This window comes from Acinonyx jubatus, unplaced genomic scaffold, assembly GCF_027475565.1.
Source record: "Acinonyx jubatus isolate Ajub_Pintada_27869175 unplaced genomic scaffold, VMU_Ajub_asm_v1.0 scaffold_21, whole genome shotgun sequence".
NCBI lineage: Eukaryota > Metazoa > Chordata > Mammalia > Carnivora > Felidae > Acinonyx > Acinonyx jubatus.
The window spans coordinates 300,763-372,851 of NW_026463940.1; the positions used below are offsets into that span (position 1 = coordinate 300,763).

General features: G+C 40.8%; 3 gene segments (V, D, J or C); all 3 read right to left on the bottom strand.

The window, feature by feature from the left end:
* Positions 1 to 24,114: 24,114 nt before the first annotated feature.
* On the bottom strand, positions 24,115 to 24,847 carry LOC106978278 (immunoglobulin heavy variable 3-74-like). The segment is given in 2 exon segments: positions 24,115 to 24,659; positions 24,761 to 24,847. Coding segments are annotated over 2 exon segments (591 nt in total).
* A 21,891-nt stretch (positions 24,848 to 46,738) lies between these two features.
* Positions 46,739 to 47,485, bottom strand: LOC106978286 (immunoglobulin heavy variable 3-23-like). The segment is given in 2 exon segments: positions 46,739 to 47,268; positions 47,370 to 47,485. Coding segments are annotated over 2 exon segments (576 nt in total).
* Positions 47,486 to 61,462: 13,977 nt separating this feature from the next.
* On the bottom strand, positions 61,463 to 61,984 carry LOC128310948 (immunoglobulin heavy variable 1-69-2-like). The segment is given in 2 exon segments: positions 61,463 to 61,818; positions 61,904 to 61,984. Coding segments are annotated over 2 exon segments (360 nt in total).
* Between the last annotated feature and the right edge of the window lie 10,105 nt (positions 61,985 to 72,089).

The window sequence follows — 72,089 nt, forward strand, 5'->3', positions numbered from 1 at the left end:
CTCCTTCCCTTTCTATTTCTTGGAATAGCTTGAGAAGGATAGGTATTATCTCTGCTGTAAACGTCTGGTAGAACTCCCCTGGGAAGCCATCTGGTCCTGGACTCTTATTGTTGGGAGATTTTTGATAACCGATTCAATTTCTTCGCTGGTTATGGGTCTGTTCAATCTTTCTATTTCCTCCTGATTGAGTTATGGAAGAGTGTGGGTGTGTAGGAATTTGTCCATTTCTTCCAGGTTGTCCAATTTGTTGGCATACAATTTTTCATAGTATTCCCTGATAATTGTTTGTATCTCTGAGGGATTGGTTGTCATAATTCCATTTTCATTCATGATTTTATCTACTTGGGTCATCTCCCTTTTCTTTTTGAGAAGCCTGGCTAGAGGTTTGTCAATTTTGTTTATTTTTTTCCAAAAAAAAAAAAAAAACAACTCTTCATTTCGTTGATCTGCTCTATAGTGTTTTTAGATTCTATATTGTTTATTTCTGCTCTGATCTTTATTATTTCTCTTCTTCTGCTGGGTTTATTCTGCCTTTGCTGTTCTGCTTCTATTTCCTTTAGGTGTGCTGTTAGATTTTGTATTTGGGATTTTTCTTGTTTCTTGAGATAGGCCTGGATTGCAATGTATTTTCCTCTCAGAACTGCCTTCGCTGCATCTCAAAGCGTTTGGATTGTTGTATTTTCATTTTCGTTTGTTTCCATATATTTTTTAATTTCTTCTCTAATTGCCTGGTTGATCCACTCATTCTTTAGTAGGGTGTTCTTTAACCTCCAAGCTTTTGGAGGCTTTCCAGACTTTTTCCTGTGGTTGATTTCAAGCTTCATAGCATTGTGGTCTGAAAGTATGCATGGTATTATTTCAATTCTTGTATACTTATGAAGAGCTGTTTTGTGACCCAGTATATGATCTATCTTGGAGAATGTTCCATGTGCAGTCGAGAAGAAAGTATGTTCTGTTGCTTTGGGATGCAGAGTTCTAAATCTATCTGTCAAGTCCATCTGATCCAATGTATCATTCAGGGCCCTTGTTTCTTTATTGACTGTGTGTCTAGATGATCTATCCATTCTGTAAGTGGAGTGTTAAAGTCCCCTGCAATTACCACATTCTTATCAACAAGGTTGCTTATGTTTGTGAGTAATTGTTTTATATATTTGAGGGCTCTGGTATTCGGTGCATAGACATTTATATTGTTAGCTCTTCCTGATGGATAGACCCTGTAATTATTATATAATGCCCTTCTTCCTCTCTTGTTACAGCCTTTAATTTAAAGTCTAGTTTGTCTGATATAAGTATGGCTACTCCAGCTTTCTTTTGGCTTCCAGTAGCATGATAAAGAGTTCTCCATCCCCTCACTCTCAATCTGAAGGTGTCCTCAGGTCTAAAATGAGTCTCTTGTAGACAGCAAATAGATGGGTCTTGTTTATCTATCCATTCTGATACCCTATGTCTTTTGGTTGGAGCATTGAATCCATTTACATTCAGTGTTATTATAGAAAGATACGGGTTTAGAGTCATTGTGATGTCTGTATGTTTTATGCTTGTAGCGATGTCTCTGGTACTTTGTCTCACAGGATCCCCGTTAAGATCTCTTGTAGGGCTTGTTTAGTGGTGACAAATTCCTTCAGTTTTTGTTTGTTTGGGAAGACCTTTATCTCTCCTTCTATTCTAAATGACAGGCTTGCTGGATAAAGGATTCCTGGCTGCATATTTTTTCCTGTTCAACACATTGAAGATCTCGTGCCAATTCTTTCTGGCCTGCCAAGTTTCAAAAGAGAGATCAGTCACGAGTCTTATAGGTCTCCCTTTATATGTGAGGGCACGTTTATCCCTTGCTGCTTTCAGAATTTTCTCTTTATCATTGTATTGTGCCAGTTTCACTATGATATGTCGTGCAGAGGATCAATTCAAGTTACATCTGAAGGGAGTTTTCTGTGCCTCTTGGATTTCAATGCCTTTTTCCTTCCCCAGTTCAGGGACGTTCTCAGCTATTATTTCTTCAAGTACCCCTTCAGCACCTTTCCCTCTCTCTTCTTCCTCTGGGATACCAATTATGCATATATTATTTCTTTTTAGTGTATCACTTAGTTCTCTAATTTTCCCCTCATACTCCTGGATTTTTTTATCTCTCTTTTTCTCAGCTTCCTCTTTTTCCATAACTTTATCTTCTAGTTCACCTATTCTCTCCTCTGCCTCTTCAATCTGAGCCGTCGTCATTTCCATTTTGTTTTGCATTTCGTTTAACGCGTTTTTCAGCTCCTTCTGACTGTTCTTTAGTCCCTTGATCTCTGTAGCAATAGATTCTCTGCTCTCCTCTATACTGTTTTCAAGCCCAGCGATTAATTTATGACTATTATTCTAAATTCAGTTTCTGTTATATTATTTAAATACTTTTTGATCAGTTCATTAGCTGTTGTTATTTCCTGGATATTCTTTTGAGGGGAATTCTTCCGTTTGGTCATTTTGGATAGTCCCTGGAGTGGTGCGGACCTGCAGGGCACTTCCCCTATGCTGTGGTGTATAACTGGAGTTGGTGGGCGGAGCCACAGTCAGACCTGATGTCTGCCCCCAGCCCACTGCTGGGGCCACAGTCAGACTGGTGTGTGTCTTCTCTTCCCCTCTCTTAGGGGCGGGATTCACTGTGGGGTGGCGTGGCCCGTTTGGGCTATTTGCACACTGACAGGCTTGCGGTGCTGGGGATCTGGCGTATTAGCTGGGGTGGGTAGGCAAGGTGCAAAGGGGCAGGAGGGGCAGGCTTAGCTCCCTTCTTCTTAGGTGATCCACTTAAGGAGGGGCCCTGTGGCAGCGGGAGGGAGTCAGACCCGCTGCCGGAGGTTTGGCTCCGCAGAAGCACAGCGTTGGGTGTTTGAGCGAAGCAAGCAATCTCCCTGGCAGGAACTGGTTCCCTTTGGGATTTTGGCTGGGTGATGGGCGAGGGAGATGGCGCTGGCTAGCGCCTTTGTTCCCCACCAATCTGAGCTCTGTCATCTGGGGCTCAGCAACTCTCCCTCCCTTTGTCCTCCAGCCTTTCCGCTTTCTGAGCAGAGCTGTTAACTTATGACCTCCCAGACGCTAAGTCGCGCTTGCTGTGGGAACACAGTCCCTCCGGCCCCTCTGCTTTTCCCAGACAGACTCAGGGGCTCTGCTTGGCCCACCGGCTGCCCCTCCACCCTGGCTCCCTCCCACCAGTTCGTGGAGTGCGCACAACCTCTCCGCCCTTCCTACCCTCTTCCGTGGGACTCTCGTCTGCGCTTGGCTCCAGAGACTCCATTCTGCTAGCCTTCTGGTGGTTTTCTGGGTTATTTAGGCAGGTGTAGGTTGAATCTAAGTGATCAGCAGGACGCGCGGTGAGCCCAGTGTCCTCCTACGCCGCCATCTCACTTCTCCGAGGAGGAGGCTTTAGTGCCTGTCAAGTGGGCAGACTGAAAGGAGAAATGGTGTGTTTAATGTCCCCCCTCCTTCAGTAAATCTTGAATTATGGGGTGCAATTACTCAGTCCTCTATGGCACACAATATTGATGTATATATACTGTCCTACAGACTCCTGATATTTAGCTCCCCCCAGGAAAGCCAGGCCCATTGGCCTTGATGGCATGTGAGGGCATCCACACCATTAACAAGACAATGCAGGGTCAAAGGGGCCATTGTTGCTAAAAGAGATTCAGTAAAGATTCTTCCAATAGTGACATCAAATGGATGTTGAGACTCTTCTACTATCTCTCCCTTTACACCTCGTAAGCTAAAGGGCACCACACTTATATTTGGAGGGGTTCCTGGGAAGCACTGTACCTTGGCTTCAGGGTCAATGAGAGAAATAAAGTGTTGTCTATGTCTATGTCCTACAGGGTAATTACAGAAGTATACAGACAGTTGTCACAGGAGGAAGGACATACTCCACAAACCTCCTGGTCCCTAGGCAGGGCCTTGGCATCTCTCCACCCACTGGGATCCCAGCTCCCCACTACCAGGGCTGTTATGACCAGAGAAGTGATGGCACCCACCCAAAGGGTAGGATCAGCATTCTCTCAAAGATTCCAAAGATTCTGATCAGTTTCTGACTTGTGTTCAGGCTGTCCTGAGATTAAGTGACTAGGGATCCCTCTTCTCAGAGCTGTGCATAAAGAGAAGTGTGGGCATCATCTCTAGAGCAAGAGAGCTGAGTTGAAGTGCCACCCCTTGAATGGGGCAGATAAGAGGCCCCCAAGCTCCATATGCTGCTGGACCCTCCTGTGGGCTCCTATATGGAGGTGGTGATTCCATCAACCTTTGCAGCAAAGAAGTCTTGGGCTTCTTGAAAATTCTCCTTTTCACATCTGACCATGGCATGCATGCTAATTCCTGCTACACTAAAGCTGGTATTTCCATGAATTGTATTGGCATAAGGCTTAAAATCAGAGTGGTCCTTCATGATTCTATTGTCCTTAGACTATGTTGTCAAGTGCCTCTCCTCCAGGTTGGAAATGGACAAGGGCTCATGGGCACATGACATAAGGCAAACAAAACAGCAACAACAACAAAACCCACAGGAAACAAAACCCACACCCATTGGATTGAATTGTCCCCATTGTATCTTAGAGTTGTATTGTGTCACCTGGGCTTGACCTCTCCCAGTGGGCCTGTGCTATCATGCCATAAAACTCCAAGTCCGGAGAATAAGAGTTTCTTTCTTTCACTTCTGTGGGCTCTTGGGCCCTGGAGAGCCTCTTCATCAAAGCCTTCCCTTTTTATTTGGTCTGTGTCTCCTGATCAGTGCCTTGGTGTGATTGTGATAGCCTTTTGATACAGTGAAAAGACTGGAAGCTCCGTAGGTTGTCTCTAAGTAAACAGGCCATTGATACCTTGAGCTTTTCAGTGATTTATGAATCTGGGGCACTTGGACCAATCCAGACAGCTGTAGTATGTCAAGCGCTTAAAGCAACAGCTTGGAGCCAATTGTGAAGACCCACTAGAGCCAATCAATGTCCTTGTCTCCCTCCCTTTGGATAAAGTATTCCAGGAAACCTTGCATTTTCATGATGGTGTAGTGCCTGTCACCATTTCTCTCTTTCACACTGGTCCGTGGATATGTTGGTGTAGTGGTCTTGACAGGGAGGACCTGGGATAGAAGTTAGCTCTTCCCAGACACGTGTGCTGAGGCCTCCCACACTGAGGTGTCCCCCACAACACCTGTCAAATAGGGAGCCATTGTCAGCAGCAGTGAGGAATACAGCCAGTAGGGGGAGGTTGCCTTGATCGTGTCCTCCGCCCAGGGAGACATGATGCTCCTGGTCGAGTTGCCTCTGTCACTAGGTAGGCATGGCTAAGCAAACACAGCACCAGGGTACTGGTTGCAACACAGTGGACCCAGCAGCTGGCGTCTTCTTCGACACTAATCTAGGGATATGGTCTTCGGTGTCCAGCAATATCTCACTTGGAGATGAGTAGGAAATACACACCTCTGGAACCCCAGGATGGTGCCTGATTGTTGGTCTCTGCAGGGAGTCTGACCTTTTATGGCACTGATAACTTAGGGTGGGGGTTTCTGGCAACACCTGGCATCAGCCCAAAGCAAAGCTACAGACGACCAGCAAGCTCCAGCTCCTTCCCAGAGCAGCTGAGATGTGGGGTGAGGAACGAGTGAGCCATTCTCAGTGCTAACACATTGTTGGAGGGCACCACCTAGGCCCCCAATCCCATCCTTGGGGACAAATGTGTTGGGGACCCCAGCTGTTGTACAGAATTAAGAACATGTAGACTGTATCCTGCTGAAGGAATAGGCAAGAGCCATTGTTCAGGGGGTGGACAGGCAGCTCCCTAGGCATCTGAGCTCTGGCTTTGGATACATGAGATGCATGGGGCCCTCCTGACTCAAGGTGGTGTTTCAGTGCACCCCCAACAAAGGAAATGGAGGCACAGGATTTATGACTCACAGGGCCCAGAATCAAGGGTACACAAGGACCTTGGGAATGGCAGGCCTCCTTCCCACATTCCCTGTGATCAGGACATAGAAAACAGGGTAGCAAGCACCCAATTACATAGGAGTGGATGGAGTTGAAGTCCCTAGCTTTTCACAGGCTCACCTCTGTGTGGTTATTCTAGAGGGCGCTCAGAAAACCAAAGGGGGAATCCTAGGCAGATCCTTATCTAAGGTTAAACTCACTGAAAAGTAGGCAAGAGAAAGAGAGCAGGGATTCACATTCATCGGGCTCCAACTGGATGCCAGAGTCATCCACAGGCACTTGTGCCTACCTTTCTGATTCATTTCATTGGGTGCTCCTTTCAGCCTCATGGTCTCAGTCTCCCACATTTGGAAATTTTGTCTCCAGGGAGGCACAGCTTGTGCTAGGTGGAACCTAATGCCAGTCCCCTTCCCTCACAGCCCACAGACACCCCAGTGTGGAACAGGCAGTGTGGGTGGGTGGTAGCCCTCCATTATCCTGAACCCACATTGGGACTGGGGGAAGACAGATTACCTGGAGAATGAGAAAATGTTCAGTTTCCAACGCACAGTTTTGGAGACAACTCATGAATTTGTCCCTGAAAGAGCTTGTGTGAACGTCTCTTAATTCTGGAAGCATATACCTCAGTTCAAGACCCAGATGCTGACTCAGGTCCTCTGCACATAATCTCGCACTAAGTTTGGGCTCTTGGAAGCTTAGATATATACGTAGAGGCCACAAGCATGCAGTTTTTAAGTTTTATTTCAGCGTTCTGGTCAGTGAGCCATGAGAGATGTGTGTCAGAGCCTGATGTGCCTGTGGACCCCTGTGTCTCCTGCAGACCCCCGAAACGTGGATGTCAGCTCTGCAGCCTCATTACTGTATTTTCACACATGTGCCAGTTGGATTGTCTATAGTTGTTCAGCAGTTAGGAGGCTAATTATGGATTGTCGTCAGCAACAATCAGTCCCTTAACTTTCTCGGGGTTGATAATTTGACATTTGTGGCGACACCACAAGGAATGCAGCTATTATGGCTTAAATGGGACCAAAAACCGCTCTGAGATATAACAGGGATTCATGAGTTTGCCTGACTGGCCGCATTCTTCTTGGAGGGGTCCACTGTCTGTGCTCCCACCAGTGCCTCGTCCAGTGCACCATGGAGGATCCCAGCTTATGTGGCAATGGCAGTTCCTGTTATTGTCGCACGACCCTCTGTGACTGCATTTCTCCGGGATACAGTCATAGTTCAGCTGAGCCACACTGCGACTGCAGTAGGTATCCTGACAGATGTTTCCAGGAGCACAGGACATACCAGTTTTCACATGACCAATATCGGTTGTGCTATGACATGAATCCAGCCACAAACACCAGAACCTTGAGATCTCAGATGGATGGAATCCAACATGCTCTTGCAGCTGAGGGAGATGTGTGACATTCCTACACTGCAGCCTTCCACACGGCACGTCTGTATGGGAACAGGTTCAGCGTTGAATTCCCGGGGTCTTCTGCAGTGTCCATGTCGGCTGCTTTTTTGATTTATGGTCTAGCAGACATCTTCACCTTTCCAGAATTTTTGCAAAGATTTCTTGGCAGTGCATAGTGCGGTCAGTGCAGTTCCCATGATAGCAGCAGCCCTCTTCAGTGCACGGGGTTCCAGCTTGCATATGGAAGTCATCAGGGCCCGACAAGGACACCCCACGGCAGGACTCTGGAAGATCACATATATTTTGGATTGGCCTGCCAAGTGTCCCAGCATCGAAATAGGTGCAGTTTGTATAGCATCTGCCTGTATTACATTTGTCCCCAGGGGTTAAAATACAATCACTCATACAGCATAGATTGCTATAGCACTGCTCTAAGGAGCTGCAGTCACAATGCTTGCCTGGGTCAGCTAAGTAGTTTCCGAAATGATTGTGGGTCAGGCTTTTATTTCAATGCACCATTTAGATGTTGAAGAGGCACTTGCCTAATCTGCCACTGATTATGTAGTGCGTATGAATGAAGGAACACTTACTGAAAGCTTCAGGTATACAAGGGAATTGGGTCCTAATGCAGTTGGACCTTTTCTGGCAAGCATATTCATCAGTGTCAACCCACAAACCAATATGTTTTGCAATATGATGTGTTGCTATGACAGACATGAGTAAATAATGTCTGCCTAAATAACCCATCATGATGGGGCTTTGCGGATGGCATATACTGAATACAACTGGATTGAAATTAACTTCATGGGATGCATTTCGAATCGCAACTAAGGATGAATGTGGTTTAAGAATTCGAAAACCCTTGGACTCATAGTATCGAAAAAAAAAGGACTCTGATGCAACACATATTTGCCCATGTTAGCTGGATCTCTCTCATTATAAATTATCATGAAACCAATAATAGTAACTTACATGAATCCCATGAAACAATGAGTCAATTAAGCTAACTAGCCTTATTAGGAATTGGGCACATTTTGACACGTGGTTGAACACACTGTATATTGTTTAGGGTCTGAGAGCAAAATTCTGTGATGGGATGACTGCAACTTACTAGAGATCCTGAGCACTGCACTGGTATTTGCTTGAGGAACAGGGGATTCCCTATCCTCCTTATATCCCAGGTTATAAGTAGGTCCCATTGCATTGGTGTCTGCCACTATCTGAGAAACAATGTGTTCAAATGTTGGGAATCGCTGATGTGTCTGATTTCATAGGCAAGGTCATCCAACTTCATGATACCTTCAAGGCCCTGATAGCACATGTCCATGGTGACCATGGAAAGAGGAATCTCCTCCAGGTAGCCGAGGTAGTAACAGTCTGGAGGCATGGAGGGGTAGTCCATCTGCAAGGCTCCCTGATCATCCTGAGTCATCATCAGCAGATGTCTGGACCTAAAGGGTTTCTTTGGCCACATGTGGATAACGTGTCTCTTGTCCCCAAAACACAGGCTACAGGACAGCCAGCCAGGCATCTGAATGCCCTTGCTGTTGTGCAGCTCCTTCTTTGTAATTACCACCTCAAGGAGATATAGCGCCATGAGGGACGACCTTGAGAACCCTGGACAGGAGCCAGCACTGCCCAGAGTGCAAACTGCAAGAGGGACACCCTCAAGGTGACCTGGCCTCTGCCACCCTCATGCCCCTGCTCCGGGACATCTGCCAGTGAGAGTGGATAAATGGAGGATCCTCAGCAAAATGAGGTGTAGGCCATCTGACAGAACAGAGGGCTGTACCGGGTGGCCAGCACCCTGCACCTGGGATCCACTGGTTAGGTAACAGTCCCAGGGAGTGGCATTGTGTGACCCTGCACAACAGTTCAGCTGGGGTGGATGTGGGAGAAGCAGGTGAGCCAGTTCAAGCGTGCTCACATGGACATAGTAAGGACTTGGACCCAGAGACATGGCTCTATTCAACACATTCCATCTTTCCTCCAGCTAGTGAATATGGGATATGAAATTTTAACACCCTGAACTTCTCTACCAATTCCATGTCCTGTGGTACTGCTGGGTCACTTTCTATGGATGACTACTTTTCCTCATTATGGAGACCAATGCTTCCTACTTCCTTGGGATGTGGAGGTGGACATTGCCAATTTTACCTTTATAGGTGATGAAAAAAATAGCTTTGTCATTTTTCATGTCTCATTCTGGTTAGATATTAGTTTTCAAGCCATTTGTTTATTTTGGTTTTTGCTTTGAAGCTTCCTCTGAGTTTACTGAGGAGAACATTTGCCAGTATTCCGTGTGATGCTTGGTGAACTACAAGGTTGTATTTTAGTATTTTTTATGCCATCTGGTGAGAACAGAAAGTACTGCTGACCATGTGTGAGCCCCAGGGGTTTTCCGCTCTAATCCCTTTTTGGGGTTCTTTCCTGGCCTCTGGCAGTCTCCTCCCATGCATGTGTGGTTCCCTCCTCAGCTGGAGATGCCAGGGAGTTGAGGTAACTTTGGCAGCTTGCACCATGGAGTCTGCACATGATCAAAAGATGTTATCAACCATGGAACTCCCTTGTTTGATTAAATATGCTCTACTCCTTAAAACACCCTGCGTCAGGGAGAAACCTCAGAGTTGGCTTTTGGACAGGAGTCTGCATTCTCACCAGTGGCTGGCCTTGTGCATAAAGCTCAAATTCGTTTCCTACCAAAACTAAAACTTAGAACGGTGACCCTTCCAGCAACAGGCAGCTGAATTTGGGTTTTGATAACAATAAAACAGAGAGTGGAGTGGCAGTTGCCAGGGGCTGGCAGCGAGGCGCAATGAGGGTTAGATATCAAGGGGTGTGATTTTCTGTTATGCAAGACGACTAATTTCTAGAGGTCTTCTCCACAACATTACACGTGTAGTTAACAATACTGTACTGTACGGTTAAATTTTAGATCCACGAGGGTGGATCTCAGTTTCAGTGAGATCTTACCACAATAAACGAATTTTGCTTCTCACACAAAATATGCATGGGCAGACACTCTGTACTGATATGTCAAAATAATTTTAAAGATTTGCATACTTTGGATCCTAACCATGGGGATCTGCCATATACAAATATCTTTTTCCATTCTGTAGGTTGCCTTTTAGTTTTGTTTATTGTTTCCTTCACTGTGCAGAAGCTTGCTATTTTGAGGTACTCCCAAGAGTTCACATATGTATGTATTTAATTTTCTTGTAATATTTTTAATTTAAATTCAAGTGTGTTAACCTACAGTGTAGTATTGATTTCAGGTGTAGAATTTAGTGATTCATCACGTACATATAACACCCAGTTCTCATCTCAACAAGTGCCCTCCTTAATGCCTATCTCCCTTTTAGCCCACCTTCCCCACTTCCCCTCGTTTGTTCTCTGTATTTAAGAGTCTCTTCCAGTTTCCTCTCTCTCCGTTTTTCTTTTATTTTATGTTTCCTTCCCCTATGTTGTGTTTCTTATATTCCACATATGAGTGAAATCATAGGATATTTGTCTTTTTATTGGTGACTTATTTCACGTAGGTTAGTATGTTGTTGTTCCACCCACATTGTTGTACATGGCAAGATTTCATTCTTTTTGATGGCTAATATTCCATTGTATATATTTACCACATCTTCTATATGCGTTCATCTCTTGATCGATATTTGGGCTCTTCCACAATTTCCTTATTGTTGATAGGGCTGCTATAAACATTGGGGTCCATGTGCCCCTTCGAATCAGCATTTTGGTATCCTTTGGATAAATTCCTAGTAAAGCAATTGCTCAATCACAGGATAGTTCTATTTTTAATTTTTTCGAGGAATGTCCACACTATTTTCCAGAATGGCTGCACAAGTTTGCATTCCTACCATGTTAATTTTAGCCATCATGACAGGCTTAGGGTGTTATCTCATTGTGGTTTTGATTTATGTTCCCTGACGAGTGAGTGACAATGAGCCTCATTACACGTGTCTTTTCGCCATCTGGAAGTCTTCTTTGAAAAATGTCTATTCATGTCTTCTGACCATTTCTTCACCAGATTTTTTGTTTTTTTGAGTGTCTAGTTTGATAAGTTCTTTATACATTTTGGATACTGAGCCTTTATCTTATATGCCATTTGCAAATATCTTCTCCTATTTTGTCAGTTGCCTTTTAGTTTTGTTGATTGTTTCCTTGCTGTGCATAAGCTTTTTATCTTGAGGTCCCAATAGTTCATTTTTGCTTTTGTTTCCCTTGCATCTGGGACATGTCCAGTAAGAAGTTGTTCTGACCGTGGTCAAAGAGTTTGGTGCCTGTGTTTTCCTCTAGGATTTTGATGGTTTCCTGTCTCACATTTAGGTCTTTCATCCATTTTGAATTTGTTTTTGTGTATATTGTAAGAAAGTGGTCCGGTTCCATTAGAGTTTCCTGTTGCTGTCCAGTTTTCCCAACACCATTTGTTGAAGGGACTGTCATTTTTCCATTTGATACTGTTTCCTGTTTGGTCGAAGATTAGTTGACCATTTATGGGTTTTCTACTCTGTTCCATTAATCTATGTGTCTCTTTTTGTGCCAGGAGCATACTGTCTTGATGACTACAGCATTGTAATATAGCTTGAAATCCAGAATTGTGATGCCTCCATTTCTTTTCTCTTCTAGGATCGCTTTGGGTGTTCAAGGTCTTTTGTGGTTCCATGATAATTTTAGAATTATTTGTTTTAGCTCTGTGAGGAATGCTTGTATTATTTGACAGGGATATTTGCATTGAATTATTTGCATTGAATGTCTAGATTGCTTTGGGTAGTATCAACATTTTAACAATGTTTTTTTGTTTTAATCCATGTGCATGGAATATTTTTCCATTTCTTTGTGTCTTCTTCAATTTCTTCCATAAATGTCCCAGGTTTTTCAGAGTAAAGCTCTTGTAACTCTTTAGTGAGGGTTGTTTCTAGGTATCTTATGGTTTCTGGTGTAATTGTAAATGGGATCGTTCATTGATGTCTCTTTCTCCTGCTTCATTACTGATGTATCAAAATGCACAAATTTCTGTATGTTGATTTTGTATGCTGCAGCTTTACTGGTTTATTGTATCAGTTCTAGTGGGGTTTTTTTTTGGTGGAGTTTTTCAGGTTTTCTGTATATAGTATAAAATTCAACTCCAAAACTGAATAATCCTATTAAAAAATGAGCAGAAGGCATGAATAGACTTTCCAAAATGCAACATACAGATGGTCAATAAACACATGAAAAGATGCTCAACATCAATTATAATCAGGGAAATATAAATCAAAACTACAAGGAAGTATCAACTAACTCCTGTCAGAATGGCTAAACTCAACTACACAAGAAACAACAGGTGTTGGTGAGGATACAGACAAAGGGGAACTCTTTTGCACTGCTCATGGAAATGGAAATTGGTGCAGCTTGTCTGAAAAACAGTATGGGTGTTCCTCAAAATGGTAAGAATATAACTACCTTATGATTGATCAATTGAACTACTAGGTATTTACCCAAAGGATACAAAAATACTAATTTAAAGGGAATTGCAACGCTATGTTTATAGCAGCCCTATCAAAAACAGCCCAGCTATGGAAACAGTCCAAGTAAGCATTGACTCATAAATGGATAAAGTATATGTGGCATATCTACACACACACACACACACACACACACACACACACACACTCATACTCGTACACTGGAATGTTTCTCATCCCTGAAAGGAATGACATTTGCTATTTGTAATGATATGGATGGAGCTAGAGAGTATTATGCTAACTGAAACAAGTGAGCGAAAGACAAATATATGATTTCATTCATATGTAGAATTTAAGAAACTTCAAATGGGAAATGGGACAAAGAAGAGAGAAGAGCTACACCAAGAAATAAACTTTTTTCAATGTTTTAAAATTTATGTTGAGATAGAATGGGGAGAGGAGCAGAGGAAGCGGGAAAGAGAATCTCAAGCAGTCTCTTTGCTGTCAGTGCAGAAACCAAAGTGGGGCTTGATCTCAGGAACCATGAAATCAAGACATGAATCCAAATCAAGAGTCTTAGGCTTAACCCATGGAACATATAAACCCAACAAAACAGATTCTTACCTATACAAAACAAACTTATGGTTACCAGAGGGAAGGTGGGAGGAGGTTTGGGGAAGTAGGTGATGGGGTTGCAGGGCCGCACTCATAATGAGCACTGGGTGTTGTATGGAAATGTTGAATCACTATATTTTACACCTGAAAGTAATACTACATTGAATGTTTACTATGTGGAATATGAATAAAATCTCAAATGATGTATTTACAGTGTCTGCAAATGGCCTTGTTGGCATACAGCCCATGAAGAAACATTTATTCCAGAAAATATACTGACAGAAGGAACAGCTAGACTTTTGAGCTAAGGTATGTGCCTTTCCTTCCCCACCCCAGCTCAACAAATGGAAATTTCAGTGCAAGGAGCTGGGACTATAGGCATGTGCCACTGAGCCTTGCTGCAATCTCCCCTCCAGACTGTTGTAGCCAATACACAGGGTTCCTGGTGACCAGCTCCTGTTAAGAAGACTCTTTCCCAGAGGGACAGAATGTCAGTGACACCAAGCTGTTTGCTGTTGACGCCAAGCCCCAGTAGGGGCCACTGAGATGTGGGACTCACTCATTGTATGCAGCCCCCTCCCAGGATGGAAGTTTGCCCTGGGCACAGTCCACTAGGGATGCTGGGAGCCTGGTCTCCCCAGACCTGACTTATATGGCAGGACTCTCATGCCACCAGGACAAGCAAGCCTAAAAGAAATGCAGCTTCCACTCACCCCTAAACTGAGCCCTTATTTTGTCCCCACCTGCAGCTGCAGAGTTTTGCCCAGGGCAGGGGGGAGCTGGAGCAATCCACTAAACCAAGGTGCAGATCTGTTCCGGTACAACTGACTTCATTTACAGATGAGGGTGAGGAAGGTCTGGGCCTCATGTTGTGGGAGAGTCAGGTGCAGGAGACAGATGGTTTCAGTGGAGGATTCCTAACCTACTCATCCTCACCTGCAGGAGAGAGCCAGAGCCAGGGACAGTGGAGGGAACAGCTGCTGTCAGAACACATATCATATTTTGGTCTTAGCAACTCTCCATTCAGAGGATCCCAAGGTGGTGGGGTTCAGTCTGTGGAGACTCCATACATCAGAGCATTGTTGAATGTAGGACAGCATTCAACATGCAGCAGAGGAACTTATCATGTGGGGGTGAGGCAGAAAGTGTTAAAGTCCAACCAAACACTGTCACCTCGGCTGTCACACCTAGGCTGGCTGTGTGAATGTCTCAGGCCACACAACCTCTGTAGTCTTTGAGACTACTTCCCTTCCCTCACATCATGTCTTTGAGGTTCTCCTAGTTTCAGTTCTGCATCAATAGTGTCACATTTCTGTGGAAAAGCATCCCATTGATGGATGTTTTGTACTTGGTTTATTCCTTTATATTTAGAAAGACTTTTGACTTATTCTTAGCTTCTAACACTAAGAAAGATGCTATAAATATTTACACACCATTTATTTTGTGAGCATGGGATTTCACTCTGGAGCAAATACTCTGGAGTGGTATTTCCAGGTTACATGTTAAGTCATCCATGTATAATGTCATAAGCAACAGCCAATGGATTTCTAGTGCTGGTGTTCGTTTTTCATTCCTACCTGCAGTGTTTGAGGCCCCACGTGTGCTGGATGCTCACCTGGATGGTGTTGCCAGTGTTCCCTTCATACCTGAGCCCTCAGGATGAGTGCATAGGGCATCTATTGCATTCTTGATTTGAATTTCCTTGACAGTCGATGGTGTGAAGAGTCTTCTCCAGTCCTTACCTAATGTGTCTACAACCTCTAGGATGGGATGTTTTACTACGCAAGGCTGTGCTTGTTTTATAGAGGTTTGTTTCCTTTCTTCCTATTGACTGTTGAGGGTTCTTAGCATATTCAGGATGCAAGTCCCTTGGTGGTTATGCAATTTGTGAATATTGTCTCTTCCTCTGTAACTTGTCTTACTGCTATTGATTGTCACGTGTGCAGAAAAAAATTATTTGATTTTCACAAAGCCCATTTATACTATTTCTTTTTATGGGCCTTTGGTTCTTAAGTATAATTTTGGTTTTCATAATGATTGAATGCTTGACTGATAACTTTTTTTAAAAATTTTTATTCTTGAGAGAGAGAGAGAGGGAGAGAGCGAGAGCAAGTGGGTGAGAGGCAGAGAGAGGGAGACACAATCTGAAGCAGGCTCTAGGCTCCAAGCTGTAAGCATAGAAACTGACACGGGGCTCAAACGCATGAACCGTGAGATCGTGAACTGAGCTGAAGTCAGATGCTTAACTGACTGAGCCACGAGGCACCCCACTAATTTCTTGATTTACAATGTATCCAAAATCTTTTTTTTTCTGGTTTCTCTCAATGCTGACTTGCTCCCTAATTGGTCTCTGGTGACTGTTGTTTGTTTTTAAGTTTATAGTGTGTAGTAACTCATTTTCATGGCATGGTTTTTTCATAATATATGGAAATTCTGTTCTCATGCTGAAATTGAACTCAAGTTTCACAAGAGATGCTGTGTGTGTCTTTTTGGCCAGATTGTTCATTAGATTTGATATATGTGCTCCGGGGTCAAAAAACACATTAACCTTTCCAGGTTTGGGGGTTTCTATATGTGTCAGGAGCCATTGAGCTCTGTGCACACAAGCAAGTTCGTGACACAATATTTTTCCTTCACAATTCTATGCGAAACGCTGACAATTCATTCTGTGCATTGTCATTGTGAGACACTTCATGAATAGAATACACTGAAACTGTTTCATCATTTCCTGAAATTATTTTTTGTTTTGCATGTTTGGGAGTATAAGATTTCTTCTTCCTTCCAAGGGGAGATCATATCTGCATTTGTGGAATTATTCCAGGCTTCTCATCTCCTAATGCTTTTGCAACGTGCTGTACAGTGTTTCACTAAGTGCATATTTAGGTTTATTTGTACTCTGCCACTTTGGGTGATAGGAGCCCATGAGGCAGGCTGCACAATATGGGTTTTTATTTGTCCCCATGTAAGTGATCTGTCATATGAACATTTATAGAACACATAGCCCCTCACTTTCATGCACCAGAAACAGGGGACATGCTTCTTTTCAAAGAGAAGGGAAAGGAATATAAGGGAGCGGAGCCAGCAAGGTTGCGGGAGGAAACCCGGAGCCTGGCAGGAATGGTCATCTCTCCACACTTTCCAGTTCTGCAGATGAGGGTCCCTGCTGTGGCCCAACCTGGGTTCTTGTGCAGGTGTCTGGACAAGCTGCCCATGGGGTGTCGGAACAGTGGAGTTGGGAAGGGCAGCTGTGGTTTGAATTCCAGCCCACCTGGAACCACTGTAAAAGTCATGAGTATGTTAATTAATGTCCACTAGCAGTTAGGGATAAAATGAGTAAATGCAAGAAGTTAGACTCACTACCTTAGATTCCGTGTTCACGACAATTTGTGACAATGTTTCTCCCTTCCTTTTTTTCCACTTTTCTAACTTTTTAAGTTTGTGTTTAAATTTTTATTAGATTACATACTGTGTGATATTAATTTCAGTAGTAGAATTTACTGATTCATCACCTACATTCACATCCAGTACGCATCAGAACACGTGGCCTACTTAATCCCCATCATCCATTAACGCATCCCCTACACCCCTGTCCTCCAGCAACCCCAAGTTTGTTCTCTAACCTTAGAGTCTTTTATATTTTTTCTTGCTCTTTTTTCCCTTTCCCCTATGTTCATCTGCTGTGTTTCTTAAATTCCCCATATAAGGAAATAATATCATGCTTGTCTTTCTTTGACTGCCTTATGTCACTTAGCATGATATCCTCTAACTGCATCAACATCTTTGCAAATGGCAAGATTTCATTCTTTTTTATGACTGAATAATATTCTAATCTATACATATAGCACATTCATCACTCGGTGGACTTTTGGTCTCTCTCCTCACTTTGGCTCTCATTGTTAATGCTGCTATAAACATTGGGGTGCATGTGCCTCCTCAAGTCAGAATTTTTGTATCCTTTGGGTGAATACCTAGTAGAACAATTGCTGGAGTGCAAGGTAGTTTCAGTTTTAAGTATTTAAACTGTTTTCTGGAATGACCACACACCTTTGCATTCCCACCAAGAGTATAAAAGAGTCCCCTTTTCTCCTCATCCTCATCAATATCTGTTGTTTCCTGAGTTGTTAATTTTAGCCATTCTGAGAGTTGTGAGGTCCTATCTCATTATAGTTTTGATTTGTATGTCCCTGATGTTGAGTGATGATGAGTATTTTTCATTAGCCATCTGGATGCTTTCTTTGGAAAAGTGTCTAGTCACGTCTTCTGCCCATCTTCACTGGGTTATTTGTATTTTGGGTGCTGAGTTTGATATGTTCTCTATAGATTTTGGATAGAAAGGCTTTATGAGATATGTCATTTGCAAATACCTTTTTCAATTCTGTAGGTTGCCTTTTAGTGTAGTTGATTGTTTCTTTAGTTGTGCATAAGCTTTTTATTTTGATGAGGCCCCAGTTGTTAACGTTTGCTCTTGTTTCCTTTGCCTTCTGAGACACGTCTAGTAAGAAGTTGCAATATCTGATATTAAAGAAGTTGCTGCCTGAGTTCTCCTCTAGGATTTTGATGGTCTCCTGTCTCACATTTATGTCTTTCACCCATTTTGAATTTATTTTTGTGTATCGTGTAAGAAAGTGGCTCGGTTTCATTCTTCTGCATGTTCTGGTCCAGTTTTCCCAACACCCTTCGTTGAGAAGACTGTCTTTTTTTTCCATTACATAGTCTTTCCTACTTCATCCAAGATGAGGTGACCGTACACGTGTGAGTGCATATCTGGGCTTACTATTCTGTTCTATTGATCTGTGTGTCGCTATTGTGCTTGTAGCATACTGTCTTGATCACTACTGCTTTGTAATATAGCATGAAGTCTGCAATCATAAAGTCTCCTGTTTCTTTGTGTAGCATAGCCATGTCAACAATACTTGCTTCTTCGATCCTTAACATTGACTGTGTTTCCATTTCTTTGTGTCATCCTCAGCTTCTTTCATCATGTTTGTATTTTTCAGAGTACAGATCTTTTAACCCTTTAGTTATCCTATTTTTTTGGTGCAATTTTAAAGGGAATGGATTTTTTGGATTTGTCTTTCTGTTTCTTCATTATTGCTATTTACAAATGCAATAGACTTTTGCATGTTGATTTTGTATCTTGTTACTTTGCTGAATTTGTGTATCAGTGCTTGCAATATTTTGGTGGCTTCTTGGGTTTTCTATATAGAGTGTCATGTCATTGTGAAGAGTGAACGTTTGACTTCTTTCTTGCCAATTTGAATGCCTTTATTTCTTTTTGTTGTCTGTGAGGATAAGACTTCCAGTGATATGTTAAGTAGAATGATGGGAGTGGGCATCCCTCTTGATTTCCTGACAGTAGAGGAAAAGGTTTTTTTTTCCCACTGGGGATATTAGCTGTGGGGTTTTCATATATGGTCTTTATGATGTTGAGGTATGTTTCCTCTATGCCTTGTTGAGGGTTTTTATTACAAAGTTTTCTGTACTTTGTCAAATGATTTTTTTTAATTTTTTTAATGTTTATTTATTTTTGAGACAGGGAGAGACAGCATGAATGGGGGAGGGTCAGAGAGAGAGGGAGACACAGAATCCGAAACAGGCTCCAGGCTCTGAGCTGTCAGCAAAGAGCCCGATGCGGGGCTCGAACTCATGGACCGCGAGATCATGACCTGAGCCTAAGTCGGACACTTAACCGACTGAGCCACCCAGGCCCCCCTCAAATGCTCTTTTTTTTACATATAATGGGAGGATCATATAGTTTTTATTCTTTATCTTATTGATGTGTTGTATGACACTGAGTCATTTGTGAATATTGAACCACCCTTACAGCCAAGGAATGAATCCCACCTGATCGTGGTAAATGATAATTTTAACATATTTTTTGATTCAATTGCAATTATTTTCTTGATAATTGTTGCATCTATGCTTATTGGGGCTTTTGGCTTTTAAGTCTCCTTTTTAGTGGGGTTTAATTTGATTTGGAACTATGGTCATACTGTTCTTATAGAATGAGTTTGTAAGTTTTCTTTCCATTTCTATTATTTGGAACAGTTTGAGAAGTCTAGAATCTTCTATGCTACTTAGATAGATTATGTACACTCTTCTTTAAATATCAGGTAGAATTCACCTGTGAAGCCATCAGGCCCTGGTCTTTTGTGTTTCAGTAGAGTTTTGATTACGGATCAATTGCTTTGTTCATTATCAGTCAGTTCAGGTTTTCTGTTTCTTCCTATTTCAGGTACTGTAGTTTACATTACTGTAGGAATTTATCCAGTTCTTCCAGATTGACCAGTTTGTTAACATATAAATTTCCAAAATATTCTCTTCTAATTGCATTTCTGTTCTATTAGTTGTGATCTCCCCTCTTTTTTTTTTTAAATTTTTTTTGAACGTTTATTTATTTTTGGGACAGAGAGAGACAGAGCATGAACGGGGGAGGGGCAGAGAGAGAGGGAGACACAGAATCGGAAACAGGCTCCAGGCTCCGAGCCATCAGCCCAGAGCCTGACGCAGGGCTGGAACTCACGGACCGCGAGATCGTGACCTGGCTGAAGTCGGACGCTTAACCAACTGCGCCACCCAGGCGCCCCATAATCTCCCCTCTTAAATGTGTGGTTATATTGACTTAGTCCTTTCTCTTTTGTTTTTGGTAAATCTGGCCTTGGGATTATCATTTTTATTTATGATTCCAAAAACCAACTTATATTTTCATTGATCTGTCTAATGTTTTGTTTCTTTCTTTATCATTTGTGTGCTTTACTGTTTTTTATTTACCTTCTCCTGCTGGCTTTAGGGCTTACTTGCTGCTCATTTTCTAGCTTCTTTAGTTGTGAAGTGGTTGTGTGTTTGGGATTTTTCTTCTTTCTTGAGTTTGGCCTGCATTGCTGTATATTTCCCTCTTCCAACCACTTTTGCTGCATCCAGATGGGGCACTGACATGTTTTCATTTTAAGTTGCATGTATGTATTTTTTATTGCTTCTTTAATTTCCTGAAAATCTCATTCATTTTTTACCATAATGTTCTTTAACCTTATGTATTAGTGGCGTTGCCAAAGTTTTTCTTGTGGTTGACTTCACGTTTCTTAGTGTTTGGTATGAAAATATGTATGTATGATCTCAGTCTTTTTGAACTTGTAGTGAGCTGACTTATGACATAGTATGTGATCTGTTGTGAAGAATGTTGCATGTGCAGCCAAAAAGAATGAGTATTCTGTTTCTTTAGGATGGAATGTTCTGAATATATCTGTTAAGTCCATTTGGTCCAGTGTGCCTTTTTGAGCCATTGTTTCCTTATTAATTTTGGCTTAGGTGATGTGTCCATTTCGGTCAGTGGTGTGTTAAAGTTCTTTATTATTATTCTTGTATTATTATCAACAAGTTTTTTATGTTTCTTATTTATTTATGTATATCAGTGCTTACACTTTTGATGTAGAAATATTTAAAGCTTTATATACTTTCGCTGTATAGACACCTTCATGATGATGTACTGAGTTCCTCATCTCTTGTAACAGACTTTGGTTTAAAATCTAGTTAGTGTGATATGAGTATGATACTACAACTTTCTTTTCACGTCCATTAGCCTGATAAATTGTTCTCCCTCCCCTCACTTTCCATCTACATTGCTTTGGGTTGAAAATGAGTCTATTGTATGTAGTTTATAGAAGGTCTTGCATTTTTTAAATCCATTCTGATATCCTATGTCTTTTGATTGGACCATTTTTTCCCTTTTACATTCACAGTGATTATTGAAAGATACAAACTTAGTGCCATTGTGTTACCTCTGAAGTCACTGTTTCTGGAGATTTTCTCTGCTTATTTCTAGTCTTTGTTTCTTTTAGTTTTCCTTTCCCACTCAAAGAATCCCCTTTAATATTTCTTGCAGGGCTGGTTTAGAGGCCATGAACTCCTTTGGTTTTTGCTTTTCTGGGAAATTCTATCTCTTCTCGTATCTGAATGACAGCCTTTCTGGAGAAAGTATTCTTGGCTGCATAATTTTCAACTGAGCATGTTGTGGACATCATGTCACTCCCTTCTTGCCTGAAGGTTTCTGTGGATACATCTGCCATAATCTTTCTCTTATCTTCCTTGTTTAGTTAATGACCTCTTTTGTCTTGGTGCTTATAGGGTTTTCCTTTTTCTGTGTATTTTGCCAATTTTACTATGATATGTCTCAGTGTTGGCCTGATTTTTTTTTAATTAATGGCGTTCTACGTGCCTCCTAGATGTGTATGTCTGTTTCCTTTCCCAGTTTTGGGAATTTCCCATGATAATTCACTCAGATAACTCTTCTTCCCTTGTTTTATCCCTCTCTTTCTTCTGAGACTCCTTTGAAAAGCATTTTATTAAACATTATGGAGTTGCTGAGATCCCTAAGTATATGTTTGTGATGCAATATTTCAATTTTCCTCTTCCTTTCTGCTTCATTTCCCCGATAATTTTATCTTCTGTGTCACTTACTCATTCATCTGCTTCTTTCCGCCTTGAGGTCATCATAAACAATCAGTTTCACATCTAGGTTACAACATTTAAAATTTCAGCATGACTAGGTTTTAGGTCTTTTCTATCTGCAGTAAGGGTTTCCTTCATGTCTCCTATGCTTTTCTCAAGCACAGCTAGTATCCTTATGATAGTTTTCAAAAATTCTATTTCCTTGTGAGAGTTTTTAGAAGTTCTGTTTGAGGCATATTAGTTATATGTGTTTTAATAATATCCCTGGCAATGACCTTTTATCATTTTTTTGAGGGGGGGGATGAATTCCTCGATCATGGTGTATGTCTATGTCTCCACTTTCTTATGTCTTTTAGAAAATCCTGTTATGTTTTCTCTTCTAGAGTAGTGTCTTTATTGAGAGGTGTACAATTACTGTTGAGGGCTTGACACTTTAGGAAGCATTTGTTGTACGTTCTGTGTGCACTGTGCTGTCTTATATTGGCTGTTCTGTCCCTCAGCTAAGTCCTCTGCAGAGTTTCTCCTTGTCTCCAGTGATGAGTGTTTAGACCTTGTCTACAATGTTGTGAATTTTAACTAGGTGAGTTTTTTTCAGCCTGTGAAGAGATGCTAATTCTTATTTCCCCTAAAAGTGAAGCTATGCCTCACTATATGGTCAGTAGATTTGGTGCCTGTGGGGGTATATGTGGTCTTTTGAGGGAGAGGCATGGTGCTGGTCTGGTTTCCAGGCACTCTTTCCCTAGTAAGGAAGCACCTGAGGAAGGCAAAGGGGTATAGCTTGGTGTCAGTGGCTCAGCTTCTACTGGAAGGTGCTGTGCTGCTCACTGAATTCTGTCCATGCTGACTGGGGAGAGGAAATATTGGCATCAGCTCCCTCTCTAGTCCCTGGAGTTTGAGTTCCCAGCCTCCCCTGTTCAGGAAGCCCTCACACAGAGAGAACAATCTGTACTCGTGGGTCCCAGGCTTCCATCAAAACACTGCATTCGCCTGTCTGTGTCCAAACCATTTGCCCACCTGGCGGCACAGGGCTCTTATGTTTTATCTCAGGAGCTCTAGCTGGGTTTGAAAACTCCAAATTGTATGAACTCAAGGTGACAGGGACCCTACTGATCCCCTGGGAGATGGTCTTGCTGTGTTTTGACTGGATCTGGTTATCCCAGAAGGGCAGTTGCATGAACACTAGGGTCTTGGAGTTCATGGTGAAGGACAACAAGAAGGCAGCATTCAGTTAGCTGCTCTCAGCACAGGCTCCTACGGTAATGACCATGGCAGTGCAATGGTACCCGTTAGCTCTCCTGCCCCATGAGAGGAAATGCACTCTTTACCAAATGCACCCCGAGAAGGGAACTGTCTCTCCCCAAGTCTCCCAGGGGATTCTCAGACCAAAAGGCCCCCTATGGGACTCTGCCCTCCTCCACAGAAGCTCAGCTATGCCCACCAGGCTCCATGCCAGTCATGGTATGGACTTCTAAATCTTCAGTCTTTGAGCTCCGCGTTTACAGAAATTTGACTTCTCATGATTACCTTTATGTGTCATCTTGACTGCATCATGGGTGCCCAGATTCCCCACTGTTTCTGTGGATGTCTGTGATGTGTTCCAGAAGAGACTGGCATTTCTATCCATAGTTTCTATCTGCCTGGACATCACCCATGTCATTAAGGTTCTGAATAAAACTGATGCAGAGGGAGGAGGAATTCCCTCAGTTTTACTTCCCATGTGTGTGTTTGAATTGGAACATTGGTCTCCTCTGGTCCTTGTTCTGAGAGTTACATCATCAGCTCTCCACGTTCTGATACTAGACACTAGTTCAGAATCAGAAGAGAATTACATCACACATTTTCCTGGGTCTCCAGCATGTGAGAGAGGAATGTGGGGCTTATCAATGTATTTAGTCATATAAACCAATGTGCTTTGGTTTCTGTTCCTCGGTAGAATCCTGACTAATACATGCAGATGAATTATCTCTTCTTTAGAGGAATTGAATAAAGCTGTAGCTCAATTAAAGTCCTGAGTAGCAAGTGCCAGGAGGAAAGTTGTCAGGTTGTTTGATTGGGACAAGTGCTGGGTGAAGATAATGGGGAGCTGTGGGATCCTGTGGTCCTGGCTGCACAGGGAGCGCATCTGGGAATCCTGTAATGGTTCAGCTGTTGTGCCTCAGGAAATCTGTAATTCAGTCATATTGAGGGACTGGAGTAGAGCAAGTGCAAACAACTGTGTCTTTGTGGATGTTAGTCTAGTTTCCCTATGACAACACAGTTGCTAATTCAGATAATTAATAGTTAAACAGAGAATCATATATCCAGGGAGGCTCCCTGGGGAAACTGCTGTGTGGAGAGGAAGCCCCAGACCCTGACAGGAAACCTGCCTGTAACCTCCATCTGCACCTGCTCCTGGGAACACAAACCAGAATTGTGCATAGTGTGCGCCCCCTGGTGGTGCTGATCCCCTCCTGCAGGGAGGTTTGTGTCTGGGCTCCCAGTGAAGTCCCCTCACCATGTCTCTAGCACAGTAATATGTGGCCGTGTCTTCAGTCTTCAGGTTGTTCATCTGCAGATAAAGCGTGTTCTTGGCGTTGTCTCTGGAGATGGTGAATCGGCCCTTCACGGAGTCTGTGTAGCTTGTGCTACTTCCATCAGTATAAATATATGCGACCCACTGCAGCCCCTTCCCTGGAGCCTGGCGGACCCAGCTCATTCCATAGCTACTGAAGGTGAATCCAGAGGCCACACAGGTGAGTCTCAGGGACCCCCCAGGCTTCACCAGGTCTCCCCCAGACTCCGCCAGCTGCACGTCACACTGGACACCTGCAGACACAAGACATGTTGGTCAGGAAACTGTCACACATCCACTGTTTCTCACTCATATCCATTCACATACTCAGTGTCTCTCATTCACCATGAATTACCTTTCAAAAGAGCAATGAGGAAAACCCAGTCAAGCACAAACTCCATGATAAGGTGTCTTTGTTCTGTGCTGATCACAGATGGGAACACCTGGGAGTCCTGGGGTTGGGGCTCCTCTCCCAGCTGTAGGGTCTGGGATGGGCTGGTTTTATCAGCACAGAGAGGGCCCAATTTGCACGTGCTCTGACATATATATCAAAGTCCAGACTTAGATTTGAATCTTTAAAAGTGAACGACAGCGTTAGGGACACACTTATATATTAGTTTATGTGGATGGTGCTGTAACAATATGAAGCATTCTAATATGTGAGCATAGTTATATTTGCAGGCACTTGTGCAATTTTACAGGTCTTTCATCAACAAAGGTCATTTTCACTCTACAAGTAGTTTTAATACTTTTGAAATTTAATCCCAAATACGTTATTCTGTGCCATTTTCAGTTGTATAATTTTTTTATTTGGTTTAAATGTATTTTCATGCTGGTTTGTGGAATCACAGGTGGCTTACTTTTTACTTATTTATTTTTGTTCATTTTGCATCCTGCACTTTTCCTCATTTTTAAAAAATTAGTTCTAATATTTTTGTGGTATATCTAGTGTTTTGTTTAAGATCATGTCATCTGCAAACTGGTCATTTTTCTTCCTTCTCATTGTTTTAAATGTCTTTTATTTCTTTTTATTGCCAAAGTTTGTATGTACTTCTTCCAGTTGTAGGAGAAGAATGCTTTTCCCTTCTTTTCTTCTGGGGTTTCACCTGGTGTAAGGATTCATTGACACAACACTGATCTAAAGGGGAGAATAAATTTCATTTTGCAAGTGTTTGGGCTTCCTAACAATATGACACACAGAGAATGAACAAAGCAGGTGGCACTTGTGACTTTCATACAACAAAACACTGGATTTGGCAAGAGTTAAGGCAAAGGTGTGGTTTGGGGGTATTTAATTTTTCAACAAGTAACTAAGTTTGTTTGCACAACCTTCTTGTCCCTGAGTTCCTTATTCTGGTGCTAAGGATGGTTCTCCCCTCCTGGCACAGGGAAGGGAGTTTCCCAAAGGAGATTTATATCCTGCTGTCAAGGGACAAAGAATGGTCATCAGTGTACTTGGACTATCTGTTTCTCATGTGACTTTCATCCAAATCAGCAATGTGACACGATTATATGGTTTGAGGCAGCATGTTTATTCTTCACATTATCATGTGGAATACTTATGTTGGGGGTGATCATCATTGCCTCGCTCTTGATGTGACAGGAATGGTTTTAGTATTTTACTGTTCAATATGCTTTCAGATGTGGGCTTTCATAGTAGCCATGATCATGTGGAGGTAATTTTCTCTTTTTTTTCTTCATTAACATATTTGTTTTTTTAATTTTTAAAAATTTATATGCAAATTAGTTAGCATATACTGCAACAATGATTTAAAGAGTAGATTCCTTAGTGCCCCTTACCCATTTAACCCATTCCTCCTCCCACAACCCCTCCAGTAACCCTCAACTTGTTCTCCATATTTATGAGTGTCTTCTGTTTTGTCTCCCTCCCTGGTTTTATATTATTTTTGTTTTCCTTCTCTTATGTTCATCTGTTTTGTCTCTTAAAGCCCTTATATGAATAAAGTCATATGATTTTTGTCTTTCTCTGACTGACTAATTTCACTTAGCATAATACCCTCCCGTTCCATCCAGATAGTTGCAAATGGCAAGATTTCATTCTTTTTGATTGCCGAGTCATACTCCATTGTATATATATACCACATCTTCTTTCTCCATGATGGATTATTTGGTTTTTTGACTGTTGAGTTTGATAAGTTCTTTATAGATTTTGAATACTAACCCTTTATCTGATATGTCATTTTCAAATATCTTGTCCCATTTGTCAGTTGCCTTTTAGTTTTTTTTTTATTGTTTTGTTGCTGTGTAGAACCTGTTTATCTTGATGATGTCCCAAGTTCATTTTTGCTATTGTTTCCCGTGCCTATGGGGACATGTCTAGTAAGAAGTTGCTCTGGCCAAGGTCAAAGAAGTTGGTGCTTGTGTTCTCCTCTAGGATTTTGATGGTTTCCCTTCTCACATTCAGGTCTTTCATCCATTTTGAATTTATTTTTGTGTATATTGTACAAAGTGGTCCAGTTTCATTAGAGTTTCATGTTGCTGTCCAGTATTCTCAACACCATTTGTTGAAGGGACTGTCATTTTTCCATTTGATACTTTTTCTGGCTTTGTCAAAGATTAGTTGACCATATAGTTATGGGTCAATTTCTGGGTTTTCCAATCTGTTATGTTAATCTCTGTGTCTATTTTTATGCAGGTAGTATACTGTCTTGCTGACTATAGCATTGTAATATAGCTTGAAATCCAGAATTATGATGCCTCCAGCTTTTTTTCTTTTTCATGATTGCTTTGTGGATTCAGGGTCTTTTGTTATTCCGTGATAATTTTATTTTTTAAATGTTTTTATTTACTTTTGAGACAAAAAGAGAGAGCATGAGCAGGGGAGGGGCAAAGAGAGAGGGAGACACAGAATCTGAAGCTGGCCCCAAGCTCTGAACTCAGCACAGAGCCCAATGTGGGACTCAAACTCACGGACTGTGAGATCATGACCTGAGCTGAAGCCAGATGCTTAACCAAATGAACCACCCAGGTGCCCCTACCATGAAGATTTTAGAATTATTGGTTCTAGTTCTGTGAGGAATACTGGCATTAGGGATATTTGCATTTAATTACTTGCATTGAATGTCTAGATTGCTTTGGGTAGTATCAACATTTTAACAGTGTTTTTTCTTTTAATCCAATAATTCAATATTTCAATAATTCAAATAATTTCAATATATTTCCGTTTCTTTGTGTCTTCTTCAATTTCTTCCATAAATGTCCCAGATTTTTCAGAGTGATGATCTTTTAACTCTTTAGTCAGGTTTATTTCTAGGTATCTTGTGGGTTTTGGTGTAATTGTACATGGGATTGATTCCTTGATTTCTCTTTCTCCTGCTTCATTTTTGTTGTATCGGAATGTAACAAATTTCTGTATGTTGATTTTGTATGCTGCAAATTTACTGGTTTACTCTATCAGTTCTAGTGGGTTTTCTTGGTGGAGTTTTTCAGGTTTTCTATATATAGTATAAAATTCAACTCCAGAACTGAATAATCCTATTAAAAAACTGGCAGAAAACATGAATAGGCATTTTTCCAAATGCAACATGCAGATGGTCAATAAACACATGAAAAGATGCTCAACATCACTCCTCATCAGGGAAATATAAATCAAAACTACAATGAAATATCAGCTCACACTGAACAGAATGGCTAAACTCAACAGCACAATAAACAACAGGTGGTGAGGATGCAGAGAAAGAAGATCCCTTTTGCACTGCTGGTGGGATGCAAACTGGTGCAGCCACTCTGGAAAACAGTATGGAGGTTCCTCAAAAAGCTAAAGGTATATCTACTTTATGATTGAGGAATTTCACTACTAGGTATTTACTCAAGGGACATATAAACACTAATTTAAGGGAATTGTACCTCTATGTTTATAGCAGGTCTATCAAAAACAGCCCAGCTATGAAGAGAGCCCACGTGTGATGTTTGATTGATGAATGGGTAAAAAATATGTGATATATCTACACACACACACACACACACACACACACACACTGGAATATTTCTCAGGCCCACAGGCATGACATTTTGTCATTTGTAATGACATAGTTGGAGCTAGAGAGAATTATGCTACCTGAAATAAGTCAGAGAACTTCTCTAAAGAAGACATCCAGATGGCCAACAGGCACATGAAAAGATGCTCAACATTGCTCCTCATCAGGGAAATACAAATCAAAACCACACTGAGATAGCACCTCATGCAGGTCAGAGTGGCTAAAATGAACAAATCAGGAGACTCTAGATGCTGGAGAGGATGTCGAGAAATGGGAACCCTCTTGCACTGTTGGTGGCAATGCAAACTGGGGCAGCCACTCTGGAAAACAGTGTCAGGTTCCTCAGAAACTTAAAAATAGGTCTACCCTATGACCCTGCAATAGCACTGCTAGGAATTTACCCAAGGGATACAGGAGTACTGATGCATAGGGGCACTTGTACCCCAATGTTTATAGCAGCACTCTCAACAATAGCCAAATTATGGAAAGAGCCTAAGTTTCCATCAACTGATGAATGGATAAAAAAGTTGTGGTTTATGTACACAATGGAATACTACTTGGCAATGAGAAAGAATGAAATATGGCTTTTTGTAGCAACGTGGATGGAACTGGAGAGTGTGATGCTAAGTCAAATAAGTCATACAGAGAAAGACAGATACCATTTGTTTTCACTCTTATGTGGATCCTGAGAAGCTTAACAGAAGACTATGTGGGAGGGTAAGGGGAAAAAAAGTTATGGAGAGGGAAGGAGGCAAACCATGAGAGATGCTAAAAAACTGAGAATAAACTGAGGGTTGATGGGGGGAGGGAAGGGAGGGAAATTGGGAGATGGACATTGAGGAGGGTACCTGTTGGGATGAGCACTGGGTGTTGTATGGAAACCAATTTGACGATAAATTTCATCTTAAACAAAGAAAAAAGATCACATAGGTGGTTACCAGAGGTAGGGGAGGGGATCGGATGAAGGTGGTCAAAGGGACAAACTCCAAGTTAGAAGATAAATAAGTCCTAGGAATGTAATGGACAACATGGTGACTACTGAACACTGCTTTGTGGTATGTGTGAAAGTTAATGAATTGAGTTAATCCTAAGTTTTTCCATCACAAGTGAAAGAAACATTATTTTCTCTTACTTTTCTGCTTAATCTACGGATGGTGGATATTAGCTAAACTCACTATGGTAATCATTTCACAATATATGTAAGTCACATCATCATACTGAACACCTGAAACTTACATAGTGCTGTGTGTTGAGTAAACCTCAATAAAACAGGTGGAGGGAAAGCTTAGTTTAATTCACTTCTCCTAAGGAGTTTTTCCAAAGTGCTATTGCTCACTAGATTTAATTTCTTACTCATCCACATTCCTCTGGACCCCATTGTACGTTACTGAGTCCCTTGTTTGTTGAATTAAGTAAAATAAAGTCAGCACAATCTTTGGAAAAAATGAAATATGTCAGAGAAAGAAAAATATGTGATTTCATTCATACGTAGAATTTAAGAAACAACAAACGAACAAAGGGAAAAATAAGAGGAAGAGTCAAACCAAGAAATAGATGATATTTTCAATGTTTATTATTTATTTTGAGAGAGAATGGGAGGAGGGGTAGAGGAAGAGAGAAGGAGAATCCCAAGCAGTTTCTGTGGTGTCAGTACAGGAACCAATGTGTGGCTTAATCTCAGTAACAGTGAGATTAATACATGAGCCCAAATCAAGAGTCGTGGCCTTAACCCATGGAACAAGTAAGCACACCAATCAGACTCTTAACTATAGAGAATAAACTGATGGTTACCGGAGGGAAGATGAATGGAGGGTTGGGGAAAGTAGGTGATGGGGATGAAGGGGTGTACTCATAATGAGCACTGGGTGTTGTATGGGAATGTTGAATCACCATATGTTATACATGAATCTAATATTGCATTGCATGTTAACTAACTTGAATTTGAATTTTAAAAATCAATATATTTAAAGTGTCTACAAATGGCCTTGTTGGCATACAGCCCATGAAGAAGCATTTATTCCAAAAAATATACTGACAGAGGGAACAGCTAGGGTTTTGAGTCAATGTATGTTCTTTTCCTTCCCCACCCCAGCTCAACAAATGGAAACTCCAGTGAAAGGAGCTGGGACTATAGGCGTGTGCCACTGAGCCTGGCTGCAACCTCCACTCCAGACTGTTGTAGCCAATACACAGCGTTCCCGGTGCCCAGCTCCTGTTAAGAGGACTCTTTCCCAGAGGGACAGAATGTCAGTGATCCCAAGCTGTTTTCTGTAGAGGCCAAGCCCCTGCAGGTGCCACCGAGATGTGGGACTCACTCATTGTATGCATCCCCACTCCCAGGATGGAAGCTTAGCCCTGGGCACAGTCCACTAGGGATGCTGGGAGCCTGGTCGCCCCAGACCTGACTTATATGGCAGGAGTCTCATGCCACCAGGACAAGCAAGCCTCAAAGAAATTCATCTGCCAACCACTCTTATACTGATCCCTCAGTTTGTCCCCACCTACAGCTGCAGAATTTACCCAGGGAAAGGGGGAGCTGGAGCAATCCACTAAACCAAGGGGCAAATCTGTTCCAGTAAAACTGACTTCATTTGTAGTTGAGTGTGAGGAAGGTCTGGGCCTCGTGTTGTGGGAGAGTCAGGTGCAGGAGACAGATGGATTCAGTGGAGGATTCCTAATCTACTCTTCCTCACCTGCAGGAGAGAGGCAGAGCCAGAGACAGTGGAGGGAACAGCTGCTGTCAGAACACATATCAGATTCTGGTCTCAGCAACTCTCCATTCAGAGGAGTCCGAGGTGGTGAGGTTCAGTCTGTGGAGACTCCATACATCAGAGCATTGTTGAACATAGGACAAAATTCAACATGCAGCAGAGGAACTTATCATGTGGGGGTGGGTCAGAAAGAGATAAAGTCCAACCAAACACTGTCACCTCGGCTGTCACACCTAGGCTGGCTGTGTGAATGTCTCAGGCCACACAACCTCTGTAGTCTTTGAGACTATTTCCCTTCCCTCACTTCATGTCTTTGAGATTCTCCTAGTTTCAGTTCTGCATCAATAGTGTCACATTTCTGTGGAAAAGCGTCCCATTGATGGATGTTTTATACTTGGTTTATTCCTTTATATTTAGAAAGACTTTTGACTTATTCTTAGCTTCTAACACTAAGAAAGATGCTATACATATTTACACACCTTTTATTTTGTGAGCATGGGATTTCATTCTGGAGCAAATACTCTGGAGTGGTATTTCCAGGTTACATGTTAAGTCATCCATGTATAATGTCATAAGCAACAGCCAATGGATTTCTAGTGCTGGTGTTCGTTTTTCATTCCTACCTGCAGTGTTTGAGGCTCCACGTGTGCTGGATGCTCACCTGGATGGTGTTGCCAGTGTTCCCTTCATACCTGAGCCATCGGGATGTGTGTATAGGGCACCTATTGCGTTCTTGATTTGAATTTCCCTGACAGTCGATGGTGTGAAGAGTCTTCTCCAGTCCGTACCTAATGTGTCTATAACCTCTAGGATGGGATGTTTACTACGCAAGGCTGTGCTTGTTTTATGGAGTGTTGTTTCCTTTCTTCCTATTTACTGTTGAGGGTTCTTAGAATATTCAGGATGCAGATCCTTGGTGGCTATGCAATTTGTGAATATGGTCTCTAACTCTGGAACTTATCTTAGTGCTATTGTCTCATTTGCAGAAAAAAAGTATCTGCTTTTCACAAAGTGTAATTATACCATTTCTTCTTATGGGTCTTGTGTTCTGAGCTTTAATTTTGGTTTTCTTGATGATTGATTGTGACTAATATCTATTTTGTAATGTTTATACTGGAGAGAGAGAGAGAGACAGAAGGTGAGTGGTGGAAAGGCAGGGAGAGAGGTAGACACAGAATTTGAAGCAGTCTCCAGGCTCTGAGCTGTCAGCAGAGAGCCTGACAGGATGCTCAAACTCATGAACCGTGACATCACGACTTGAGCTGAGTAGATACTTACAGCGACTGAATCACCCAGGCACCCGACTTATTTCTTGATTTACAATGTAAATAAAAGTCTTGTTTTTTTTTTCTGGTTTCTCTCAATGTTGACTTGTTCCCTAATTGGTCTCTGGTGACTTAGTGTTTTGTTGTTTGTTGTTAAGTTTATGGACTCCAGTAACTCATTTTCATGGCATGGTTTTTTGATAAATATATGGACAATTCTGTTGTCATGCTGTAATTGAACTTCAAATTTCATAAGAGATTCTGTGTGTGTGTCTCTTTGGACAGATTGCTCATCATATTGATAGATGTGCTCCTGGGGTCAAAAAACGCGTTTTCCTTTTCAGGTGTTGGGCTTTCTCTATGTGTCAGGAGCCATTGAGCTCTGTGCACACAACTGAGTTTTTGACACAGGATTTTCCCTTCACAATTCTATGTAAAACCCTGATAATTCATATTGTGCATTGTCATTGTCAGACACTTCATGAATAGAACACACTGCAACTGTTTTATCATTTCCTGAAACTATTTCCTAAAATTATTTTACTCTTGCATGTTTGGGAGTATGATTTTTCTTCCTCCTTCAAAGGGGAGCTCATATCTGCATTTGTGGAATTCTTCCAGCCTTCCCATCCCCTAATGCTTTTCCAACATGCTGTACAGTGTTTCACTAAATGCATATTTAGATATTTGTACTCTGCCACATTGGGTGATAGGAGCCTGTGAGACAGGCTGAACCATATTGGTGGGTTTTTTTCCTTGGTTCCCATGTAAGTGATCTGTCATATTGAATGTTTATAGAAAAGATAGCCCCTCACTTTCATGCACCACTAACGGGACATGGTCCTTTGTTAAAGAGAAGGGAAAGGAAGACAAGGGAGCTGAGACACAAGGTGGGGGAAAGAAACCCATAGGCTGGCAGGAAGGGTCATCTCTCTAGAGTTTCCAGTGCTGCAGATGTGGGTCCCTGCTGAGGCCCAACTTGGGTTCTTGTGCAGGTGTCTGGACAAGCAGCCCATGAGATATGGGCACAGAGAAGTTGGGAAGGGCAGCTGTGGTTTGAATCCCAGCCCATCTGGCACTGCTGTGAAAATTCATGCATATGTTAATTAATGTCCACTACCAGTTTGGGATAAAATGGATAAATTCAGGAAGTTGGACTCACTACCTTAGATTCCATGTTCATGACAATTTGTGACAACATTTCTCCATTCTTTTTTTTTTTTTTACTTCTTTAATTTTTAAATTTGTGTTTAAATTTTGGTTAGCATATTGTGTGATATTAATTTCATTAGCAGAATTTACTGATTCATCACTTACATTAACACCCAGTACCCATCACAACGCGTGGCCTCCTTAATCCCCCGCACCCATTATCCCATCCCCCACACACCTGGCCTTTAGCAACCCTTAGTTTGTTCTCTAACCTTACAGTCTTTTATGTCTTTCTTGTTCTTTTTATCCTTCCCCTGTGTTCATTTGTTGTGTTTCTTAAATTCCCCATATGAGGAAATAATATGATGTTTGTCTTTCTTTGACTGACTTACTTCACTTTGCATTATACCCTCTAGCTGCATCAACATCTTTGCAAATGGCAAGATTTCATTCTTATTTCTGACTGAGTAATATTCTAGTCTATACATATAGCACATTCATCACTCGGTAGACTTTTGGTCTCTTTCCTCATTTTGGCTCTCATTGGTAATGGTGATGTAAACATTGGGGTGCATGTGCCTCCTCAATCAGAATTTTTGTATCCTTTGGGTGAATACCTCATAGAGCAATTGCTGGAGTGTAAGGTAGTTTCATTTTTAAGTTTTTGAACTGTTTTCTGGAATGGTCACACTATGCATTTCCACCAAAAGTATACAAGTGTTTTATTTTTTCCTCAGCCTCATCAATATGTCTTGTTTCCTAGTTGTTAGTTTTAGACTTTCTGACAGTTTGAGGTTGTTTCTCATCATAGTTTTGATTTGTATTTCCCTGATAATGAGTGATGTTGAGCATCTTTTTGTGTGTTGGTTAGCCATCTGGATGCTTTGTTTGGAAAAGTATCTCCTCATATCTTCTGCCCGTTTCTTCCCTGGATTGGTTGTATTTTGCGTGTTGAGTTTGATACGTTCTTTATAGATTTTGGACAGTAAGCCTTTATGAGATTTGTCATTTGCAAATACCTTTTTCAATTCTGTAGGTTGCCTTTTAGTATAGTTGATTGTTTCTTTAGCGCAGAAGCCTTTTATTTTGATGAGGCCCCAGTTGGTAATGTTTGCTTTTGTTTCCTTTGCCTTCTGAGATGCGTCTAGTAAGAAGTGGTGATGTCCAGTGTCAAAGAAGTTTCTGCCTGGGTTCTCCTATAGGATTTTGATGGTCTCTTGTCTCACATTTAGGTTTTTCACCCATTTTGAATTTATTTTTGTGTATGGGGTAAGAAAGTCACTCAGTTTCACTCTTCTGCATCTTCTGGTCCAGTGTGCCCAACACCATTTGTTGACAAAATTGTCCTTATTCCATTACATACTCTTTCCTGTTTCAGCCAAGATGAGGTGACTCATTTGTGAGTCCATATCTGGGTTAACCTTTCTGTTCTATTGACATGTGTGTCTCTTTTGTGCTTGTAGCATACTGTCTTGATGACTACAGCTTTTTAATATAGCATAAAATCTGCAATCACGAAATCTCCTGTTTCTTTGTGTAGCATAGACATGTCAACAATACTTGCTCCTGCAGTCCTTAACATTGTCTGTGTTTCCATTCCTCTCTGTCATCCTCAGTTTCTTTCATCATGTTTTATAATTTTCAGAGTATAGATCTTTTAACTCTTTAGGTATCCTATTATTTTTCATACAATATTAAACGGGATGGATTTTTTTTTTATTTGCTTTCGGTTTCTTCATTATTGCTGTACAGAAATGCAATAGAATTCTGTATGTTGATTTTGTATCTAGTAACTTTGCTGAATTGGTGTATAAGTTCTTGCAATGTTTTGGTGGAGTCTTGGGTTTTCTATGTAGAGTGTCATGTCATCTGTGAAGAGTGGAAGTTTGACTTCTTCCTTTCCAATTTGAATGCCCTTGTTTCTTTTTGTTGTCTGTTTGTGTGGATAAAGCATCCAGGAATATGTTAAGTAGAATTATGAGAGTGAGCATTCCTCTTGTGTTCCTGACAATAAAGGAAATTTGTTTTCCCAGTGAGGATATTAGCTGTGGGGTTTTCATATATGGACTTTATGGTGTCAAGGTATGTTTCCTCTATCCCCTGTTGAGGGTTTTTATCAAGAAAGGATGTTTTACTTTGTCAAATGTTATTATTAGTTTTTGCTTCAGTTGAGAGGGTCATATAGTTGTTATCCTTTCTATTATTACTGTGATGTATTATAGTGATTTATTTGTGGATATTGAACCACCCTTACAGCCAAGGAGTAAATCCCACCCGGTCATGGTAAATGATACTTTTAATGTATTGTTGGATTCTATTGGAAAGTATTTTCCTGAGAAAAGTTGCATACATGCTCATTAGGGCTAGTGACTTGTCTCATTTTTAGTGGGGTTTAATTTGGTTTGGAACCATGGTCATACTGGCCTTATAGAATGAGTTTGGAAGTTTCTTACCATTTCTATTATTTGGAACAGTTTGAGAAGACTAGAATATTCTATTCTACTTAAATAGAATATTTACCCTCTTCTTTAAATATCTGGTAGAATTCACCTGTGAAGCCATGTGGCCCTTGACTTTTGTGTGTCAGTAGGTTTTTGATTACTGATTCAATGTATTTGCTCCTTTCAGTCTGTTCAGGTTTTCTGTATCTTCACATTTCAGATTAGTTAGTTTATATCATTCTAGGAATTTATCCATGTCTTTCAGATTGACCAATTTGTTGGCATACAAATTCCAATTTTTTTTTTGTAATTGTATTTCTCTGGTGTTAGTTGTGATCTCTCCTCTCAAATTTGTGATTATATTTATTTAGTCCTGGAGGAAGATGGCAGTGTAGGAGGATGCTGTGCTCACCGCGTCCTGCTGATCACTTAGATTCCACAGACATTTGCCTAATTTACCCAGAACGACTGTCAGAAGACTAGTAGAATGGATTCCCTTGAGCCAAGCATAGATGAGAGGCCCATGGAAGAGGGTAGGACGGGCGGAGAGGCAGTGCACACTACACGTACTGGCTGGAGGGAGCCAGGGCGTTGGAGGGGCAGCCAGCCCACCCAGCGAAGCAAATCCCCTGAATCTGGTTTGCAAAAGCAGAGCAGCTGGATGGAGTGTGTTCTGACAGCCAGCAGGACTTAACATATGGAATGTTATAGGTCAACAGCTCTGCTCGGAGAGTGGGAGAACTAAAGGACAATGGGAGGGAGAGTTGTTGAGCCCTGGAGGACAGAGCTCAGCTTGGCAGGGAACAAAAGTGCTGGGAAGCACTGTGTCCCTTGCCCATCCCCCAGCCAAAATTCCAAAGAAAACCAGTTCCCTGCATGAACTTGCTTGCACCGTGCAAACACCCAATGCTATGTTCTGCAGATCCATCCCTCCAATGGGTCTGCCTCCCTCCCGGTGCCACAGGGCCCCTCCCAAAGTGGACAACCGAAAGCAAAGCGAGCTCAACCTACCCTCCCGCCCCTGTGCACCTTGCAGATCCACCCTAGCGTATACATCAGATCCCATCTAAGATGCACCACAAGCCTGGCAGTGTGCAAGTAGACCAGAGGGAGGCCTTACCACTCCACAGTGAGTCCTGCCCCTGGGAGAGGGGAAGATAAGGTACAAATCAGTCTGACTGTGGCCCCGCCCACCAATGCAAGTTACTCAAGACAGCACATGGGAAGAGCCCTACAGTTCCGCGCCACTCCAGGGACTATCCAAAATGATGAAACGGAAGAATTCTCCTCAAAAGAAACTCCAGGAAGTAGCGACAGCTAACCAACTGATCAAAAATGATTTAAGCAATATAGCAGAAAATGAATTTAAAATAATAGTGGTAAAATTAATCGCTGGGCTTGACAAAAGTATAGAGGGCAGCAGAGAATCTATTACTACAGAGATCAAGGGACTAAGAAACAGGAGTAGCTAAAAAATGCTATAAATGAGCTGCAAAACAAAATGGAGGTGACCACAGCTCGGATTGAAAGGGAAAAAGAGAGAATAGGTGAATTAGAAGATAAAATTATGGAAAAAGAAGAAGCTGAGAAAAAGAGATAAAAAAAAATCCAGGAATATGAGGGGATACTTAGGGGACTAAGAGACATAATTAAACAAAACAATATATGCATAATTGGGATTCCAGAGGAGGAAGAGAAAGGGAAAGGTGTTGAAGGTGTACTTGAAGGAATCATAGCTGAGAACTTCCCTGAACTGAGGAAGGTGAAAGACATTATAATCCAAGAGGCACAGAGAACTCCTTTCAGACGTAACTTGAATCGATCTTCTGCACGACATATCATAGTCAAACTGGCAAAATATAAGGATAAAGAGATAATTCTGAAAGCAACTAGGGATAAACATGCTCTAACATATAAAGGGAGACTGATAAGACTCATGGCGGATCTGTCTACTGAAAGTTGGCAGGCCAGAAAGGAATGACAGGAAATCTTCAATGTAATGAACAGAAGAAAAATGCATCCGAAATCCTTAATCCAGCAAGTCTGTCATTTAGGATAGAAGGAGAGAAAAAGGTCTTCCCAAATAAACAAAAACTGAAGGAATTTATCACCACTAAACCAGCCCTACAAGAGATCTTAGGGGGGATCCTGTGAGACAAAGTACCAGAGACATCACTACAAGCATGAAACCTACAGATATCACAATGACTCTAAAACCATATCTTTCTATAATAACACTGAATGTAAATGGAATAAATGCTCCAACCATAAGACATAGGGTATCAGAATGGATAAAAAAACAATAACCATCTATTTGCTCTCTACAAGAGACTTATTTTATACCTGATGATACCTTCAGTTTGAAAGTGAGGGGATCAAGAACTATCATGCCACTGGAAGTCAAAAGAAAGCTGGAGTAGCCATACTTATATCAGACAAACTAGACTTTAAATTAAAGGCTGTAAGAAGAGATGAAGAAGGGCATTATATAATAATTACAGGGTGTATCCATCAGGAAGAGCTAACAATTATAAACGTCTATGTGCCGAATATGGGAGCCCCCAACAATATAAAACAATTACTCGCAAACATTAGCAAACTTATTGATAAGAATGTGGTAATTGCAGGGGACTTTAATACTCCACTTGCAACTGTGGACAGATCATCTAGACACAGGATAAATAAAGAAACAAGGGCCCTGAATGATACACTGGATCAGATGGACTTGACATATATATTTAGAACTCTGCATCCCAAAGCAACAGAATATACTTTCTTCTTGAGTGCACATGGAACGTTCTCCAAGATAGATCACATACTAGGTCACAAAACAGCCCTTCATAAGTATACAAGAATTGAGATCATACCATGCATATTTTCAGACCACAATGCAATGAAACTTGAAATCAACCACAAGAAAAAGTCTGGAAAACCTCCAAAAGCATGGAGGTTAAAGAACACCCTACTAAAGAATGAATGGGTCAACCAGGCAATTAGAGAGAAATTTGAAAATACATGGAAACAAGTGAAAATGAAAATACAATAATCCAAACTCTTTGGTATGGAGTGAAGGCAGTTCTGAGAGGAAAATACATTGCAATCCAGGCCTATCTCCCAAAACAAGAAAAATCCCAAATACAAAATATAACAGCACACCTGAAGGAAATAGAAGCAGAACAGCAAAGACACCCCAAACCCAGCAGAAGAAGAGAAATAATAAATATCAGAACAGAAATAAACAATATAGAATCTAAAACAAACTCTAGAGCATATCAATGAAACCAAGAGTTGTTTTTTGAAAAAATAAACAAAATTCATAAACCTCTAGCCAGGCTTCTCAAAAAGATAGGGAGATGACCCAAATAGATAAAATCATGAATGAAAATGGAATTATTATAACAAATCCCTCAGAAATACAAGCAATTATCAAGGAATACTATGAAAAATTATATGCCAACAAACTGGACAACCTGGAAGAAATAGACAAAGTCCTAAACACCCACACACTTCCAAAACTCAAACAGGAAGAATGAGAAAGCTTGAACAGACCCATAACCATCGAAGAAATTAAATCATTTATCAAAAATCTCCCAACTAATAAGAGTCCAGGACCAGATGGCTTCCTAGGGGTCTTCTACCAGACATTTAAACCAGATATAATACCTATCCTTCTAAAGCTATTCCAAAAATAGAAAGGGAAGGAAAACTTCCAGAATCGTTCTATGAAGTCAGCATTACTTTGATTCCTAAACCAGACAGAGACCCAGTAAAAAAAGAGAACTACAGGCCAATATCCCTGATGAATATGGATGCAAAAATTCTCAATAAGATACTAGCAAATTGAATTAAACAGCATATAAAAAGAATTATACACCATGATCAAGTGGGATTCATTCCTGGAATGCAGGGCTGTTTCAATGTTCGCAAATAAATCAATATGATACATCACATTAATAAAAGATAAGAACCATATGATCCTGTCAATCGATGCAGAAAAAGAATTTGACAAAATTCAGCATCCTTTCTTAATAAAATGTGTCGAGAAAGTCGGGATAGAAGGAACATACTTAAGCATCATAAAAGCCATTTATGAAAATCCCACAGGTAATATCATCCTCAATGGGGAAAAATTGAGAGCTTTCTCCCTGAGATCAGGAACATGACAGGGATGTCCACTCGCGCCACTGTTGTTTAACCTAGTGTTGGAAGTTCTAGCATCAGCAATCAGACAACAAAAGGAAATCAAAGGCATCAAAATTGGCAAAGATGAAGTTAAGCTTTCACTTTTTGCAGATGACATGATATTATACATGGAAAACCCAATGGACTCCACCAAAAGTCTGCTAGAACTGATACACGAATTCAGTAAAGTTGCAGGATACAAAATCAATGTACAGAAATCAGTTGCATTCTCATACACTAATAATGAAGCAACAGAAAGACAAATAAAGAAACTGATCCCATTCACAATTGCACCAGGAAGAATAAAATACCTAGGAATAAATCTAACCAAAGATTTAAAAGATATGTATGCTGAAAACTATAGAAAGCTTATGAAGGTAATTGAAGAAGATATAAAGAAATGGAAAGACATTCCGTGCTCATGGATTGGAAGAATAAATATTGTTAAAATGTCAATACTACCCAAAGCTATCTACACATTCAATGCAATCCCAATCAAAATTGCATAAGCATTCTTCTCGAAGCTAGAATAAGCAATCCTAAAATTCATATTGAAGCAAAAAAGGCCCCGAATAGCCAAAGCAATTTTGAAGAAGAAGACCAAAGCAGGAGGCATCACAATCCCAGACTTTAGCCTCTATTACAATGCTGTAATCATCAAGACAGCATGGTATTGGCACAAAAACAGACAGATAGACCAATGGAATAGAATATAAACCCCAGAACTAGACCCACAAAAGTATTGCCAACTAATCTTTGACAAAGCAGTAAAGAATATCCAATGGAAATAAGACAGTCTCTTTAACAAATGGTGCTGGGAGAACTAGACAGCAACATGCAGAAGAATGAAACTAAACCACTTTCTTACACCATTCACAAAAATAAGCTCAAAGTGGATAAAGGACCTGAATATGAGACAGGAAACCATCAAAACCCTAGAGTAGAAATCAGGAAAAGACTTCTCTGACCTCAGCCGCAGCAATTTCTTACTTGACACATCCCCAAAGGCAAGGGAATTAAAAGCAAAAATGAACTATTCGGACCTCATGAAGATAAAAAGCTTCTGCACTGCAAAGGAAACAACCAACAAAACTAAAAGGCAACCAACGGAATGGGAAAAGATATTTGCAAATGACATATCGGACAAAGGGCTAGTATCCAAAATCTATAAAGAGTTCACCAAACTCCACACCCAAAGAATGAATAATCCAGTGAAGAAATGGGCAGAAAACATGAGTAGACACTTCTCTAAAGAAGACATCCAGATGGCCAACAGGCACATGAAAAGATGCTCAACGTCACTCCTCATCAGGGAAATACAAATCAAAACCACACTCAGATATCACCTCATGCTAGTCAGAGTGGCCAAAATGAACAAATCAGGAGACTATAGATGCTGGAGAGGATGTGGAGAAACGGGAACCCTCTTGCACTGTTGGTGGGAATGCAAATTGGTGCAGCCACTCTGGAAAGCAGTGTGGATGTTCCTCAAGAAATTAAAAATAGACCTACCTTATGACCCAGCAGTAGCACTGCTAGGAATTTACTCAAGGGATACAGGAGTACTGATGCATAGGGGCACTTGTACCCCAATGTTTATAGCAGCAATCTCAACAATAGCCAAATGATGGAAAGAGCCGAAATGTCCATCAACTGATGAATGGATAAAGAAATTGTGGTTTATATACACAATGGAGTACTACGTGGCAATGACAAAAGAATGAAATATGGCCCTTTGTAGCAATGTGGATGGAACTGAAGAGTGTGATGCTAGGAGAAATAAGCCGTATAGAAAAAGACAGATACCATTTGTTTTCAGTCTTATGTGGATCTTGAGAAACTTAACAGAAACCCATGGGAGAGGGGAAGGAAAAAAAGAGGTTAGAGTAGTAGAGAGCCAAAGCATATGAGACACTTAAAAACTGAGAACAAACTGAGGGTTGATGGCAGGTGGTAGGGAGGTTATGGTAGGTGATGGGTATTGAAGAGGGCATCTTTTGGGATGAGCACTGGGTGTTATATGGAAACCAATTTGACAATAAATTTCATATATTAAAAAAAAGAAAAAATCTGTCATAATTGTTTTAAAAAAAGAAATTGTGGTTTATATACACAATGGAATACTACGTGGCAATGAGAAAGAATGAAATATGGCCTTTTGTAGCAATGTGGATGGAAGTGGAAAGTGTTATGCTAAGTGAAATAAGTCATACAGATAAGGACATATTCCATATGTTTTCAACCCTATGTGGATCCTGAGAAACGTAACAGAAGACAATGGGGGAGGGGAAGGTAAAAAAAAAATGGTTAGAGAGGGAGGGAGTCAAAACATAAGAGACTCCTAAAAACTGAGAACAAACTGAGGGTTGATGGTGAGGGTGGGAGGGAGAGGTGGGTGGGTGATGGGTATTGAGGAGGGCACCTTTTGGGATGAGCACTGGGTGTTGTATGGAAACCAATTTGACAATAAATTTCATATTAAAAAAATATTTACTTAGTCCTTTCTCTTTTGTTTTTGCTTAGTATGGCCTTGGTTTATCATTTTTAGTTATGCTTCCAAAAACCAGTATATAGTTTCATTGATCTGTTTTACTGTTTTTGTTTGTTTCTTTATCATTTATTTCTAGTCTAGTGTTCTTTATTTACTTTCTCCTGCTGGCTTCAGGGTTCATTTTCTGTTCATTTCCTACCTCGTTTAGGTGTAACATGGTTGTGTGTTTGAGATTTTTCTTCTTTCTTGAGTTTGGCCTGTATTGCTATATATTTCCCTCTTCCAACCACTTTTGCTGCGTCCAGATCGTTTGGCACTGGCATGTTTTCGTTTTCATTTGCTTCCATGTATTTTTTACTGTTTCCTTAATTTCCTGAAAATCTCATACATTCTTTACTACAATGTCTTTAACTTCATGTATTAGTGGTATTGCTGAATGTTTTATTGTGGTTGACTTCAAGTTTCATAGTGTTCTGGTATGAAATTATTCTTGGTATTATGTCAATCTTTTTGAACTTGTAGAGGGCTGGTTTGTGACATAGTATGTGATCTGTTCTAGGGAATGTTCTATGTGCACTCAAAAGGATTGTGTATTCTGCTGTTTAGAATGGAATATTCTGAATATATCTGTTCAGTCCATTTGGTCCAGTGTGTCTTTCTCAGCCATCGTTTCCTTATTGATTTTCAGCTTAGGTGATGTGTCCATTGTTGTAAGTGGAGCATTAAAGTTCTCTATTCCTATTATTGTATAATTATCAATTAGTTTCTTTATGTTTCTTATTAACTGATTTATGTATATCAGTGGTTACAATTTTAGCATATAAATATTTAAAGATTTATATTTTCTCATTGGATAGACCAGTTTATGATGATATACTTCCTTCCTCATCTCTTGTAACAGATTTTGGTTAAAATCTAGTTAGTGACATATGAGTACAGTACTACAACTTTATTTTGACGTCTGTTAGCATGATAAATTGCTATCTCTCCCCTCACTTTCAATCTACAGGTGTTTGGGTTGAAGATGAGTCTATTGTATGCAGTGTATAGAAGGTCTTGTATTTTTTTTTATCCATTCTGTTTTCCTATGTCTTTATATTGGAGCATGTTGCCCTTTTACGTTCACAGTGATTATTGATAGATATAAACTTAGTGCCATTGTGTTACCTCTAAAGTCACTGTTTCTAGAGATTTTCTCTGCTTATTTCTAGTCTTTCTTCATTTTAGTCTTCCTATCTCACTCAAAGAGTCCCATTTAGGAATTATCAAAGGGCTGGTTTAGAGGCCACAAACTCCTTTGGTTTTTGTTCGGGAAATTCTATCTCTCCTTGTATCTGAATGACAGCCTTGATGGGTAAGTATTCTTGGCTGCATATTTTTGAATTGGGCATGTGAGGATATCATGCCACTCCTTTCTTGCCTGCAGGTTTCTATGGAGACATCTGACATTATCTTTTATGTCTTTCCTTTTTAGTTAGCGACTTCTTTTGACTTTCTGCTTTTAGTGTTTTTCTTTATATGTATGTTTTGCTAATTTTACTGTGATATGTCTCCGTGTTGGCTCCTTTTTTTTTATTTTAATGGGAGTTCTCTGTGACTCATCGATTTGGACAACTGTTTCCTTCCCCAGTTTGTGAACATTTTCCACTATAATTCACTCAGATAAAACTTCTCCCTTTTTTTTCTCCCTCTCTTCTTCTTCTGAGACTCCTTTGAAAAGAATTCTATTACATTTTATGGAGTTGCTGAGTTCCCTCAGTGTACGTTTGTGATGCAATATTTAATTTTCCTCTTCTTTCCTGCTTCATTTACCCCATAATTTTATCTTCTATGTCACTTATTCATCTGCTTCTATCCACCTGAGGTCATTACATACAATCAGATTCACATCTCAGTTATAGCAGTTGTAAAGTTTCAGCCTGACAGGTTTTTAGGTCTTTCCTATCTGCAGACAGGGTATCCTCCTGTCTTGTATGCTTTCCTCAAGAATAGCTAGTATCCTTATGATAGTTTTTAAAAATTCTGTTTACTTATGATAGTTTTAAAAAAATCTGTTTGAGGCATATTGGTTATATGTGTTTTAATTATATCCCTGGAAATGACCTTTTTGTCGTTTTTCTTTTGGAATGAATTCCTCCATCACTCTGTATATCTATGTCTCTGCTTTATTAAGTTTTTAGGAAAATCCTGTTATGTTTTCTGCTTCTAGAGTAGTGTCTTTATTGAGAAATGTTTGCATACTGTTGAGGACCTGACATTTCTGGAAGCATTTCTTGCATGTGCTGTGTGCACTGTGCTGTCATGTATTGGCTGCTCTGTCCCTCAGGTCAGACCCCTGCAGAGTTTCTCCTTCCTCCAGTGGGGAGTTTTTCAACTTTGTCCATAATGTTGTGAGTTTTCACTAGGTGAGTTTGTTCCACCTGTTAAAAGAGGCTAATTCCTATCTCCCCTAGAGGTAAAGCTTTGCCTCACTATATGGTCAGTAGACTTGGTGCCTGTGGGGGTATATGGTGGTCTTTGGAGGGAGGGGCACGGTGCTGGTCTGGTTTCCAGGCACTCTTTCCCTAGTAATGAACCATCTGAGGAAGGCAAGGGAGGGTGGATCTTGGTGTCAGTGGCTCAGCTTCTACTGGGGTGTGCTGTGCTGCTCACTGACCTCTGTCCATGATGATTGGTGGGAGGAAATATTGGCATCAACTCCCCCTCTAGTCCCTGCGGTTGGAGTTCCCAGCCGCCCCTGTTCAGGAAGCCATCACACAGAGAGAACAATCTGTACTCGTGGGTCCCAGTCAGAACCCTGCCTTCACCCTGTCTGTGTCCAAGCCATTGGCCCACCTGGTGGCACATAGCTCTTATGTCTTATCTCAGGAGCTCTAGCTAGTTTGAAAACTCCAAATTGTATGAACTCAATATACAGGGACCCCACTGATCCTCTGGGAGAGGGTTTTGCTGTGCTGTGGCTGGAGCTGGTTATCCCACAAGGGCAGTTTCATGAACACTAGGGGCTTGGAGTTCATGGTGAGGAGCAACAAGAAGGCAGCATAGAGTTATCTGCTCTCAGCAGGGGCTCCAACACTAATGACCAGGGCAGTGCAATGGTGCCTGTCAGCTCTCGTGTCCCATGAGAGGCAATGCCCCCTCTCCCAAATGCACTCCAAGAAGGGGACTGTCTCTCCCCATGCGACCCAGGGGGTCCTCAGACAGCAGTGCCCCCATGGGCCTCTGTCCTCCTTCTTCACAGGAGCACTGCCATGCCCACTAGGCTCCACCCCAGTGACGGCATGGACTTCTAAATCTTTAGTCTTTGAACTCCACATTTACAGGAGGTTAAATTGTCATGATTACCTTTATGTGTCATCTTGACTGCGTCATGGGTACACAGATTAACCATTGTTTCTGTGGATTTCTGTGATGTGTTTCCAGAAGAGATTGGGATTTCCATCCATGGTTTCTGTCTGCCTGGACATCACCCATTCCATTAAGGTTCTGAATGAAATCTGATACAGAGGGAGGAAGAATCCCCTCATTTTTACTTCCCATGTGCTTGTTTGAACTGGAAGAGTGGTTCCCTCTGGCCCTTTCTCTGAGAGTTATATCATTAGGTCTCCATGTTCTGAGACTAGACACTAGCTCAGAATCAGATGAGAATTACACCACTCATTTTCCTGGGTCTCCAGCTTGTGACAGTAGATCATGGGACTTCTCAACATATTTTGTCATGGGAACCAATGTGCTTTGGGTTCTTTTCCTCAGGAGAATCTGGACTAATACATGGAGATGATCTATCTCTTGTTGAGAGGAATTGAATAAAGCTGTAGCTCATTTAAAGTCCTGAGTAGCAAATACCAGGAGGGAAGTATCACATTGTTTGATTGGGACAAGGGCTCGGTGAAGATAATGGGGAGTTGTGGGATCCTGTGGTCCTGTCTGCACAGGGAGTGTATCTGAGACTCCTGTAAAGGTTCAGCTTTTGTGCCTCAGTAAATCTGCAATTCACTCATATTGAGGGACAGGAGTAAGCAATGCAAACAACTGTGTCTTTGTGCATGTTAGTCTAGTTTCCCTATGACAACACAGTTGCTAACTCAGGGAATTAATAGGTAAACACAGAATCATAACCAGGGAGGCTCCCTGGGGAAACTGCTGTGTGGAGAGGAAGCCCAAGACCCTGAAAGAAAACCTTCCTGTAACCTCCATCTGCACCTGAGCCTGGGAACACAAAGCAAAATTGTGCATAGTGTTCGCCCCCTGGCGGTGCTGATACCCTCCTGCAGGGAGGTTTGTGTCTGGGCTCCCAGTGACATACCCTCACTGTGTCTCTTGCACAGTAATATGTGGCCGTGTCCTCGGTCTTCAGGTTGTTCATCTGCAGATACAGCGTGTTCTTGGAGTTGTCTCTGGAGATGGTGAATCGGCCCTTCACGGAGTCTGTGTAGTATGTGCTACCTCCACTACTACTAATATATGCAACCCACTGCAGCCCCTTCCCTGGAGCCTGGCGGACCCAGTTCATTTCATAGCTACTGAAGGTGAATCCAGAGGCTACACAGGTGAGTCTCAGGGACCCCCCAGGCTTCACCAGGTCTCCCCCAGACTCCACCAGCTGCACGTCACACTGGACACCTGCAGACACAAGACATCTTGGTCAGGAAACTGTCACAAATCCACTGGTTCTCACTCATATCCACTCACATACTCAGTATCTTTCATTCACCATGAATTACCTTTTAAAAGAGCAATCAGGAAAACCCAGCCCAGCACAAACTCCATGGTGAGATTTCTGTGTTCTGTCCTGATCACAGAATTGGAACACCTGGGACTTCTGGGGCTGGGGCTCCTCTCCCAGCTGCAGGGTCGGTACTGGGCTGGTTTTATCAGCACAGAGAGGGCCCCATTTGCATGTGCTCTGACTATATATCAAACTCCAGACTTCAATTTGTTTCAAATATGAAACCAGTGTTTGAGAGGCACTTCTAGATCACTTCTTGCAGAAGGCGCTGTGACAATACAAATAATTCTAATCTGTGAACACAGTTATGTTTTCAACTGTGTTTTCCATTCACATGTCTTTCTCCCAGCACATCATGTTTGGTATGCTACTTTACCCTTTAGTGAAATTTAATCGTAAATACTTTATTTTGTGCCATATAATTTTAATGTGTGTTTAGTTTTGTGTGACAGATAGAAGGAGAGAGAGATCAGAGAGAGAGAAGGGGACAGAGAATCCCAAGCAGGCTCTGCACAATCATTGCAGACCCTGCCTCAGAATTAAACTCAGGAACCATGAGATCATGACCTGAGCCAAAATGAACAATAGGCACTTAACGGATTGAGCCACACAGGTGCTCCATTTTGTGCCATTTTCAATTTGTGATTTTGTTATTTTTTTTCATATAGTATGTTTTTGGTGTGTGGAAATACAACATATTTTTGTATGCTGATTTGTATCCTGAACTTATCCTGAGTTTATTAGTTCTAATACTTTTTTTTTGTGGAGTTTCTAAGGTTTCACTATATGTAAGTTAGTGTGATTCTCAAATAAATAATTTTCTTCTTACTGATTTACATGTCTTTATTTCATTTATTTTAATTTTTATGGGTACATCTTCAACTTGTAGCAGCAGAAATCTTATTCCTTCTTTGCTTCTGTGTTCTTTATCTGGTCTAAGGATTCAATTGACATAAGACAGATTTACAGAAGAGAATAAATTTCATTTTGCATGTGCACAAGCTTCCTAATAATATGACACCCAGAGAATGAAGAAAGTAGGTGGCACTTGTGCCTTTTAGAATAAAAAACAATGGATTTGCGAAGAGTTAACAATACAGAGATTTGGGTTTGGGCAAGTCAATTAGTGAGGAATTAACAAGGCTTATTTGCACAGCCTTCTTGGTGCTAAGTTCCCATTTCTGGTGCTAAGGATCATTCTCCTATTCTGGTATAGGGAAATGAAGTTTTCCTGGGGAGATTTATTTCCTGCTCTCAAGGGGACAAAGGAGGGTCACAGTTTCCTTAGACTCCTGTTACTCAAGTGACTTTCCTCCAAATAAGCAATTGACAAGATGACATACATTGGGTGCCATATTTTACTGGTCTTCATGTTACCATGTGGAATACCTATGTCGGGAATGAGCATCCTTGCCCGGCTCCTAATATGACAGGCAAAGTGTCAGTTTGTCACTGTTAAATATGCTGTCAGGTGTGGGCTTTTCATCTATGGCCACGATTTTGTGGAGGTAATTTCTTTCTTTCCCTCAGTTGCTGAGATTTTTTAATAATGACAATTTGTTGAATTTTGTCTAGTTTTATATGTGTCAATAGATGATGATATGGATGATCAATAGATGTGACTGTATTGTCACATCTAATGATCCTTTCATTGTGCTGTTGAATTCACTCTGCTAGGATTTTTGCATGTATGTCCATCTGAGATATTGGCCTTTAGTTTCTCTTTTTATAGTGTCTTTTGATTACACATGATAGTAAGGTTGGTCTTGTAGATGAATTGGGACATATTCCTTTCTTTTCAGTTTTTGGTAAGAGTATGAGAGGTATTGGCATTAAATCTCCTTTATATTTTGATACAATTAATACATAAAGCCCTCTGTTAGTAAACTGAGGTTTTTTTCTTTTGGGGCAGATTATGATTAGATTATAGATTCAGTCTTATTTGTTTTCATTCTGTTAATTTTCTATTTTCATGTACAGTCTTGCGGATTCTTTGACTCTATAAATTTCCTAGTTGCCCTTAGATATCTAATAATGGGTCTATAGATATCTAGGCATTTTCTGTTATTGTTTTTCACTTCCTTGGTATCAGTTATGTCCCCTCCTTAATTCTTATCGTATTTGTTTGAGTTTTACGTATTTTCCTAGTAGAGATGCTTTTTAAATTGCATTTAGCTTTCCAGATATCCATTTCAATTTGTTAATTTTTTGTATTATTACACTTTTTATTCCTTTTATCTGTTCTAATAATTTCTAATGTTAGTTGAGTTAATAAAAATGCCAATGAATGTATCTGGGAAATTATTATTTATATGGTACCACAAAGCACACAGAAGTGAGAAAACAATCCTGAGAAAGAAGAACAAACCTGCAGACAGCACACGTCCTTCTTTCTAAGTATATTGCAGAGGTACATTGTCTATAACACTGTGCTGCTGGCATAGAGTCAGACAGACCAGTGGAGCAGGTTACAGAGACCAGAATGAAATGTGTCTGGATGCAGTCAGCAAATCCTCCATGAGATTTCATAGAATTAAAATTAGGGAAAAAATGGCCTCTTTCACAAATAGTTTTGATTTCCAGTGAGTAAAATAATGACATTTGGTCCTTATCTTATACCATACAGATATGTAGACCCCCATTCAGCCCCTTCCCTGGAGTCTGGCAGACCACCTCATCAATTAGCTACTGAAGGTGAATCTAGAGACTGCACAGGAGAGTCTCAGGGACCCCCTCCCCTGCCAGGCATCATCAGGTCTCCCCCTGACTCCAACAGCTCTACGTCACACAAGACATCTACAGATACAAGTCAGGAAAATGTCACACATCCACTGTTTCTCTCACTCATATCCACTAACATAGTCCGTGTTTCTTGTTCATCATGAATTAGTGTTTAAAATAGAACCAAGGAAAAGCAAAGTGAACCCAAACTCCATGGTGAGATGTCTGTGTTCTGTTCTGATCACTGAATGTGAACACTTAGGGGCTGGGGCTCTTCTCCCAGCTACAGTTTCAGGGATGGGAGGGTTTAATCAGCATACAGATGTCCTTTGACAATATAGTAAATTTTGCAATAGAATCCTCAAGAAGCCAGTGACCCTTGGCAGGTGTAAGGGATGGGGCAGTGTTTTGTGTCACAATATCTTTCAGGACATTGTGATTTATTAATTTGTGGTTTTGCTGCAGTGATTATAAGTACCGATGATAATCCTTATTTTCACATATGCACCCAAACACTTGAGGTAAGAATCAGTATACCACCATTGTAATGGTTAACAGATACACTGCAGCAGAGACAGAGTGTGTGAGTGTCCAAGAGCATGTATGAGGTGAGAGTAGTCCCAGTATCTGAACCTGTGCTCCCCATCGGGGGACCCACCTGCCTCCTGAACCACATGTAGGACAAGGCTGGACATCCCAGTGAGGTTTGCAGGTTCCTGACATTCTAGAAGTCCCAGGAGAGTGATGGATGGAAGCCAGGTCTATTCTGTCACAGAAATTGGAGAGAGTGAGAAGCCTCAACAGAGACTCACAGAACTGATGGAGATGCCAGGGGTTTTCTACAAACAGAAGGGGTCATTTACACATGAACTCTATGTGGACATCAATGTAAACCCTCAATATGCGGCCTCTGGGTGGCTCAGTTGGTTAAATGTCCCATTTTGACTCAGGTCATGATCTCACAGTTTATGAGTTTGAGCCTTGTGTCGTGCTCTGTGCTGACAGCTCAGAGCCTGGAGACTGCTTCATATTTTGATTCTGTGTCTCCTCTCTCTCTTCCCCTCCCCCGCTCGTACTCTGTCTCTCTCCCTCTTAAAAATAAATAAACATTAAAAAAAGAAAGCCTCAATAAAGTTAAAATGGTTGAATTTTATTAAGATATGTTGAAGGTAAAACACCTGAGATCAGGAAGGATGATGTTAATTAAAAATATTTCTTCATCTATTAAATGGAGTTCATTATTCTTCTAAACTCTTGTTAATGTGACAATGATCAAAGATATGTTTATCCCAGTGCCTGACCCTGGGAAAGTTTGTGTATTCCCAATATCATGGTTTATTCCAAACAGGGAGGACACTTGTGTGTTTCCACAGCTTTGACATTCTCTTTGCGGTGTTCATGTCAGAAGAAGTGTGCAGAGCCTGGATCTGAAAACACTTGAGAGGAGACCTGCCCTAAACCAATCTCTTGTCCTGGATCATGAGCTCCCTGTTCTCTGAGTTCCCCCTGGTGGTTGTGATTACCCCCCGTTGGTCCCCGTGCTCCTGTTGTTTCACAGATTCCCTGAAGAGATACAGTGACTCCTTTATTCCCCTTCCCATTTATGCAACATGCAAGGGTGAGACCCTTCCATCATGAGCACTGCAGACCCTTCTGTTCACAGGATGTCTCCTCCCACATATTTCCCGTCTTTGAACCCCTCACTCTGCTCCTGATGTATAAATATACAGTTATATTTCCTTTAATCATTGGTGAGCAACAATATTGAATAGTCACCCTTATCAGCTGGCAAGAGTCAGAAGAACTTTTCATTTGATAATCAAGAGAACAAAAAGAAAGCTTTTTGGGCTCAGAAATTGTACTTTCATGAAACTGGGATAAATGTGATCAGCTTCAAACATGTACCACCTTTAAGAAAAAAAGGAAGTGTGAATCCCAGAGACAAGTTGGAGTCTGAGATTCAGAGCATTCTGTCTTTGAACCTAACAGGTTTCCCCGGATTGATAATCAAATTGTTTCTTGTTGGTGATTCACTTCTAAGTTACACTGTATTTCTTCTGGGATAGGAATGTCAGTACCTGTTATGTTATGGCTACCATGCAGAAGCATTCAGAATAACATGAATGGTTTTCTGGAAATGCAGGTCGGCTGATGGAGAGGGTTTCACCCCAGGATGGAAGGTACCACGGTCTCATCCTACCCAAGCTACATGGTTAGATTTGTGGTTTTAGAGGTAGTGAAATTTAGGTACATTTTGGACTTGACTTAATATTTAATGATTTGACATGTTGGAGGATTTGGGGGTGTGGTAATGTGAGTGTCATGTGGGATGGAGGTGAACTTTCCCTGACATCAGTATGGACTGTAGACATCTATGTCATTCTTGAACCTGTGTAGAATAACTTATGTGGCCAAAGTGACTTGTCACATCAGATTAATTTTGAGACATTGATATTACTGCCATGTGTATGAGTTTGGGGATGCAATTCAGGACACAGATGTGCAGTCACCAAATGTCCATCTCAGAAACGAAAATGAGTGGGCCCTGAAGACAGCGCATCTGTGGGAGGGAATACCTTGGGCATCGTGGGATGAAACCCCTCATCACCAGGCACAGACACTTTCTTGCATGAAGTCCATGCCTCCCTCTGGATATGAGTGTCTAACTGAACCCAGGTGGGTATGCATGGATGTCCCCAAAATGCTCTGAGGTGGAGAGATACAGTAAGGAAAGAAACATGAAGAAAGACAGGTAACAGCAAGGAAGGATACATAAAGGAGTCATTGCCATTGAGAGAGGACTTCTGGTGCTGACATGCATCCTGTTTTCTGCAGCCTTGATCGTACGATGTTGGACACTAGCCAGTGGAGGTCGGGGGCAGCCCGACAAACTGGGCTCTGGGATGTAAGACCAGAACCATAGCCACCCTCATAGCTGACTGTATTGTGGACAAGTGACATGACACGGGAGGTCCTTCATCTGAGGTTAAAGAGAAGTTCATGCCACCCCTGTGGCACCTCCACCCTCTGAGGTCACTTCCTCCAGATGTTAAACATTCATAGCTTCTATTGTATGTGAAATGTACCCTCTCTCAGTAAGGTGATGGTCCCCTGCTGGTTCTGGGAGGATCCGTCCTTGTGACCTTGTCTCTGGTATAAACCTCTTCTCTGTCTTTTAAGAATGAAGGCAAAGTTCCCCTTTTCATGTAGCTAAAATCCGATATTGTGACCGCACTTGGTTCTAATTATTTTTTGGTGTAAATCACTAGTGAAATTGTCATCTGTTTGGAAATTCCCTTCATAAGCAAGTACTGGAATACATGGGTGGTGTCAGGTGGTGTAGACCAGTGGAACAGCACATGGTAACCATGCATCCTCAAGGCTGAACTTGTTCCCTAGTGAGGAATGGGAAGTACAAGGAATGCCAGCTGACACTAGACTGTGGTTCCTGAGTACCCAGCAGACCTGGGTGAACGAGCCTATTCCAGGAGCAAGGACATCTACACACGGGAATACATAGATGCCAGCTGTCTAGACAGACTGCCCATGAGATGTGGTCACAGAGGAGCTGGGAAGGGCAGCTGGGGTTTGAATTCCAACTCACGTGGCACCAACATTGGGAATCATGAGTATGTTTGTTAATTAATGTCCATTACCAGTCAGGGATAAAATGGGTAAATGCAAGTAGTTAGACTCACTGCCCTAGATCCCATGAGTTATGACCTTTTGTAACAAAATTTGTCCCTTTCCTTTTTTTCCCTGTTTTTTAATGTCTGAAGATTTTATTTATTTACATCTTTGTTAGTTAACATGTAGTGTAGTTTTAGTTTCAGGAATAAAATTAGTGATTCATCACATACATTAACACCCAGTGCGCATCACAACAAGTGACCTATAATCGCCATCATCCGTTTAGCCATTTGAATCAGAATTTTTGTATCCTTTGTGTAAATACCTTGTAGAGAAATTGGTGGGACATAAGTAATTCTATTTTAACTTTTTAAACTGTTCTCCAGTGTGGTCACACCACTTTGCATTCCCACCAAGAGTATAGGAGGGTTCCTCTTTCTCCACATCCTTGCCAATATCTATTGTTTCCTGAATTGTTAATTTTAGCCACTCTGACAGGTGTGAGGTGATATCTTATCATGGTTTTGAATTGTATTTCCCCAATGATGAGTGATGTTGAGCATCTTTTCATGGGTCTCCTAGCCATCCAGATGTTTTCTTTGGAAAAGTGTCTGCTCATGTCTTTTGACCATTCACTGGATATTTGTTTTTCCGTGTTTTTTAAGTTCTTATCGATTTTGGATACTAACTCTTACCACGTATGTCATTTTCAAATATCTTCACTCCTCTGTCAATTGCCACTTAGTGTTGTTGATTGTTTCCTTCGCTGTGCAGAAGCTTTTTACCTGGATGAGTTCCCAATAGTTCATTTTTTGCTTTTATTTTCCTTGCCTCTAGAGGCATATCTATTAAGAAGTTGCTGAGGTCGAGGTCAACGAGGTTTCTGCCTGTTTTCTCTTATAGATGTTGATGCTTTTTGGTCTTACATTTAGGTTTTTAATCCATCTTGAATATATTTTTGTGTTTGCTGTAGGAAAGTGTGCCAGATTCATTCTTCTGCATGTTACTATCCAGTTTTCCCAGCACCATTTGCTGAACAGACTGTTCAGCAAATCTGGTTCTCTATTCTGTCCCATTCATGTATGTGTCTATTTTTGTGCCAGTACCATGCTTTCTTGATGATTACAGCTTCGTAATACAGCTTGAAGTCTAGAATTGTGATGCCTCCAGCTTTGGATTTCTTTTTCAACATTGCTCTGCCTATTCGGAATTTTCTTGTTTTATACAAATTTTAAAATTCTTTGTTCTTTCTCTATGAAGTATGCGGGTGTTATTTTGGTAAGGATCACATTGTGTAGATTGCTTTGGGTAGTAATGATATTTTAACAATATTTATTTCCCAATCCATGACCATGGAATGTTCTTCCTTTGTGTCTTGTGTAATTTGCTTCATATGCTTTCTATAGTTTTTAGCATACAGATCTCTAACATCTTTGGTTAGGTATATTCCTAGGTATGTTATGATTTTGGTGCAAGTGTAAATGGGTCTGATTCCTTAATGTCTCTCTTTTCTGCTTCACTTTTGGTGTATGTATGTAGTACCAATAACTTGATGTTGTCTTTGTATCCTACAACTTTTCGGAGTTTCGTCTCAGTCCTAGAAGTCTTTTGGTGGAATATTTTGGATTTTCCACATAGAGTATCATATAATCTGCAAAGAGTGAAAGTTTGACTTATTCCTTTAAAATTTCTATGCCTTTTATTTCTTTTCATTGTTTGATTGCAGAGGGTAAGCGTTCTAGTACTACATTGAACAAAATTAGTGACAGTGGATATCCCATAGAAGCGGGGGCTTTTATGCTCATGAACAGGGAAGTGTAATGGTGCCTGCCAGCTCTTTTGTTCCATGAGAGGCAGTGCCCCCTCTCCCAAATGTACTTCAAGAAGGGAACTCTCTCCCCATGCGACCCAGGGGATCCTCAGACCACAGTGTCCCCTATGGACTTCTGCCCTCCTCCACAGGAGCACTGCTATGCACACCAGGCTCCACCCAGCAATGGCATGGACTTCTAAGTCTTCAGTCTTTGAGATCAGCTGTTTGTAAAAATCACAATAATCAGGCCCTCTCGTTTTCATAGTCAGCCATATTGGGTAAGTGTTTATCTTGAGCCATCCCCTGGGTGCTTCTCTCTCTCTCTCTCTCTCTCTCTCTCTCTCTCTCTCTCTCTCTCTCTCTCTCTCTCTTTTTCCGTGAACAGAACTCCCTCCCCTCCAAGCACCTGCTATTCTTTTTTCCTGAAATTCCTCCCTTCTGTGGTGTGGACTCTTTACTCCCTTTAGTGGTGCGGTTTGTTTTTCCAGTCCTCAGATCTATTTTCTCAGTGTTTACAAAGGGTTGATATTTATATGGCTGTGTTGAGAAATGAGGCAAGCACAGAGTCCTCCTATTACTCTGCTATGTTATCTCTTCTGCCAATTTCTCCATTTCTACTTAAATTATAGCAACATATTAAAAATTTTTACAAATATATAATGGTAGATTTTCTCAATCAGTTATTGAAAATGCCCATTTTTATTATTTTATTTTACATAAAAGCACACCACATGACATATAGCATCTAAATATTTTGAAGAGAGAGCACATGTGTTGAACATGTGCACCACATGATTTCAAACCAAAGCACCTATAATAGAACCTCATTTATTACATGACACTTGACATTGCTATCAGCCCTTCCTGGCTCAGTGCCTCAGGAACGTACCTTAGCTCTGCTCCTCATAGGATACCATCTGAACCTTTCATGGGTTTCTTGGCATTACTGATTTAATTAATTCGAGTTGAGACAATGATAATATATTAATTATTACAATTTTATGTTATTTTATCCCCTCACATAGAAAATAAACCAAAGGCAAGTTCAGCAAAACTTAAAGCAAATAAATAGTGAAAAAGGAAAAGTTAAAAATAGGCAATATACTCCAAAACCATACAAAACAAGCTGTAAAAACCTTAAAAATTTAAGGATTTGTTATATTTCACACTCTCAGTCACCATATAGACTACAAGGCAAAGAATTTCCATTATTGATAGTTTACTAACTATCCAGTTTCATGGAAGTGGTAATTAGTAAATCCCTTAATGATATCAGCTTTATTTAATAGAAAAATCTTCTGAGGTGCCTGAGTGGATCAGTCAGTTAAATGTCTGACTTCGGCTCAGGACAGGATCACAAGATTCGTGGGTTCAAGCCCTACGTTGTGCCCTGTGCTGACAGCTTGGAGTCTGGAGCCTGGTTCAGATTCTGTGTCTCACTCTCACTCTCTGCCCCTCCCCTGTTAGAATTCTCTCTCTCTCTCTGTCAAAACATAAACAGTAGAATATTTTTTAATAGAAAAATCTTTCACTGTGATGCTGTGTAGTTTAAGGCAATGAAAGTGGTTTAAGCTTGCAGTCCTTTTTAAAATTTTTAAATTTACATTCCAGTTATTTAAGATACAATATAATATTAATTTTAGTTGTATGAAAGAGTGATTCGACGCTCCCATACAACACCTGGTGTTCATCACAAGTGGACTCCTTAATCCCCGTCACATTTCTTTCATTCCTCATCCACCTTCCCTCTGGTAACCATAAGCATGTCCTCTATAGTTATGAGTCTGTTTCTTGGTTTCTCTCTGTCTTTCTTTTCTCGCTCTGCTCATTTGTTTTGTTTCTGGAATTCCACAAATGAGTGTAATCATATGGTGTTTTTCTTTTCCTGAATAACTTGTTTCACTTAGCATAAAGCTCTTCAGTTCCACCCACACCATTGTAAATGGCAAGATTTCATTCTTTTTTAAGCCTGAGTAATATTCCATTCCATCATATATATGGGTTATTTTTGCTCTTGTATATCATGCTGCTATACTCATCAGAATCCATTAATACCTTTGAATTATCATTTTTCCATTCCTTTTTAAATGTTCAGCAATGTGATAGCTAAATCTAGTGCAGTTTTAATTTGAGCTTTTTGAGGTATTTCCATACTATATTCCAGAGTGGCTGTACACCTGCCCACAGCCTATCTCCTGACAAGAGAGTATGCTGGGCTTCAGTTCTGGTAGAGGTGGTGTCAGGTCTTATTTAGCAAGAAGAGCAGAGAACCCTAGTGAAGTCACACCACATTCTGGCTAAGAACAAAACACTGCTTGCTGTAGTCAAGGAGAGCCTCTGATGATAACTGGTCTGAAGGAAAGAACAGCGAAAATTTAACACCCTGAGACACTCCCTGAAGCACCAGCCCTGGACACTTTATTAACTCTTCCTCAAAAAGCCATTACTTTCAGGAGAAGGAAACAAAGCATAATTTTCTAACACACAGGTGAAGGCACCGACATAGAGAAAATGCCCAGATGGAGGAATTCAATTTTAAGTTGCACTTCTGATCAACTTCGATATTTGCTTTACTCAGATCAGTCCATATGACCCTGCAAAATGAGCACAGGACTTCTGTCTCCAGATTCAGCAGTTTCCCTCCCTGAAGAGATCATGTGCATCAGCACCATCCAAAATGCACCCATGTCCACCGCACTGAGACATAGAGCAGAGCAGTGTTAATAATGTTCACGCAGTTCTTGTCTCGGGAGCATCCAGACTCCCGGTTCGAATTCCCTGTCCCATTGCCTGTACTTTCCTCTCTAAGCCACTTGCAAACGAGATTATGGGTAGGATTTCAAATGCCAACCCTCACTTACTGCAAAATAATATGATAATTATATAATATCAATGGATATTGCACACTAAAATAACAATTGAGTACATAGGTCCATTGGATCAGAATAAGGGGAAAAATAATTGAGAATATTCTGAAATAAAATACCAGACTTCAAGTCTGAGCTTGAACATATAAAGCATAAGGATTTTATCAAACTATCTTTGTAAGCAGAAAATACGGAGGTTATTAAAAAAATGAGACACATTTTTTTTTGCACTCATCAGAAACCTGAGTTCACAGAGAAACCCAATTTCTCCCAGGTACAGAGGCACGTGCACTCACAGACACAGCTGAGGTCTACTTGCCTTGCACCAAAGCCATGGATCTCCATAGGAGTAGAGATTGCCATAGGTGAGATTGCCATTTGAGTCCAAAGACTTAGTGAAACAGACTTCCATCCCCAATGAAGGTGAGCAGCATCCAAATCACTGACAGCCTGAAAAGGCAGAGGAAGGAGGAATTAACCCCCCTCCTTTTTTCTGCCTCATTGCTTGAGATGGTCATCTCATCTTATTTTCTCTTTTATTGGACTGAGTAATACATCATGCATTCTTTTGGTCCTCAGCCTGTCAGACTCCTAAAAATTTGCTCCACCATGTTTCCTGTGGCTCCAGCTTGTAGAGGACAGACCCTGGGACTTCTCAGTCTCCACTATCTTATGGTCTAAGTATGTATATTTTCCCCAGGTGTAATTTCAGCTGGAAATGAATGAGAATTATAGTTGTCCTACATCCTGCTGGACATTTGGTATTGTCAGTATTTTCAAATTTACACATTATAGAAAGCCGTGCCATGATATTTTCATCAGGATAAATATATTTATATAGAACACTTGCCTCTTTTATGAGAGTAGTACATCAATATGATACCATATTCCTGGAGGAACTGCAGAGATTACAGCCACCATTATGGACTTGGAGGATGTAGGGGAAGTGATGCTCAGCACATGCCTATTCACTTCTCTTATTTGGGCTTCACATGCTTTTTAAGAGCTCTGGTAGGCCCATAGAGGTAATTATCAGTGCTGAACCTAAACATTTTTCAGTAAGTCCTTATCATTCACTGCAGATCATGACTTTTAAGAAAGAGTTGTTGGCCTGATGCTGGAAACTATAGGTTTAAGCCTCAGTCACTAGGTTACCAAGCATCCTGAAATGTCTATATTTAAGGGGGAGGGGTGTTATTAGATTAACTGAGCCATAACCTGAAGTATGCATAGTTACACTCCATCATCAAATGGAAGAAGTGACAGAGTCTGAAGAGATCCTGAAGACACAAGAAAGTTACATGAAGTAGTTTTTCAAATGCCCTTGGTCCCCAGTCTTTCTACACTGTCTTCTCTCTCTAAACCTGCCCATATGGTTTCGTAGGGAGAGTTGTGCAATTAATTGACAGGGTAATAAAAAACTTGAGCATGGTTCCCACGTGGTTCTGTGTGATTTTTCAGGCACCACTTTAAGTGGAAATCACCAGTATTATCATGTTCTACACCACCCTGAGCCAGTTGGCCTTATAGAGTACAGAAATTTACTTCTGCAAACATGATTACCTCACTAAGTGACAATAGCTTGTAAAGATGAGGCCAAGTTATGTTCCTTCAGGAATGAAGATGTTGGTCATCCATCCAGGTAATGGACTGTATCAACTTGAGGTCCTTGCTGACAGTAAAGAGAATACATACTTGGTAGAGGAAGAAGGTAGTTATAAATACAAGGTTTCATTCTTGTATGGTTACAGAAATGAGGACAGTAGCTGTTATGGACATTTCCTCCCTAGTTTTCTGTGACTATGTTTGTGTTGTCTTTTTTTTCCCCTCTATGTTTTCTTTGCCAAGTAACATAAGATATATTTACTTTATATGATTGTATGTAAGAATTCTTAATTTTGCATCATTATATTTTAGTTATGGGTTACTTGGGAGAAGAGCAAACACCACACATGAGCTTCACGTCCTCTTCTGGGGAAGGGGATAGTGTATTTTTGGTTGTATGCAAGACACTTGTATCATCTAAGGTGAAATTATGACTCTGGTATTTTCTTTATATGCAGAATCAGTGTTATTTAAGAGATGCGTGTGGATTCCCATGTTTACAGGAGGTTGACTTGTCCTGGTTAACTTTATGTGTCATCTTTACCGGTTCATGGGTGTCTAGATTAAACATTGTTTCTGTGGTTGTCTGTGATGTTGTTTGAAGAAGAGATTGATATTTGCATTCATGGTGTCTTGGTAAGTGGGCATCATCCAATCCATTAAGGTTATGAATAGAATAAAAATAAAAGTGAAGCAAATTCTCTCATTTTTACTTCTGGTGTGCCTGCTTGAGCTGTAACATTGGCTTCCTCTTGCCCTTGGAATGAAAGTTAAACCATCAGGTCCCCATGTGTTCAGACTTGACACTAGTTTGGAGTCAGATGATAATTACACCACTGACTTTACTGGGTATCCAGAATGTGATAGTATATCATGGGACATCTCAGCCTATTTAGTCATGTAAGCCAATGTGCTATGTGTTCTGTTCCTCAGGGTTATCCTGACTAATACATGTAGATGCTTTTTCTCTTGTAGTTCCAAGTATTTGAAGAAAGCTGTAACACATATAAAGTCCTGAGAAGCAAAGTGACATGAATGAAGTGTCATGGTGTTTGACTGGGACAAGAGCAGGGTGAGGATAACGAGGAGCTATGGGATCCTGTGGTCCCAGCTGCAACGTGAGCACACCTGGGACTCCTGTAAATGTTCAGTTGATGTACTTCAGGATATGTGTAAACCATTGATATTTAGTACAAGGGTAAGCAATTGTAAGAGACTCTATCTCTTGTTCATGTAAGTATAGTTTTCTTAGTAAAACAAACTTGTAAACCAGACACAAAGTATGTAAGCACAGAATCATGTGTCCAGAGAGGATTGCTGGGGGAAAATGCTATATGGAGAGGAAGCCCCAGGCCATGACAAAAAACCTTCCAGCAACCTCTACCTGCACCTGCTCCTGGGACCACAAACAGAATGGTGCATAGTGTGCACCCCCTGGTGGTCCTGATCTTCTTCTACAGGGCGGTTTGTGTCTGGGCTCAAACTGACAACCCCTCACTGTGTCCTGGCACAGTAATACATGGCCGTGTCTGCAGACCTCACACTGCTTAGCTCCATGTAGGCTGTGTTTGTGGATGTGTCTGCCGTCAGAGTGAGTCTGCCCTGGAACTTCTGTGCATAGCTTGTAGCACCATCTTCAGGGTCAATGCTTCCCATCCACTCAAACCCTTGTGCAGGAGCCTGTAGCATCCAGTGCATGTAGTAATCAGTGAAGCTGTATCCAAATGCTTTGCAGAAGATCTTCACTGATGCCCAAGTCTTCCTCACTTCAGCCCCAGACTGCACCAGCAAAACCTTGGAGTGCACACCTGTAGAGAGGGGACAAGAGTGGATGAAATCAATGTTGACTGGTCCTGGTCCTCTCCTCTGTCCAGGGAATTGGGTGACCCTTACCTGTAGCCACTGCCACCAGGTAGAGAATTCTCCAGCTCCAGTCCATTGTGAGGGGATGTGTCTCAGGGTCTCTGATAGAGGATGGCGTTTTACAGTGATGCTCTCAGGGCACAGACACACCCATACTTAACCTGGTGCTCTTATGATTATTTGCATAGTCATGAGACAGAGTATTTCATACACAGGACCAGAACCATCTAGAGAATGTCACAGGGACTCTGCACATTGGGACTCAGAGGGTACCAGTCTAATCCTTGTTTGAGGATATGGTCCTTGGCCAGGTTCCTGAACTGTGTGCAGACTGAGCTCCTGCCACTGAGTGATAAGACCTTACAGGAAATTCTCCCCATTGTGGACCAGTATTGAATGAGCCAGAGACCACTTGAACCTGTTGTTGGCTCTGATATCTGAACGTCTTATTCCTGGATAAGCGTGTCTCCAAACTGCTGCACAAAATGGGGTAATAAATGCATCCTGGCTTCCATCTCTTAGATGAAGATATCTAAAAGCCCTGGACTAGCAGCGTCTTCAAGTGTCTTCTTATTGCCTGAGTTCATTAAATGCTCTGATGGAACAGGATATTTAAACACCCTTTAGCATCCCTCATCTACTGATATTTTAGATTGCTTTCAGGAAAAGGAAACACTGGCTTCTGACAGGAAAGCCTTCCGCACCCCTTGTGCACCTACTCACCTGGGGTATCAGCCTGGTGCTGGGTAGTACTGAAAGCTCCCTGCAGTCTAGGCCTGGCCCTGCAGGGAGGTTCCTGTCAAGACTCACAGGACATTTATTCCAGTGTCTCTACTCCAGCATTACATGGTGGAGGGGAGCAGAATATGCCACCCCAAATATGCTACTGGAATAAAAGATGCTTGAGAAACAGCCAGTGCAGAGACACACTGACCATCCTTTGTTCCCTAAACAGAATATAAATCTCCTATGTGAAATACACCCTTTTTGTACCAGGAGGAGAGAACTGTCCTTAGCACCAGAAAAAGGAATTTAGGCCCCAGAATGCTGTGCAGAGAAACCTTAGTTCTTCACTATTGTAGTAACACTAACCACCCATCATTGTATTGAATATCTTCATAAATATTTTGTTTATTTTGTAAAACTTAAGGAGCTCTTGGCTTTGCTGACTTCTTTTTGTTAATATTTTTAGGGGTCTCTTATAAATACACAATTAAAGTTGTGTTTCTCTGATAGTTTGTCTTATGACAACTTAATTATTAAACCAGATAAATAATCCAGAAGGGAAAAATAGAAATTTTCCTGCCACCACATTGTCTGTGCTATGCCTTCAAAGGCTCTTCCAGTGACACCATAGGCTGTGCTAGTGTCTGTAAAATAGTGACCTGGATTTGTGAAACCTGCACTCTGAAGAGAGACCCAAATCACAGTTTTATGAACCCACTAGGGTGTACCTTCCAGGGAGCCTCAAATTCACTGATGCAGTCCACACTCATAGTGAATCCAGAGACTCTGGGGACTTCGGGGGTAGCATCTTATCTCCTTTAGGTTCCTGTGGTTGAAAGTCAGGTCTGAATATATCTGCTCATACAGTCACGAGTAGCTCACAGCCTGCTGCATATCTACTCTCCAATACAACCTACACACAGTAGCTGATATTAACTGTATGGATCCCATATTTGCCCTTTTTAGTAGTGCCACAAAGCTCCTTTAGTTTTTCCAGGGGACCTGGAATACACACTTGTTGGGTCAGATCCCTGTGCTTGAGTGTCAGTGAAGCATCTCTGTGATGGGGTGTCCCTTCTGGAGGTCAGTCAGTGTTTCACTGTGCAGATGAACTACATGATACCTGACCTGTCTCATTTGTTCATGTTTCCAGAACAAAAATGCTGTATGTAAAAAGCCACAGGAGAGGAGATGCATCCACTTCTCCTTTGGTTGAAATAACTCCTCACTAGAGCTTGATGTTGTGCATGGAGAGGCCTCCTGGGTGTCCTCGATGGTGAGAAGTACTGCAGGGCCTGAGAGGATTTGGGCGATTGCAGGAGTGTCCCCCCCCTCCATTCAGTACACAGGACCTTGCACCATTGTGCCTGACAGCGCACCCACTGAGATGGATGGTGTGTGTCTTCCTGCAGACCGGGGCTGGGCCCTGGATCTATTCCCACTTGTGTCTGTGTAGTGAAGAAAAGTTCTCAGACACAAGATTGGACAGACGTGCAGGGCTGTGTCTGTGAGAAAGCAGCAGCAGCAGACTGCACATAGCCTTTATTTCATATTTCATTAGGTAGAAGAATCAAAGAATATCAAAGCAGTAAGAGAACACAAAGGATCTTAGTACTTCACACAGACCTATGTCTAGGGGCTACGTGAAGGCATGAAGGGAGTGTGTGTGGTTTCAAGGAAAGTCAGGGAACTCCATGAGGCACTATATCTTAACTGTCCTTTGGGGCATCACAGGTCTCTGTATCTCATAACGCTATTGCATTCGAAGGCCTTGAGCCAATAACATTGCTGACATTTCTGCTATTGCCCCATTCACCCTCCATGACTTACAATACACTCGCTAGAAATAAGTGCACCTCTCCCCACTTTTGTTTTTCAGTTGTAGAAACAAAGATCATGGTGGAAATGGTGAGTATCTGGGTATTGGCAAAGAACACCTTAGGTGATTTGGTAGAGGAACAGAGGGAAATTATCATTTTGAAGACTGAAATGAAAAACAAGATCATCAATAATATTGTAATAATACTAAGCCAAGAAAGAAGATTGAACCCATAGTACTAGTTGTTTTTTTTTGTTTTTTTTGTTTTGTTTTGTTTTTTTTTGGCCGGTCCAATCAGAAATGTCATTGAGAGTGTCAATCGTTGCTTTTTGCTTTTCTTGTTGAAGCTCTCGGAATTGTTTTTGTAACTTCATTTTAAAGTTATCCATAGAGGTACTTACGGGGTGAATTAGATGCTTGATTGAGGTAACAGTGTATTGTTCCCGAAACTCATAAAGACTGGGGGTGACACAATTAGTATTGAATCCCGAGTCACATATGATTTGTGATTGGGTCTACAAAGTCTGTTGACATTTTCCTAGCCAGGCAACAGTGGCTTCTAATGCCTGAAGTTGGGGAAGGATTAGTTGATTAATCCTCACTTGCTCTTCTAAATCTAATTTTGTGTTTTGTATATATTGATTTACATGATGTTTCTTCTGTAAAGAGATGGTTAGAGAGGCGTCTGTCATGGCTGCTGTTGCTGCCATCAATGTAACGGCCAAAATAACAGTCAATAAAAGGCCCAGAAATCGCTTGGTTCTTTTTCTCTCTTTTAATGCAGAGACATGTTGTTGCAATGGGGACCCCCCCTTTCCAAAGTCAATTTAATTGGACCATTAACCAGGGTTGTGCCTTTTGTTTGGCAACATAAACAAAGGTTACATGTAAATGTGATATGTTTGTAGTAGAGAAACAGGGGTCACCCATTTTTGTTTCCTATGAAAATAGTGTATTTTTCATTAAAATCTGGAGTTGCAGTTGTAAGCAAAAATATATAGTCTTGTAGTACATATATGAGGGCTGTTTGTCTCAAAAGTATAGGACCAGTTAAATTTGCCACATATAAATGTAGTGGGACCATGTCTAAATTTTCTTTGAACAAATGGTAGGCTAATCCTCCAAGAGGAAGTTTTTTTTTTTCTTTTTTCTTTTTAATTTTCTTTTTTTTTTATTTTTTAAAATTTATATCCAAATTAGTTAGCATATAGTGTAACAATGGTTTCAGGAGTAGATTCCTTAATGCCCCTTACCCGTTTGACCCATCCCCCCCTCCCACAACCCCTCTAGTAACCCTCAGTTTGTTCTCCATATTTATGAGTCTCTTCTGTTTTGTCCCCCTCCCTGTTTTTATATTATTTTTGTTTCTCCTCCCTTATGTTCATCTGTTTTGTCTCTTAAAGTCCTCTTATGAGTGAAGTCATACGATATTTGTCTTTCTCTGGCTGACTAATTTCACTTAGCATAATACCCTCCAGTTGCATCCACGTAGTTGCAAATGGCAGGATTTCATCCTTTTTGATTGCCGAGTAACACTCTATTTGTATATATATACCACATCTTCTTTATCCATTCATCCATCGATGGACATTTGGGCTCTTTCCATGCTTTGGCTATTGTTGATAGTGCTGCTATAAACATAGGGGTGCATGTGTCCCTTCGAAACAGCACACCTGTATCCCATGGATACATGCCTAGCAGTGCAATTGCTGGGTCGTAGGGTAGTTCTATTTTTAGTTTTTTGAGGAATCTCCATAGTGTTTTCCAGAGTGGCTGCACCAGCTTGCACTGCCCCCAACAATGCAAAAGAGATCCTCTGTCTCCGCATCATTGCCAACATCTTTTGTTGCCTGAGTTGTTGTTAGCCATTCTGACAGGTGTCAGGTGGTATCTCATTGTGGTTTTGATATGTATTTCCCTGATGATGAGTGATGTTGAGCATTTTTTCATGTGTCGGTTGGCCATCTGGATGTCTTCTTTGGAGAAGTGTCTATTCATGTCTTTTGCCCAATTCTTCACTGGATTATTTGTTTTTTGGGTGTTGAGTTTGATAAGTTCTTTGTAAATTTTGGGTACTAACCCTTTATCTGAGATGTCATTTGCAAATATTTTCTCCCATTCTGTTGGTTGCCTTTTAGTTTTGTTGATTGTTTCCTTCGCTGTGCAGTGCTTTGCAGATTTTATTTTGATGAAGTCCCAGTAGTTCATTTTAGCTTTTGTTTCCCTTGCCTCCAGGGACGTGTTGAGTAAGAAGTTGCTGCGGCCAAGATCAAAGAGGTTTTTGCCTGCTTTCTCCTTGAGGATTTTCATGGCTTCCTGTCTTACATTGAGGTCTTTCATCCACTTAGAGTTTATTTTTGTGTATGGTGTAAGAAAGTGTTCCAGGTTCATTCTTCTGCATGTCACTGTCCACTTTTCCCAGCACCACTTGCTGAAGACACTGTCTTTATTCCTTTGGATGTTCTTTCCTGCTTTGTCAAAAATTAGTTGGCCATATGTCTGTGGGTCCATTTCTGGGTTCTCTATTCTGTTCCATTGATCTGAGTGTCTATTCTTGTGCCAGTACCATACTATCTTGATTATTACAGGGTTGTAGTACAGCTTGAAATCTGGGATTTTGATGCCTCCTACTTCGTATTTGTTTTTCAGGATTGCTTTGGCTATTCGGGGTCTTTTCTGGTTCCATACAGATTTTAGGATTATTTGTTCTATGTCAGTGAAGAATTCTGGTGTCACTTTGATAGGGGTTGCATTGAATATGTAGATTGCTTTGGGTAGTCATGACATTTTAATATTTGTTCTTCCTATCCATGAGCATGGAATATTTTCCCATTTGTTTGTGTCTTCTTCAATTTCTTTCATAAGCTTTCTATAGTTTTCAGTGTATAGATTTTTCACCTCTTTGGTTAGATTTATTCCTAGGTATATGGGTTTTGGTGATACTGTAAATGGGAAATATTCCTTGATTTCTCTATCTGTCGCTTCATTGTTAGTGTATAGGAATGCAACCAATTTCTCTGTGTTGATTTTATATCCTGCCACTTTGCTGAATTCATGAATCAATTCTAGCAGTTTTTTTGGTGGAGTTTTTGGGTTTTCCACATAGAGAATCATGTCATCAGTGAAGAGTGAAAGTTTGACCTCCTCCTGGCTGATTTGGATGCCATTTATTTCTTTGTGTTGTCTGATTGCAGAGGCTAAGACTTCCAATACTGTGTTGAATAACAGTGGCGAGAGTGGACATCCCTGTCTTGTTCCTGACCTTAAGGGGAAAGCTCTCAGTTTTTCCCCATTGAGGATGATATTAGCGTTGGGTCGTTCATATATGGCTTTTATGATCTCCAGGTATGCTCGTTCTATCCCTACTTTCTTGAAGGTTTTTATCAAGAAAGGATGCTGTATTTTGGCAAATGCTTCCTCTGCATCCATGGAGAAGATTATATGGTTCTTGTCATTTCTTTTATTGACGTGATGAATCACATTAATTGTTTTGCAGATATTGAACCAGCCCTGCATCCCAGGTATAAATCCCACTTGGTCATGGTGAATAATTTTTTTAATGTATGTAGGATCCAGTAGGCTAATACCTTGTTAAGGATTTTTGCACCCATGTTCATCAGGGAAATTGGTCTCCTTTTTAGTGTGGTCTCTGTCTGCTTTTGGAATCAAGTTAATGCTGGCTTCATAGAAAGAGTCTGGAAGTTTTCCTTCCATTTCTATATTTTGGAACAGCTCCAAGAGAATAGGTGTTAACTCTTCCTTAAATGTTTGGTAGAATTCCCCTGGAAAGCCATCTGGCCCTGGACTCTTGTTTTTGACAGAGTTCTGATTACTAATATTATTTCCTTACTGGTTATGGGTCTGTTCAAATGTTCTATTTCTTCCTATTTCAGTTTTGGTAGTGTATATGTTTCTAAGAATTTGTCCATTTCTTCCAGATTACCCATTTTATTGGCATATAATTGCTCTTAATATTCTCTTATTATTGTTTTTATTTCTGTTGTGTTGGTTGTTATCTCTCCTCTTTCATTCTTGATTTTACTTATTTGGGTCCTTTCCTTTTTCTTTTTGATCAAACTGGCTAGTGGTTTATCAATTTTGTTCATTTTTTCAAAGAACCTGCTTCCGGTTTCATTGATCTGCTCTACTGTTTTTTTGGTTTCAATAACAATTTCTTTTTTAATCTTTATTATTTCCTGTCTTCTGATGGTTTTGGGTTCTATTTGCTGTTCTTTTTCCAGCTACTTAAGGCATATGGTTAGGTTGTGTATCTGAGATCTTTCTTCCTTCTTTAGGAAGGTCTGGAATGCTATATACTTTCGTCTTATGACCAACTTTGCTGCGTCCCAGAGGTTTTGGGTTGTGGTGTTATCATTTTCGTTGACTTCCATATACTTTTTAATTTCCTCTTTAACTGGTTGGTTAGTCCATTCATTATTTAGTAGGATGTTCTTTAGTCTCCAAGTATTTTTTACCTTTCCAAATTTTTTCTTGTGGTTGATTTCAAGCATTGTGGTCTGAAAATATGCATAGTATGATCTCGATCTTTTTGTACTTTTTGTAATTTTGTACTTACTTAGGGCTGATTTGTGTCCCAGTGTATGGTCTTTTCTGGAGAACGTTCCATATGCACTGGAGAAGAATGCATATTCTGCTGCTTTAGGATGAAATGTTCTGAATATATCTGTTAAGTCCATCTGGTCCAGTGTGTCATTCAAAGCCATTCTTTCCTTGTTGATTTTTGTTGAGATGATCTGTCCATTGCTGTGAGTGGGGTGTTGAATTCTCCTAATATTATGGTATTACTATCGATGAGTTTCTTTATGTTTGTGATTAATTGATTTATATATTTGTGTGCTCTCCCATTTGGTGCATAAATGTTTACAATTGTTAGGTCTTCTTGGTCTATAGACCCCTTGATTATGATATAATACCCTTCTGCATCTCTTGATACAGTATTTTTTATTCTAGATTGTCTGATATAAGTATGGCTACTACGGTTTTCTTTTGTTGACCATTAGCATGATAGATAGTTATCCATCCCCTTATGTTCAATCTGAAGGTGTCTTTAGGTCTAAAGTGGGTCTCTTGTGAACAGCATATAGATGGATCTTGTTTTCTTATCCATTCCATTACTCTATGTCTTTTGATTGGGGCATTGACTCCATTGACGTTTAGAGTGAGTACTGAAAGTTATGAATTTATTGCCTTTATTATGCTTGTAGAACTGGAGTTTCTGGTGGTGTTCTCTGGTCCTTTCTAATATTTCTTGCTATACACACACACACACACACACACACACACACACACATCTTTTGTCGCCTCAGAGCGTCCCCCTTTAAATTTCTTGCAGGGATGGTTTAGTGGTCACAAACTCTTTTAATTTTTGTTTGTCTGGGAAACTTTTATCTCTCCTTGTATTTTGAATGACAGCCTTGCTGGATAAAGAATTCTTGGCTGCATAGTTTTCTGATTCAGCACACTGAATAGACTCCACCACTCCTTTCTGGCCTGCCAAGATTCTGTGGATAGGTCTGCTGCAAACCTGATCTGTCCCACCTTGTATGTTAGGGAATTTTTTTGTCCTTGCTGCTTTCATGATTCTCTCCTTCCCTGAGTACTTTGTGAATTTGACTATGATATGCCTTGTTGCTGGTCAGTTTTTGTTTAATCTAATGGGGGTCCTCTGTGATTCCTGGATTTTGATGTCTGTGTCTTTTCCCAGGTTAGGAAAGTTTTCTGCCATGATTGGCTCACATAATCCTTCTACCCCTATTTCTCTTTCTTCCTCTTCTGGGACCCCTATGAATCTGATGTTCCTTATAATGAGTCACTGATTTCTCTAATTCTTAAATCGTGCTCTTTTGCCTTAATCTCCCTCTTTTCTTTCTGCTTCATTGTTCTCTATATTTGTCCTCTATATTGCTGATTCTCTGTTCTGATTCTCTGTTCTCTGTTCTGCCTCATCCATCCATGATTGCAGCTCAGTTATAGCATTTTTAATTCCATTTTGGCTATTTTTTTCTTCTTTTATCTCTTCAGAAAGGGATTCTAATCTATTTTTGACTGCACCTAGTATTCTTATTATTGTGATTCTAAATTCTGGTTCAGACATCTTGCTTGTATCTGTGTTGGTTAAATCCCTGGCTGTCATTTCTTCTTGGTCTTTCTTTTGGGGTTAATTCCTTTGTTTTGTCATTTTGAAGGGGGAAAAGGAATTAATGAAGTAGAAAAATTGAAATAAAACAAATAAAATTACAAAAATGTTAAAATTAACAATTAACCCCCCCCCACACACACACACAAACAAATGAAATAGTTAATGCTAGATCCTAGGCGTGTTTTGGATGGGTGCAAAGTGGTTTTACAGATTAGAGAAAAAAGAAGGGGGGGAAGTAAATCATTTGAGAATTTTAAGAAATGAATACACTGAAGTAGAGTAAAATGACATGATGGGAATGAAATAGAATTTGAAAAAATATACACAAAAGTAAAGACTATAGCAAAAAAAAGAAAAATATTTTTACTAAAAATTAAAAATAAATATAAATTTTTTTGTTCTGTATTTAAGAAAAAAGAAAAGAAATGAAAAAGAAAAAAGGTAAAGAAAAGAAAAAAAACGAAATCAATTGATAATTTGAAAAAGTGAATATACTGTAGTAGACTAAAGTGAAATGATGGAAATAAAATAGAATTTGAAAAAAAAATTACATAAAACCAAAAAAATTGTAATGAAAATTAAATAAGAATATTTTTTAAATATGAAATTTATTTTCAAATGGTTTCCATACAACACCCAGTGCTCATCCCAACAGGTGCCCTCCTCAATGTCCATCACCCACCCTCCCCTCCCTCCCATCCCCCATCAACCCTCAATTTATTCAGTTTTTAAGAGCCTGTTATGGTTTGACTCCCTCCCTCTCTAACTTTTTTTCCTTTCCCCTTCCCCATGGTCTTCTGTCAAGTTTCTCAGGATCCGAATAAGAGTGAAAACATATGGTGTTTGTCTTTCTCCATATGACTAATTTCACTCAGCACAACACTCTCCATATCCATCCACGTTGCTACAAAACGCCATATTTCATTCTTTCTCAATGTCAGGTAGTATTCCATTTTGAACAGAAACCACAATTTCTTTATCCATTCATCAATTGATGGGCACTTAGACTCTTTCCATAATTTGGCTATTGTTCAAAGTGCTGCTATAAACCTTGGGGTACAAGTGCCCCTATGCATCAGCACTCCTGTATTCTTTGGGTAAATTCATAGCAGTGCTATTGCTGGGCCATAGGGTAGACCTATTTTTAATATTCTGAGAAACCTCAACACTATTTTCCAGAGTGGCTGCACCAGTTGGCATTCCCACCAACAGTGCAAGAGGGTTCCTGTTTCTCCACATCCTTGCCAGTATCTATAGTCTCCTGATTTATTCATCTTAGCCACTCTGACTGGGGTGAGATGGTATCTGAGTGTGATTTTGATTTGTATTTCCTTGATGAGGAGCGATGTTGAGCATCTTCTCATGTGCCTGTTGGCCATCCGGATGTCTTCTTTAGAGAATTGTCTATTCATGTTGGTGGGCGGGGCTGCAGTCAGACCTGATGTCTGCCCCCAGCCCACCACTGGGGCCACAATCAGAGTGGTGTGTACCTTATCTTCCCCTCTCCCAGG